Genomic DNA, 72,089 nt, shown 5'->3' with positions numbered 1-72,089 from the left:
CGCCAATAATGCATTAGATGGGGAAGCCAGTGTGCGTGGGTGACACCCAGGACATGCTCCTCCCACCAGCCAACATGAAGACATGAGTAGCTGGGGGAGAAGCATGAACCCATCGCCACCCCGCGTTCTTGATGGAAAAAGTCCTTTCCAAATTGAAAGTAATTATTGAAAAGGCATAGTCGTATCATTTCAAGCAGCATGAGGTTGTGATCTCTTAATGCTGCCTCTCGTCCATCTAGGAAATATTTAACTGCTTCTAAGCCCTGGAAATGGTTGATGCTGGTGTAAAGTGCCTCAATATCCATCACCAGGAAACAGAAATCAGGACCCCAAGTGACATGACCAACCTTAACCAAAAAATCTGTAGTGTCTTTCAAGAAGGAAGGAAGAGAAAACATATGTGATTGAAGAAAAAAATCTACGTACTTTGAAATGTTTTCGTTCATGCTGCCCTGGGCGGAAATGATGGGCCGACCAGGGACAGGAGAAGTAAATTTGTGAATTTTGGGTAACAAATAAAAAAGTGGAGTGATAGGATGTGACACATTCAAGAACTTAAATTCATCTTTTGTTAATAAGCCAGTTCTATACCAGAGATTAATAGCTTTTCTGGTGGTTTCATGGCTTTTGAGCATCACAAATTTAGTAGATTTGGTATAACAAAGAGGGTCACACAGCTGTCGGGATGCTTCTGCAATATAATCAGACTGGGCCCACAACACCGTGTTCCCCCCTTTGTCCGCACTCTTCACTACAACCTGATTGTTACCTTGGATTTTTTTCACTAGTTTATTGTATTGGACGTTATTAAAATCAACTTGTTCCCTCTTCTTTAGTACCGATCTATTGAGTGTCTTCAGTTCAGTGATAATCCTATCGCTGAAGACGTCCAATGCATCTTTGGGCATCAAGGGCAGGAATGTGGATTTACCACGAAAAGTAGTAGGAGGGGAACAGTTCACTTTGATGGTCTGACTCACTGTGACATCAGTTTGTGAGTTGTCTTCATTTGCTAAAGACAACAATGTTTGCAGACCTTGCAAATGACGAACCTGTAAGGATTCCTCATTTGTTGTTACTGTCTCACTTTCAATATGCGTGATTGGAATTTCTGGATGTATCAAGAAATATTTTTGCAATTTGATTTTTCTTATAAATTTAAAAACATCAATACGCGCTTGTACAGATGAAAAATCATTCGGTGGACAGTACGAGAGTCCTAAAGAGAGGAGTTGTTCTTCCGCCCTGGACAAAGTTAAGTCTGTTAAATTAATCACAGTATTGTCTTGTTCGTTGGTCAATTGTTCCAATTTTTGCGAGTTCTGCCTCGCCCTCCACTTCTTTTTGGCCCTCCGTTTCCTGCAGCGGCGTTTTTGACTGCCACTTTGTCTGCTTGGGGAGGAATGTTCCGTGAGCGCAGAGAGTACCTCCGGTCCTCGCTGACAAAATTTAATTCGTCAGCCATGGAGAAATTGGTCAAATCAATTGGAGTTGCATCAGCATGTGGTAAACTATCTTCGGAACCGCTGAAAGAGGCTACTGAAAGATTATCCTCATTCCTCACCACTGGGCCAATAGCAGTCGCTTGATCAGAAGTTGTAGGTGTTTTATGTTGGACGGACATGGCTTTGCGTTTATATGAGTCGTATTTTCGCGAGAAAGTAAAAATACGACCTGTCGCGTAGTCCTCTTTGTCCCTTGCAAACTTGCTGATTTTCCTTTCTTGGATAGTTTGCTCCAGCTTAACAAGTCTCTGATCAATTTCTTTACGTGTATTTGCTATTAAATCAGTGTCACCGGTTGCTTCCAAAAGTTCATTAACCTTTGCAATTTCCACTAATAATGTTTCTCTATCAGAGTGGGCAAATTCAGTTAAAATTTGTAGCATATTTCTCGATGATTGAAGGCTATTCTCTGCCCATCTCTGAAGCATTTTGGGGTCCGGGTTTTCGTAAGTGGGAACAATCATTACTCTCAAACCCCGGGGCACTCGATTTACCTCCAAGTATTTGTCCAATGATTTCTTCTCCCACCACTTGGACAGTTCACGACGCAGTAGCTTCTCCAGGGTTTTTAATAGTTCCTTGGTGCTGTTGTTACTATTTACAGTTCGTTTTTCTTGAGTATTTGTGGAAGTCACAGTAGGTAGGTTTTCATACAGAGCCTCCGCTGCCATTTCCCTACTCCTGAGAGCGTCGGTGGAACACATATTGCAATTAGTGTAAACGGCCAAATATGCCGTTGGATTGCTGATGTGGCTACTGAATAGTCACGAAAGTTCTAATGGAGTTATTAACCCAAACCTGCTTAACCTTATTAAACAGATTGGCGCGCACACACAGTACCTTGCCAGATTCAGCTCCGGGACACCGCGAGAAGTCAGCCGACTCCTTGAGCTCCGAAAACCACCTCCGGGTCAGGAAATCTGGATAACGCCAGCCAATTCAGTAGAAAGGTTGCAGGGGGCACGGTATACAGTACTCAAAGAGTCCAATTGAAAAACGCCGAGGCGTTTCAGTTTGCACAACACGCCGTGCCTCGAAACGATGGGCGGGTCCACGAAACCGGAAGCAAACCAATCCCGGTAATAGAAATGAACAGAAACTCCTGACCGCCAAAAGTAGCGGCTGCAGCAGGCGTAGACCTCACTCCAAGAATAGGTGCTTGTATTTGATCTAGCAAACACCAAAAAGCCACATCACGCACTTCTGTGCCAGCAATCCATTTTATTTCAGCAAAGTGAAAAGAGCTAGTGCCCTCCCTGACGCGTTTCGCTCCGCAGGCGGAGCTTGATCACATGACGCGTCAGGAGTAGGCAGTGCATTAAATTGAAATTAAAAGCCCAAGCGCCTAAAGAAACAGGACGCAAGGGTTGCAACAAAGCAAATGGTCAACAAGTTCATAATGAAACCAAAAAGTTCAAAACATTGATGTTTGGTAGATGAACAAAAAAGACACAATTAGAGCATAGTGCTCTAATAACAAGTAGGGATATCGTCACTTCAACAAGCCAGCAAATCAACTTGGGGCAGGTAAATCAACAGAAATCAATTGATTGTGTAAATCTCATCTGAGTTAATAAATATCAACCAAAAAATAAATACAATAGATCCTGAGTTTCAACAATACAAACATTGTTTTAAGTATAGCAAGAACTCTGGAAATCTAATGCTAGTGCATAGAAACATTTTAAGAACAGAGAGATTGACATGTCATACTCCCCAAGTTGGCTGTCAGCATCCCTATCACTGATACATTATGTGTCTCAATGTGAACCAAATGCCATTGTGCTAAAGTGCAAGTGCTTAAAAATATTTCATGATCTAAATGAAAAATTGACAGGCTACAGAAAACTCAATTAGAGAACCTACAAATAAGAACCAGAAGGAAACAATTTCTCAGTGTGTTATCTCAAATTTGAGAATAGTAATCAACCACACCAAAATACAAGGGAAACATATTGCATAAGGCAAAAAGAACTACACAGTTATTGGTCAGGGCTATAGCTATATTGATCAAGGAAACATCGGGCTACCAGTCCCTACAATTTTGCCAAGTTTCGTGCAAATCCATTCAGCCGTTCGATTATTATTATTTTTTTTTTTTTTGCCTCGCGGGGCCCTTTTAAAACCTCCATATATATATAAATATATTACCTACTGGCGGTCGCCAGTAGGTATATATAGTTAGGATTTTTTCTCTATGGGATTTTTGAAAATTCTATGTCTAATAACTTTGGCGTTTGTGGACGGAATTGGCTGAAATTTTCAGGAAAATGGCACATTTGAGCAGCCCTTGAAAATTTGGGGGGGGGTTCGTCAAGGGGGGGCCGAGAAAAAAGGGGGGTCCCAAAACGTGTTTTTAACATTGAGTTTTCCATAGGGCGGTTGGCCTCACTTTTAGCCCGAACGGCTGAATGGATTTGCACGAAACTTGGCAAAATTGTAGGGACTGGTAGCCCGATGTGCCTTTTGTAGGTCTCAATATATGTGCTACAGTGGATTTTGAGAAATTAACGTTTAAAAAAAGATATATATCTGTAACAGCGGACCGGGCAGCGCTCCAGGACGCGTACTTTTCGCGTTACGGAGCTTTGCGAAGCTGATTGGTTCTCCGGCGTCTGTCATCATTCCAAACAGTCCGTAGCGGCCGCCATCTTGTCTCTCGGTAGGATTGAGAGACAAGAGGAGGCCAAAGCGAAGGGGGAAATGACCATAAGGGGGCATAGTAGATCCTTCCTGACCTCTTAGGTTTGATGTACCATTTTGCCAAGTTTGGTGTAATTCCGTTCAGCCATTCAGGCTGTAGACGTATGTAAATGTCCTATGGAAAATTGCATGGGGAAACACATTTGAAAGTGTTGAAATTTAGAACCAATTAAAATGTTAGTTTGGTTTTGTATTTGTGTGTGATGAAAGTTAATTGGTTATGTATATATGTCAAATGAGAGGAAACCACAGCCATTTTGTGATACTACTGTCTGAGGTACATTTGTGAGGAATTTTTGGTGGTGAATTTCTGGTGTTTGATTTACACAGTACTAACACTTCTCCTACTTTTAAAAAGGTGAGTTGTTAATTTGTAAGGGGAACTATGTTGTACACTTGAAGATAATTTGAAAAATGTTTTCTGTTATTTATTTGCAGTCCTTCTGTTATACTAAATACTTGATAAAGTTAGTTTTATATTATGTATTACTAAAAACGATAAATGAAAGTGATTATTTTTTTCTGCAATTTACAGCAAGCAATTTCAAAATAAAATGGCTCACAATGAAGAGACCGTGGCAATTTCTTTTGAATTGTCCACTACATTGATTGAAATTGAGAGCACCAATAATGAAATATTGTCACAAGGAGGAGATGACTTGTATGATTCCATTAGATTGATTGAAATGGACAGCACCAATAATGAAATATTGTCACAAGGAGATGACTTGAATGATTCCACTACATTGATTGAAATTGAGAGCACCAATAATGAAATATTGTCACAAGGAGGAGATGACTTGTATGATTCCATTAGATTGATTGAAATGGACAGCACCAATAATGAAATATTGTCACAAGGAGGAGATGACTTGAATGATTCCACTACATTGATTGAAATTGAGAGCACCAATAATGAAATATTGTCACGAGGAGATGACTTGAATGATTCCACTACATTGATTGAAATTGACAGCACCAATAATGAAATATTGTCACAAGGAGGAGATGACTTGAATGATTTATTTGATCAATCTCTTGATGGCGAATTTATCGAATGTTTGGAGACCATAGAGTTACAAGAATCATCATTGCAGACTTTTCATGAGGACATTGCTGATGAGGACATGTTACTAGTTCTTTCAAATTTAGAAAATTCTGAAGAATAAATTTATATTTAGAAATCAAAAATTGTTTGAGACATTATTCATTGTTATTTTTAATTTATGAGGTTGTAGCGAAGTGATTGTAGTATAAAATGAGACTTATAGTATAGAGTGCAACATTTTTATGTTACATGGTAAGTTTACTCATATTTAATTCCCTTCTGCCACTATATTATCTCCAATGTGTATTTGACATCTCTTCTTCATCTCCGGCCTCCTTTCTCTCACTGTGTGTCTCCGATGCATCTTATCGCTGCTATTTTGTGTAATTACAGAAGAGAGTAAAATAAAATAGTTCGGAACGTGAAAAGGGGGCAAAGTAGAGTACTCCTCACCCCCTAGGCCTTTTTAGGCGGTCCCAAAAGGATCAGTTTCTGCTTTCCTGAGAGATTATGGTATGAGTTCCATATACCACAATAACTTGCATTACAACATGCAAGATATCTATCTCCTTTTGGAGATATTCGCGCTAAGCGCGAATATCTCCAAAAAGTAACACCTGCCCTGAGCAGTTCTTAGCCATGTTATCCAATGGGAGGTGGATAACATGGCTAAGAGCATTAGCCTGGTAATGCATGAATATCGCTGAGTTTTTAGCGATATTCATGCATTGCGGCCGTTTATTATCGCATTTGCGATAAACCTTGATAATAGCAAGGTTTATCTTCGATAATTTCTGACGATGCTTAGCGGTAAAAAATTCGTTGGTAAGCATCGTTAGCGATAAATATCGCTTAACTTTGGTAATATGCCCCAACGTCTGTTAACGTTCGATTCGAAGGAAATGAGGAAGTGTTGAAAAACATTGTTTGCGCCATCTTGCCTTTTTTGAAATGCCACACTTTTGTGGTGCACGGCAGCCATTTTAGATGCCTTGACCAGACCCACTCTCTGCACGCTGTCGATTCGTAGCATGGCTCCTCACCCTCGCAAGCATCTTCCCCAGGCACTGGTCACCCCCGCTCTCTGTCTTATGCATGGGCAATAAACCTCCCCCCATCTGCGCTGCTCTTCCCTGAGAATCACACTCTGTGCCCGCCCGACACCTCCCTTTCGCCCTATTCACTACCGCACCCTCTGACACTCCTCTTCCTCTGTGTCCGATTGTCCAGGCTATCACCTAGCCCTGCAGATGTAGTTTATGGCCCCAGCTGTAAAGAATCACCCCTCTTCAAAGGAGTTATAGTAGATCAAGGCCCACACCCGATGAGATCCGTCACACCACACGTGTTCCTACTATCTGAAAACCATCCTGTATTGTGATTGGGGAGGGGACCGAGCCTGAAGCGGAAGATTCCAGGAATGACTCTTGGTACATCAAAGTTTTTACAATTATGTGTCACATTAAAAATATATAGCACTCCAACAAAGTAGTAGGAATATAAAACTTTAATAACATATAAATATATACAACAAAACAAAAACAGTAAAAACATTTAAACAACGAAGAGACCGTGGCAATTTCTTTTGAATTATCCAATAGATTTATTGAAATTGACAGCACCAATAATGAAATATTCTTGTCAGTAGCGGTCTGTTGTGCGAATAGTTCCAAGGCAGCAGAACGCGCTGAAATATAGATGGCACGAAAGTGATGTCTAGTAAGTTGCCGCCCAGCAAATAACGGCGTGGGGCGCCGCGGGGGTGAGTGAGTCCAGTAGGCACCACAGCTATTCTTACCGGCATCGCAGAATTACTGCTGGGGACAATGCCTGTGCTGTAGCAGGGTCACAGCAGAAACAAAAAGGATTTTGTTGAAGATGTTGTTGTTTTTAAATTTGAAAACAGTTCTGGTGTCAACTGCTATGCTAATGTAGTGGTTAATGTTTTGTTTTCTCTAGAAAATGTAAAAGAGGGGGAGGCAGTCCAAAGTTCCGTTAAAAGGGCAAAGGAAAGGATCGGTGGTTTGAACTATCAGTGAAAAAGGGGAGGGGGTGCAACAATTTTTCCTACCGGGTCACACTGTGCTTTCACCGGAACTGAGGTCTGCAGGATTCTAGTATTTCAAAGTGAGGCTGGCGCCAGCATGGGAGCGCCGACGTCCCGCGGATACAGTTTCGTCACTCCACGGGCGATCATGGCAGTCATTCCCCATCGGGGGTCGGAGACTCCCGCGGCTCCTCTAGAATCTTCAAGGTCGTGGAGGACTACGGTGGTGGAGTCAACCAGTGACCGGGCCATTTCTTTATACTGGGCCCGCTCTTGCCAGGTCGACCGCCATTTTGAGAGTTCGGTAGCTACTGGCGATCGCGGGGTCAAATGAGCGGACGGGCTCCACCCTGCCGGGCGAGACGTTGCAGCATGGCCACAGTGGAAGAACCTTTTTCCTGGCGCCTGGAGCGCTGAGGGTGCAGCTGGGAAGCCTCCACCTGGGGAGGCGGGAGAGGCCTGTTCGCACCGTCTCTCCCTCCCAGTGCACCCCACGGCGTCTCGCTTGAGATTTGTTATGGCCGGACCAGGCGATGAGGACGAGGGGGGTGGGGGGGGTCGGAGGCATGTGCAAGACATCCCCCCCCAGTGTTGTCGCAGCCATTATTCATGAAAGAAGAAGTGTCCCGTCCGTCTTCGGGCCGGGCTTCCGGTAGATGTCGGCCGGACGCCCCTGGCTCTGGCCCCATGAACGGGTTTCTTGGTTTATCGGCTGCAGCCGGATCCCGTCGTCCTCGGCCCCCCGACCGTTGGTGGCCGGACCGGAAGAGCATGTGGCGGGAGTACCTGCAACTCTCAAGGGCCACCGCGGCCGGACTGGGAGAGAGAGGGGAGGGTCGAGGAGATATTCCCCCCCCCTGCAACTGTTCAGCGTTGTAAAGGCAATCCCCTGGCCGGGTCCCGCTGGCCTCGGCCTCTCCTCCGGCTACACCCTACGTTAGGATCTCCTGGCCGAGGCGTGGCAGCAGGACCTGCCTTATATGGGCTGCTCCCGGCTGGGCGTAGCCGCAACCCTGCCCCACCTTGGAAGTTTCCAGAGTGGGGGCGGATGTTCTACTGACTTGCATTTTCCCTAGTCTATCGATTTTTTTGGCGTGGCAGGCGGTGGGACAGCGAGGGGTGATTTGGTTTCTCTTACTGTTTTTCTGGTCTCTCTCCACTGGCATATTTTAACGTTTTCTTGTTTCTAGGACATTAATAGGTTTTATCATTACGTTATGTTATCGTTTCTTTGTTCGTTGTTTAATAAAAGTTCATGTTCATCAGTGGCCTACTGATTTTCGTTTTCCTATTCTTTTCTTTCCAGGTTGTTTCATGCTAAAGTTTCTGTTAACAGGATACAGTGATCACTTCGTTATTATTGCATATGTCCTTTTCACTAGGGGTGCTCTCTGGTCGGGCCAGATGACGTATCTCTAGTAAATGGTCCGGGTGAAACAGGTGCATCAATCAGTGGGGAGTAGATAGGCATGACAGATTACAACGGGGGAGAAAGGTCCGCATTACGTACCCTTTCACTACTTGCAAAGATTTTCCTACGTTTATTTGCAAACAGGGAATACCTCCAAAAAGAACTAATTCCCAAACAGTCAATGTTCGGACAATCAATCAATCAATGAGGAATGAAATAGGTACGACGTGTTAAAGGCTTGCGTTACCTACCCTTCACTATCTGCAAAGGGAGAGAGAATATTCCTATTCTTCCTCGTTTGCAGGCAGAGAAGATCCTTAAGAGAACCAACTTCGAACAATTCAATGCTCGATTGAAACAATCAACAAGGGGTACTGTGAACACAAATGAACGCCGCTTATGTACATACGCATTGCTATTTTCAACAGGTTGTTCCTAATGTTTCTATTTTAGCGAGGTCAAAAAGAGATCCCATTAGTGGCCTACTGATTTTGCTCGATTCCTTTTGTTTTTTTACACGATTTTTCGCTATCTGCAAAGACTAAACAGAGTATTGCGACTCTGTGCTTGTTTGTAAATAGAGAATGAACCAAAGAGAACAATCAATCAAATGGAGAGAGAAGCAGGCACAACGGATTACAAAGGGGGCAAAGGGCTGCGTTAACTACCCTTCACTATCTGCAAAGAGAGAGTACTCCTAATAGAAATGAGGGGTGGGGGGCAGCATTCAAAGCAGATCAGTGTGCATAAACACGAAAATGTTTTTACTTACCACGTACTTGACATTCGACAGCTTATGATATTTGCTATTAAAAAACCATTGAAATTCACTGAAAAAACCATAGGTTATAGACCATATATAGTTAGGAATTAGCATTTACAAAACCTTGAAAATTCACTGAAAAAACCATAGGTTATAGACCATATATAGTTAGGAATTAGCATTTACAAAACCTTGAAAATTCACTGCAAAAACCATAGGTTAGAGACCATATATAGTTAGCTGGACATTTTATTGACATAAAACCAATGAAATTCCATATATAGTTAGTTGCACTAACTATATATCGCGCACCCGCAATCCACTGCTGATGATGTCACATAATACATCATTCATGACATGGTCAGTGACATCACTGATGACATCACTGATGACATCTCAAATGACATCACTGATGACATCACTGATGACATCTCATTTGACATCAATGACCACATCACTGATGATATCATTCATGTGACAATACAATGCATCTCCTCACATTTTAATATAACCTCTGTTTCACCCAGTGTTAAAAAGAGAGTATAATTTTTGAAACCATTGACACACCAATACTAGTTACTACATACGCACTCACTGATTGCTACGTCTATACACACCTTCACTCATTCACCCATACAATCATTCATACATACAATCACTCATCTTTACAACACTATCATATGCACTCATACACCTATACAGACACTCACAGTCTGCCACTCATCCATGGAGTTACTCACACACCTAGTCAGTCCTGTAAAGAATCAATGACACTTCCATTTTCTTGTCTATACAGTTAAACATAGAGCACCTTACATTTTCAAACATATACTAACACATACTTACCTTCTTATACAATCATTGATACAAGTACAGATTGATCTGCACAGAGTCACACACCTCCCAGCTAGCCACACACACACTCAGTCTCCCATACAAATACTTGGGCAATCAATCAATAACCCATATAGTTACTCATATACCTACTGATCAACACATGCAGCAGTTTACAGAACAACAGACATAAGGTTGCACAATTTAAGACAGTTTAGTCACTAACCCATGCACTCAGTGAGACACATTTAATCACTCACTCATACAGTCAGTCATGCACCTACTAAATCCTTCGTCCAGACACTTACACATCCACTCATTCTTCAATATGTAAGACATATTTAAACTTTATAGAAACAAAAAATCACTGGATGTTGTTATCAGTGATGTCATCAGTGATGTCATTTGAGATGTCATCAGTGATGTCATCAGTGATGTCACTGACCATGTCATGAATGATGTAATATGTGACATCATCAGCAGTGGATTGCGGGTGCGCGATATATAGTTAGTGCAACTAACTATATATGGAATTTCATTGGTTTTATGTCAATAAAATGTCCAGCTAACTATATATGGTCTCTAACCTATGGTTTTTGCAGTGAATTTTCAAGGTTTTGTAAATGCTAATTCCTAACTATATATGGTCTATAACCTATGGTTTTTTCAGTGAATATATATATATATATACCAATGAGCTGTACAGCTGCAAGATTGAAAACTGCGGTCAACTGCAGACACTCGTGAATGGAACAATCCAGGAAAGACAGTGATGAACTCACCTACGACCGTGCAGAGAGCCTAAAGCACAATGGGTGTGCAGGAAACAGCATGCAGAGTTAACCACGCGAGTTGGAAACTAGCAATGCCGCTTGACAGCAAACTACTGCAATCCACAAGGCACTCAGCGCAAGTGAGAGAATAAAACATCTCCCTTTGGCAAACCAGTAGAAGGAGAGTTACATAGTGCAAAACACCGGCGGGACTGCAGGTACCACAATGCCGTGCCGGTTAATGGGCATGTCCACCAGGAGGCCGGCATCACTGTACAAAATCACACCTGTGTCCCACGAAGAACTCCCACACACTGAGGCCACACCTCTGAAGAAGTTTGAAGACAAACGAAACGCGGCAGGTGCCTCTTACTGCCAATAAATATTGCTGCTGCAATCTGTGTTTCGTGTGCGTCTCCCCATCTCTCAAAACTGGCAGAGAACTTTTTTGAATACATAGCGACTGGTTCTGTCGCCGAGATTACGCACCACCAGCCAGAGCACCTTCAATATTCCCTACTCAGAACCACTACAGCAAGTCTCGGCGAAACCGAAAACCAGGGAAGAAGGCTGCCGCCTGATACCAGAGTCGGGTATGGATCCCTCGCAGTCCCATCAATGACTGGGAAGCAACAGGGAGCTACACAGACCTGGACACTCGTGAATGGAAAAATCCAGGAAAGACAGTGATGAACTCACCTACGACCGTGCAGAGAGCCTAAAGCACAATGGGTGTGCAGGAAACAGCATGCAGAGTTAACCACGCGAGTTGGAAACTAGCAATGCCGCTTGACAGCAAACTACTGCAATCCACAAGGCACTCCGCGGAAGTAAGAGAATAAAACATCTCCCTTTGGCAAACCAGTAGAAGGAGAGTTAAATAGTGCAAAACACCGGCGGGACTGCAGGTACTAGAATGCCGTGCCGGTTAATGGGCAAGTCCACCAGGAGGCCGGCATCACTGTACAAAATCACACCTGTGTCCCACGAAGAACTCCCACACACTGAGGCCACACCTCTGAAGAAGTTTGAAGACAAACGAAACGCGTCAGGTGCCTCTTACTGCCAATAAATATTGCTGCTGCAATCTGTGTTTCGTGTGCGTCTCCCCATCTCTCAAAACTGGCAGAGAACTTTTTTGAATACATAGCGACTGGTTCTGTCGCCGAGATTACGCACCACCAGCCAGAGTGCCTTCAATATTCCCTACTCAGAACCACTACAGCAAGTCTCGGCGAAACCGAAAACCAGGGAAGAAGGCTGCCGCCTGACACCAGAGTCGGGTATGGATCCCTCGCAGTCCCATCAATGACTGGGAAGCAACAGGGAGCTACACAGACCTGGACACTCGTGAATGGAACAATCCAGGAAAGACAGTGATGAACTCACCTACGACCGTGCAGAGAGCCTAAAGCACAATGGGTGTGCAGGAAACAGCATGCAGAGTTAACCACGCGAGTTGGAAACTAGCAATGCCGCTTAACAGCAAACTACTGCAATCCACAAGGCACTCCGCGGAAGTGAGAGAATAAAACATCTCCCTTTGGCAAACCAGTAGAAGGAGAGTTACATAGTGCAAAACACCGGCGGGACTGCAGGTACCAGAATGCCGTGCCGGTTAATGGGCATGTCCACCAGGAGGCCGGCATCACTGTACAAAATCACACCTGTGTCCCACGAAGAACTCCCCCACGAGGCCACACCTCTGAAGAAGTTTGAAGACAAACGAAACGCGTCAGGTGCCTCTTACTGCCAATAAATATTGCTGCTGCAATCTGTGTTTCGTGTGCGTCTCCCCGTCTCTCAAAACTGGCAGAGAACTTTTTTGAATACATAGCGACTGGTTCTGTCGCCGAGATTACGCACCACCAGCCAGAGCACCTTCAATATTCCCTACTCAGAACCACTACAGCAAGTCTCGGCGAAACCGAAAACCAGGGAAGAAGGCTGTCGCCTGATACCAAAGTCGGGTATGGATCCCTCGCAGTCCCATCAATGACTGGGAAGCAACAGGGAGCTACACAGACCTGGACACTCATGAATGGAAAAATCCAGGAGAGACAGTGATGAACTCACCTACGACCGTGCAGAGAGCCTAAAGCACAATGGGTGTGCAGGAAACAGCATGCAGAGTTAACCACGCGAGTTGGAAACTAGCAATGCCGCTTGACAGCAAACTACTGCAATCCACAAGGCACTCCGCGGAAGTGAGAGAATAAAACATCTCCCTTTGGCAAACCAGTAGAAGGAGAGTTACATAGTGCAAAACACCGGCGGGACTGCAGGTACCAGAATGCCGTGCCCGTTAATGGGCATGTCCACCAGGAGGCCGGCATCACTGTACAAAATCACACCTGTGTCCCACGAAGAACTCCCACACACTGAGGCCACTCCTCTGAAGAAGTTTGAAGACAAACGAAACGCGTCAGGTGCCTCTTACTGCCAATAAATATTGCTGCTGCAATCTGTGTTTCGTGTGCGTCTCCCCATCTCTCAAAACTGGCAGAGAACTTTTTTGAATACATAGCGACTGGTTCTGTCGCCGAGATTACGCACCACCAGCTAGAGCGCCTTCAATATTCCCTACTCAGAACCACTACAGCAAGTCTCGGCGAAACCGAAAACCAGGGAAGAAGGCTGCCGCCTGATACCAGAGTCGGGTATGGATCCCTCGCAGTCCCATCAATGACTGGGAAGCAACAGGGAGCTACACAGACCTGGACACTCGTGAATGGAAAAATCCAGGAAAGACAGTGATGAACTCACCTACGACCGTGCAGAGAGCCTAAAGCACAATGGGTGTGCAGGAAACAGCATGCAGAGTTAACCACGCGAGTTGGAAACTAGCAATGCCGCTTGACAGCAAACTACTGCAATCCACAAGGCACTCCGCGTAAGTAAGAGAATAAAACATCTCCCTTTGGCAAACCAGTAGAAGGAGAGTTAAATAGTGCAAAACACCGGCGGGACTGCAGGTACCAGAATGCCGTGCCGGTTAATGGGCAAGTCCACCAGGAGGCCGGCATCACTGTACAAAATCACACCTGTGTCCCACGAAGAACTCCCACACACTGAGGCCACACCTCTGAAGAAGTTTGAAGACAAACGAAACGCGTCAGGTGCCTCTTACTGCCAATAAATATTGCTGCTGCAATCTGTGTTTCGTGTGCGTCTCCCCATCTCTCAAAACTGGCAGAGAACTTTTTTGAATACATAGCGACTGGTTCTGTCGCCGAGATTACGCACCACCAGCCAGAGTGCCTTCAATATTCCCTACTCAGAACCACTACAGCAAGTCTCGGCGAAACCAAAAACCAGGGAAGAAGGCTGCCGCCTGACACCAGAGTCGGGTATGGATCCCTCGCAGTCCCATCAATGACTGGGAAGCAACAGGGAGCCACACAGACCTGGACACTCGTGAATGGAACAATCCAGGAAAGACAGTGATGAACTCACCTACGACCGTGCAGAGAGCCTAAAGCACAATGGGTGTGCAGGAAACAGCATGCAGAGTTAACCACGCGAGTTGGAAACTAGCAATGCCGCTTGACAGCAAACTACTGCAATCCACAAGGCACTCCGCGGAAGTGAGAGAATAAAACATCTCCCTTTGGCAAACCAGTAGAAGGAGAGTTACATAGTGCAAAACACCGGCGGGACTGCAGGTACCAGAATGCCGTGCCGGTTAATGGGCATGTCCACCAGGAGGCCGGCATCACTGTACAAAATCACACCTGTGTCCCACGAAGAACTCCCACACACTGAGGCCACACCTCTGAAGAAGTTTGAAGACAAACGAAACGCGTCAGGTGCCTCTTACTGCCAATAAATATTGCTGCTGCAATCTGTGTTTCGTGTGCGTCTCCCCGTCTCTCAAAACTGGCAGAGAACTTTTTTGAATACATAGCGACTGGTTCTGTCGCCGAGATTACGCACCACCAGCCAGAGCACCTTCAATATTCCCTACTCAGAACCACTACAGCAAGTCTCGGCGAAACCGAAAACCAGAGAAGAAGGCTGCCGCCTGATACCAAAGTCGGGTATGGATCCCTCGCAGTCCCATCAATGACTGGGAAGCAACAGGGAGCTACACAGACCTGGACACTCATGAATGGAAAAATCCAGGAAAGACAGTGATGAACTCACCTATGACCGTGCAGAGAGCCTAAAGCACAATGGGTGTGCAGGAAACAGCATGCAGAGTTAACCACGCGAGTTGGAAACTAGCAATGCCGCTTGACAGCAAACTACTGCAATCCACAAGGCACTCCGCGGAAGTGAGAGAATAAAACATCTCCCTTTGGCAAACCAGTAGAAGGAGAGTTACATAGTGCAAAACACAGGCGGGACTGCAGGTACCAGAATGCCGTGCCGGTTAATGGGCATGTCCACCAGGAGGCCGGCATCACTGTACAAAATCACACCTGTGTCCCACGAAGAACTCCCACACACTGAGGCCACTCCTCTGAAGAAGTTTGAAGACAAACGAAACGCGTCAGGTGCCTCTTACTGCCAATAAATATTGCTGCTGCAATCTGTGTTTCGTGTGCGTCTCCCCATCTCTCAAAACTGGAAGAGAACTTTTTTGAATACATAGCGACTGGTTCTGTCGCCGAGATTACGCACCACCTGCTAGAGCGCCTTCAATATTCCCTAATCAGAACCACTACAGCAAGTCTCGGCGAAACCGAAAACCAGGGAAGAAGGCTGCCGCCTGACACCAGAGTCGGGTATGGATCCCTCGCAGTCCCATCAATGACTGGGAAGCAACAGGGAGCTACACAGACCTGGACACTCGTGAATGGAAAAATCCAGGAAAGACAGTGATGAACTCACCTACGACCGTGCAGAGAGCCTAAAGCACAATGGGTGTGCAGGAAACAGCATGCAGAGTTAACCACGCGAGTTGGAAACTAGCAATGCCGCTTGACAGCAAACTACTGCAATCCACAAGGCACTCCGCGGAAGTGAGAGAATAAAACATCTCCCTTTGGCAAACCAGTAGAAGGAGAGTTACATAGTGCAAAACACCGGCGGGACTGCAGGTACCAGAATGCCGTGCCTGTTAATGGGCGTGTCCACCAGGAGGCCGGCATCACTGTACAAAATCACACCTGTGTCCCACGAAGAACTCCCACACACTGAGGCCACACCTCTGAAGAAGTTTGAAGACAAACGAAACGCGTCAGGTGCCTCTTACTGCGAATAAATATTGCTGCTGCAATCTGTGTTTCGTGTGCGTCTCCCCATCTCTCAAAACTGGCAGAGAACTTTTTTGAATATCTATATATATATATATATATATATATATATCTATATATATATATATATATTACCTACTGGCGGTCGCCAGTAGGTATATATAGTTAGGATTTTTTTCCTATGGGATTTTTGAAAATTCTATGTCGAATATCTTTGGCGTTTGAGGACGGAATTGGTTGAAATTTTCAGGAAAATGGAACATTTTGTTTCTGAGCAGCCACTGAAAATTTGGGGGGGTTTCGTCAAGGGGGGGGCCGAGAAAAAAGGGGGGTCCCAAAACGCGTTTTTCCCATGCAATTTTCCATAGGGCGGTTGGACTCACTTTTAGCTCGAACGGCTGAATGGATTTCCACGAAACTTGGCAAAATTGTAGATATTGTTTGCCCGATGTGCCTTTGCTAGGTCTCAATATATGTGCTCCAGTGGATTTTGATAAATTAACGTTCAAAAATATATATATATCTGTAACAGCGCTCCGGTTAGCGCCCCGGTTCGCGTACCTGACGCGTAACGGAACTTCGCGAAGCGAAGCTGATTGGCTCTCCGGTGTCTGTCAACATTCTAAACAGTCCGGAGCGGCCGCCATCTTGTCTCTCTGTAGGATCGAGAGACAAGAGGTGAAGAAAAATGAAGGGGGAAATTAATGAAAGGGGGCAAGGTAGACCCCTCCTGACCCCTAGGATTGATGAAGGGGCTATTAAAGGGTCCCGCGGGGCAAAAAAAAAAAAAAAAAATTCAGTTTTTTCGCGGTAGAGGCGCTACCCGGTACGCGAACCGGGTAGCTAACCGGTAGCGTAACGGGAGTCCGCCATCTTGTGTTTCGGTCGAATTTAATCACAAGATTGAGGAAAAACCATGTGGGAAATGGGTATAAGGGGGCACGGGAGACATATCCTGACCCCCTAGGTTTTCTGAGGGTGGCTGAGGAGGCCCATATGTGCGGAAAAAAAAACAAACATTTTTTTTCAAATTTTCGCGCGGTTAGCGTCCGGTGCGCGAACCGGGTAGCGCTCCGGAAAGCGTAAATCGTGAAAATTAGTAAAAAAAAAGTTACATTTAAAATTTGTTTAGAGTGATCATAGTTAGGGTAGCTCTGAGAAGAACTTTTGGATCTGTGGTAGATTTAGGTACTTATAAGTAGGTACCAATACATAGTCTTAAATTCAGGATGAAAATTCTGTTCCCCTCATCTGAGAAGTGAACTCCATCTCCTCTGTAGATATCTTGCATGTAGTAACGCAAGCTATTGTTGTAGATGGAGCCCATTCCATGGTCTCTCATGTAAGCTGAAACAGACTTATTTACATGCGTCCTCGATTTCTCAATTTGTGAACAAAATTGGTTGGACCACCTCCATTTCTGTCTTTGGCATATATTTGAATATACCAAGGCAGTTTGAGGAAAAAGTGCCATCAATTGCTCAAAGGTGTCCTTTAAAAGCATTTCCAGACCTACCCCAGTCAAAGTGCCCAAATCATTTCCTCCACAGTGCACTATTAACAGGTCAGGGTTTGGCAAATGCAAAAAGGTTTTCACCAATGGTATCAATTGGTGACATCTCAATCCTCTGTGGCCAATCCAGTTGATTTCCTCATTTTGTACATTGAGGTTGTGTAAATTTCTGTTAACAGCATACCTTTGAGCCCAGTGGATGTAACTATGTCCAATAATCCAGACAGAAAACATGGTGAGAGAATGTTCTGCTGCAGTCAGATGAAGTGTGGGAATGAAATGGCAGTTGAAACAGTAGGAGTTTGTAATGAAAAAAACTGTGGAGTTTCAGTGCTAATGATTCAGTAGCAGTGGTTGGTGGATTATGATTGTTGAAAACAGAAAGTTAGGGTGCATGGATGAGTTCTTTGAAAGATGAAATTTGAATGGTTAAGAAAAAATCATTTTAAGAAACAATGCACTGGATACGCAGGTGTACTGAGCCTCACGATGTTTTCTAATGCGGCAGTTGCGCAAATGGAACGTTTGCCGGTTCGCGGACCGGGTCGCGGCACCAAATTGACCTAACGGGAAGCTACCCGGTGCGCGGACCGGTAGCGAAACAAAAAAAATATATATACATAAAAAAATTGTATTAAAAACATACAAAATAAATTTTTCGATTTAAAGAAGAATACATTTTAAAGCTTTTGATATTTGCTAGTAAAAAACCATTGAAAAAACCATAGGTTATAGACCATATATAGTTAGGAATTAGCATTTACAAAACCTTGAAAATTCACTGAAAAAACCATAGGTTATACACCATAGATTGCGGGTGCGCGATATATAGTTAGTGCAACTAACTATATATGCGAATTTCAATGGTTTTGTGTGAGTAAAATAAGGTTTTGTAAATGCTAATTCCTAACTATATATGGTGTATAACCCATGGTTTTTTCAGTGAATATATATATATATATATATATATATATATATATATATATATATATATATATATATATATATATATATATATATATATAGAGAGAGAGAGAGAGAGATAGATATATATACCTATGAGCCGTACAGCTGCAACATTGAAAACTGCAGTCACCTTTTTTATTTCAAATAAGCCCCGCCCCAACAGGCTTCCGATCAAGTCCCATGTAATCATGGCCTCTGCATCAGCATTTTCTCCGCGGGCAGTTCCCACGACCGAGCCAGCCAAGTCCCAAGATGGCTAGTACCAACACTTTCTTGTTGAACTGTTGCCAGCCAATCTGAGCTCTGCAGATCTTTGCTCAAGGTCATCATTATTCATGAAATCATTGCAATCGTAGATAGAAACATTTGAATTTCCTTAAATATCTAGAAAACTACTTAACAGATTTACACCAAATAACAAAAAGCACAACCTGGCGACAAAAGGCTAGCTTTCTGCCAAAATTGGTGAAATTCCGTCCTGTGGTTTGGTTTTGCAGACGTGTCTAAACAGTCAATGGAAATTAAAATGGGAAATGCACTTTTTTTTAACCCCTATTTCTGGGCCCTTGCTTGACAGATTGCCCTGAACTTTCCATGCACAACAAGAATCACTGGCACCCTTTTTAGGGGACATTAAGTGAAGATTCATCAAACAGTGCCAAATATATAGGCACGTCAAATAAAAACTTTTCCTATGGAAACATGGTCCTAACTATAACTACCTACTGGTGCCAGTAGGTAATATATTCATCAGGAAATGGACACATATAATCCATTTCAAAAGATCAACAAATGGTAGGTGTATAACTAAGGAAAAGTTTAAATAGAGTATAAAATGCACTTTAGGTATGGTATGTTTGCAATCAGGGCTGTTTACATGGAATATAGGAAATGTACTGGAAAAAGGATTCAAGTTCATCTAAATGAATGGGAGTGAAGGTGATTGTTTGTATAATAATACAGGATACTTGGTTTCATCAAATAGATATCAATTGATTTTAAAATGTGTTATGTGCATGAGGAGATTATCTGCACTGAATGTTATTGTTCGCAAAGAACTTTGACGGTCCAACATTGAAATCATGTCTGGAAAGAATACCCTGTTTAGATAGTAGAGTAATCTCGAATGATAAAACTAACATCACTCAGTGACCCCAAAATGGTAATAAATAAATATAATAATATGCTCTCGATTTAATAAGGGAACAATATGCAAGGTAAACCCTAAAGTGACTGTTTGAGAGACTAATATTATACACACATAAAAAAGCAAGTTGTGTAATCAATAGCTCATTTTTTATTAGTTTTGTAATGAGACAGTGTTAAGCTGTATATGGGAGACTTTAGGATGAATTGTGACATGGCATGACATTGATCTGTACTAAGAGTAGATTGTACCAGAGATACAACTTGGGGTACTTTACCATCAATTATGAAATTATTTAAGTATTGATAATTTGGAAGTACTTTACTGGTCTAATTCTAAAAATAAAGATATATGGAGTAAAACTGTAAAATCTTTAAAAATAAATGTTTGATCTACCTGAAATGACACCCTGGAAAATATCAAAATAACATCTAAAATGTTGAAAGCATAGATGTGTAATGCTTCTAAATTGATTATTTGTTGGTCAAGTTATTGATAAATGCATATTGATTTTAATTTGGTGAAGGTATTAAGAGATTTGTACCCTTTAAATAGACACTCTTGGCACACAACTCTATGGCCATGTGGAAGGCTTTGGTCAAACCCCATAGGCTATGCGGTAGCTGCACAATGCAGTTTATTTGATGAATATCGTATTGATTATTAAAAGATTTTCAAGGCATCTGGGTTGTGCCGCGTGCTACTTGAACCGGGAGACATTGAGGACGTTAATTTGATATACACATACATAGGAATTAAACTTACCAATAAAAATGTTATCACACATATGCCCTTACCAAGCATGTCTTTACAAGAAAATGTTTGTGGTAAAGGCATGTGTTGTAAATATTTTTGTTGTAAATGCATGTGTGGTAAAGACGCATGCTTTGTAATGGCAGTATTGTACAGGCATGAGTGGTAATTGCCTGCCTCATTCCACCTTTTTAGGTTTTGCCTGCACGGCGCTTGCGCTGTTCTTGAGAAACATTGTTTTTGGGGTTTTTTTTAAACAATTTTTAATAATTTTACTGAGCAAACACAAAGAAAACATCCTGGTGGACACAGAGTACATATGACAATATTTCAGTTCGAAATCAAAATCAGGTAATACAGTCTCGCATTTCCCCATTTCGGTATCTTGCATTGGAACTCCTGAGAACTTCAGCAGTAAGACGTTTCCTTGGTTTGTTAATTCCCCTCTGAATCAGTGTCACTATCTCCAGGATCCGAGAGAGGATCACAAAGGTCACCCCTGTAAGTGTTCCATGCGCCCCATAGTTTTTTCCATTTTTTGGGACACCTTCTGGCACGATATACCGCCCTCTCAGTCACCATGGCCGTATCCATATCTGCACTCCATTGCGCTAGGGTCGGTACTTCAGCAGACCCCCACTTCTGCGCTATATTCCTTTTCGCCACCATTATGCCCAAGGTAGCCCAACACTGTCCCATACGTGTAAGATCGTTCGGCTTCCACATGTTCAGAAGGCACCGTCTGGGTTCTGGTACCAGTGACACCCCCTCAACCTGGAAAATTGTCCTCATGACCTGCGTCCAGTAGTTCATGAGCACAGGACAGTCCCACACTGTGTGAAAAAGGTTCCTTCCTCTCCACAACATCTCAGACAATAGGGATGTGAAATTATACCCATCGCATGTAGGGTGCGCCTGGTGTAGTAGGAGCAGTGCAGAATGCGCAGTTGTACAAGGCGGAGCCGTGAGGGGATACCCACCTCCCGTGGAGATGCCAGCGCCTCCTGCCAATCTGAGTCATCAATGTCTGTTAGATCATCCACCCACTTCCCCCGTAGTGTTCCCATTGGATCTGGGAGGTTATTCACCAGTTTACGATAATTGTATGAGGTGGCCCGCTTCGGCATGTAATCTGTCAGCAGCCTATCCTCCAATGGGGAAGACTCCGGGACCTCGGCACCTGCTGGTAAGGCCTGCATCAGGGCGTGTCTTATTTACGTGTACCTAAACAATTCAGTAGAGGCTAGTTCATATTGACGATTGCAAGCTGTCAAAGGGAATCACCTCCCCCTTTTGCCACATATCCCCAACAGTGGAAATGCCAATGTCATCCCGTCGGTGAAACCCTTTACTGCGTCTAAGGCTACCCAACTTTTTCAGGTCCCATAGTGGGGCAAGCTGGGTTATTACTCCCTGGCAGCCTAATCTGGCCTGTGCTGCATGCCACAATTCTAAAGTGTGTCGCAGTGAGCCAAACTTTATCCGCATTAACTTTTTGTCATAAAGGGGAGCCAGCATACCCTGCACTCCCAATTGTGCCCTATCTGCCTGGAATGCCGGGTCTGTCTATGGGAGGTGTATCCATTGATTCATCACTTTTAATTGGGCGGCCCAGTAATAAAGTTGGACATCTGGAAGTGCTATCCCGCCATCGTACCAGCTACACACCAGTTTGACTTGTGCAATACGCGCCGGCTTATTGCCCCATAGGAGATTGGATACCTGAGCGGCAATGGCTTTGAAATAGGCGGGTGTCACCATATATGGGGTATTTTCCAAAATGAAGAGGAATCGGGGTAGGGCCATCATTTTAAAGAGGGCTGCCTTTCCCAGGAGGATAAGGGGTAGAGTTTCCCAGTGATGAATATCCCGCTTAAGACGGTCCAGTGGGGGTTGTAAGTTCCTAGTGTAAAAGTCTTGCGGGTCTGCGGTAATGTAGACTCCTAAATACTTAAATGTGTCGCTGACTAAAGTTAGCGGGCAATTTTCGGGTAGCCGCGGTGACGGGACATGTAAGGGATACATAAGAGACTTGGAACAGTTGAGGGTATAACCTGATGCACTACCATATGCCGTACATATATCCATCAGGCTGATTAAGGAACATCTAGGCTGGGTCAGGTATAACAAAATATTGTCAGCATAAAGGGAGATACGATCTTCCCAAGTATCCGACCATCTGAGACCTTTTATCACCGGATCCCATCGCATCCACACCGCTAGCGGTTCAAGCACCAGTGCGAACAGCAATGGTGACAGAGGGCAGCCTTGACGTGTGCCTCTCGCCAGGGGGAAATCTTCCGAGATATGGCCATTCGCTGTAACATGTGCCGTTGGTTTGGCATAAAGCAATTGAACCCAGGAGCCGAATTTTTGCCCAAAGCCCAGGTGCAAAAAGGAACTGCCAATGTATTGTATCGAATGCCATGTGTGCATCCAAAGAGAGGACCACCGCCGGCTCCGGTATATATACCAAACGTGCGAGTACTCCGTGTAAACTTCGTAGGTTGAGCGCTGTGCTCCTGCCGGGCATAAAGATCGACTGGTCGGGGTAGATTAGCTTTGTAAGATATGGTGTAAGTCTGAGCGCCAGCACCTTCGTGAGAATCTTAGCTTCAGCATTTATAAGGGAAATAGGCCTATATGAGGCGCAGTTGTCCGCCGCCTTACCCGGCTTTCTTATCGCCACTATGGTGGCGGTTCGTTGGACCAGTGGGAGTTCACCCTTTTGCAGACTCTCAGTGTACATCTGTAGGAGATGCGGCGCCACAGTGTCAGCCATTTTTTGTACAGTTAAATGGGGACACCATTGGGGCCCATTGCCTTTCCCGACTGAAGCGCCCCTATGGCTACTCTTACCTCCTCCTCCGTGAGATCTGCGTCTAGACCCTTCGCTTCTTCAGGTGTCAATGAGGGCATATCCAGGTCTTTGATGTATGTTAATGCTTCGTCAACATCTATGTCTGAGTTCGACGAGTATACGGTCTGGAAGTGGCGTGCCAGCTCCTGTACTATGTCATCGGGGCCAGTCACGGATTGTCCCTCTCTAGTTATAATTTTAGGTATCCATCTATCTTGTCTTTCTTTTTGGTCCAGCCACGCCAACATTTTCCCTGCCTTTTCACCAATATCGTATATTTTGTGTCGTGTCAGTAGCAATTGCTGCCTAGTAAGTGCCGTCAAGTGCGCTTTATGTTGTTGTGCCTCATGCAAGTGTGTTGTCAGGGGTTGGGTCCGCAGTGTGTCTCGAATCGGCGATTGAGAGCGCCGTCTCCAGTGTCTGTAATGCCTGCTGTCCTGCACGTTTATGAGCGGTGATGGTAGCTATAGCTTGTCCCCTGAAGACCGTCTTAAACGCTTCCCAGAGAATGACCGGGGAATCAACCGATCCCATATTATCGTGAAAGTATTGTTTTGTGGTCTTGTGGAGCTCGCGTCCTATTTTTTTAATGTGAAGATAACCAGGGCGTATGGGATAGACTCTACGCCGCTTATGTTGGTGGCAAGCGTATCTGAGCAAAATAGGGGAGTGGTCTGAGATACCTCTCGGTCTAATATCGATTGTGTCAATTTGATTGAGGCTACTTAGTGATCCTATAAAGTAATCTATTTGTGTAAGAGTGTTAAGCACATTGGAATAATACGTGTACTGACGCTCTGCAGGGTGTTGTCTTCTCCATATATCAACCATTCCTATGGCTTCCACAAAGCCAGCTATTCGGGAGGGGACAACTGGGTTCGCCTTAGTGGGAAATCTATCCAGTGAGTCCTAGTTGATGGCATTGAAGTCCCCACCATGACTATTTCCCCCTCCGGGAGTTTCAGCAAGAACGCGCTGAGCTCCGGGAAGGCCACTGTATGCAGCGCTGGCGGAATATGCACCGAGACTATATTAAGGGGCCTGCCCTCCCATTGTGCGTGTATGGCAGCAAATCGTCCTGACCCGTCTGACCGAACTTCCTTGATGATCAGAGGGAATTGTTTCTTGATCAAAATACCTACTCCCTGGGAGTTGGACGTGAATTCGGAGTGTACTATCATCTTGTAGCCCCCCCTGTCTAGCGCCTTGGTGGATGTGCCTGTGAGGTGCGTTTCTTGTAGGAGTGCAACTGCTGGGTTTTCTCTCCTAATACTCTGCAAAACCAAACCCCGTTTGATTATATCCCCCAGTCCCCGCACATTCCAGGTAAGGACAGAGAGGGGCGGTATCGGGGTGCTGATGCCTCCTGCATCGTCAGTCCTACCTTGACTCTTCCGTGTCATGATCTAGTAAGTTAGGGGTATATATGGCGTGTAGTAAATAGCTATTCGAGCGTATCTGTGAACTGGCAAGCGATGCATAATGTGCCTCAGTCTGTGTCCCAAGATGTAATAAATAGAAAAACCATGCAACAAATCCCCCCTCCCTCTCCCTCCTTCTCTGCTGCGTGGACCCCAAACTGCCCGCCACCCCAACTGAGCAGAGTGCTTAGAACCCCAAACAATTAACAGTACTTGCAAGCACCGGAGTGCGAAGTCCGAGGAAAACATCTCAATCCGTCTGTCCCAGAGTCCTGAGTGTATGGTGAGTATTCTCCCATCCGAAAGCCAAGGTGACTGCAGTGTTAGTCACTTCGATGGTGGTCTCACTCCAGTTCAGCAGCGAACGGTCCTCGAGTGTTGCCGCGGCTCTCAGTCCTTGTCTCGCCCTGGCGACGTTCACCTCCTGCCTCCTCCTGCAATTCATTCTCCAGCTCTTCAGTATGTACCTGACGTCTCCTGCCGCTTGGCGGCCTCACAGGCTTTCCGGCTGTTCGCCATCCTTCCAGCCAGTCTGTGGCCTCCTCCGGCGTATCAAAAAAACAGGTTTTACCTTCCACTACGACCCAGAGCCGCGCCGGAAAAATCATGGAGTAGGACACTTCTCTTGCTCTTAGTGCCGTTTTGACCTCCAGGAAGGTTCTGCGTCTCACTGAGACCGCTGCCGTATAGTCCGGGAAGAAGGAAACTGTGGAATTCTGTACACGAACAGGCAGCGCCACTCTGGCCACCTGCAAGATGGCGTCTCTATCCCGAAAATTGAAGATACTGGCCAACACCGGACGTGGCGGGCCCCAGGTTTCGTTCTTCCTCCCGGGACTCTATGCGCCCGCTCCACCGAGAAGAAGGTGGAGAGTCCCTTCGGCTGCAGGCGTGTTGTTATTAGGTCTTCTATGTAGAGGTCCATGGCGGGGCTGCCTTCTGATTCCGGGATTCCTGTGATGCGAACATTGTTTCGCCATGAGCTCCCTTCCTGCTCGTCCAATTTCTCCAATATTCGCTTATTTTACGCCTCTAGCTGCAACACCTTTTTAGTCAGGATGGTAGTGTCCGTGGAGAGGGTAGCCATCACTTGTTCCACCTCTGTCACTCTAGCCGACATTTTTTGGAAGTCAGCTCTGAGGAATGTGATGTCCGTTGATATGGAACCCACCGTTGTTTGAACACTATGAAGAGCAGCCATAATGTCTTCCAGTGTTACTTTTGGATTGCTGGCATCTCCCTTGAACCCAGGTGCCTGTTCCTTACATTCCGGCAATGGAGGGAAGTCTTTGATGTACGCAAATTTATCAAGCTTGCCCTGATGGTTCATGTGCGTCCCTTTGCCACTCATGATGCGGTTGTCTGTGCTGTCCCACTTACTGCAGGGGGGAGAAGTCACTGGGCAAAGTGTGAGTCGTTAGTCCGACGCACACAGGAGCACTTCAGCGCAGGACAACGTGCAAATGCCTTCCAGTGCACCGTTTGTGCAGCACCGCCAGATATGTAGCCGTGCCACCAAAGTATCTGTTGCCCAGCTGAGACTGCCGTCCTTCAATTCGGTAACCCCTGAGCAGCGAGCCTCAAGCGTCAAGGCCGGCCATATGATCCGGAGAGGGCCAGCGCTAATGTCCGCAGCGCAGTATGGTGATTGCTCTTAGGGTGCACCGGGAAACGCTCAACCCCTTTTGCAGCTGCTTGCCCCTGTGTTGTAGAGGGGGGGTGAAGAACTCAACTGTCCCCAGTCACTTCTATGTGGCTTTGCATGTAGGCAGCAATCCGCGGGTCCCTCATTCAAGGCCCTCCAAGGTTTACATGCGGCAGAGTGTGCCCATAAGGCGCTGCTAGCCAGTCGTCACTTATCCCCAGAGTGCTGCACAACCAGTCCTCCGCTCCAACTGCCGTCGTTGCACCCCGTCTGCCAGATCTTCTGCCCCAGCCTGGGGTGCCAGAAGCGCGGCCGCGTTGGTTAAGGGGGAGGGGGGGAATGAGGAGGGGGGGAAAAGCAAAGTCAGTGCGTGGAGCGTAGCACACTCAGCTCCACCTGTACCTTCACATGGCGCGATAGCCGTGGGTCTTGCCTTGCACCGCCGCCTGCGTTTGTGGTGGTGGGGCTCTCACTCCAATCCACTGGGCACCTGCGGCGTCGCCGTTAGGCGCATCGTTCCAGCGCACCAGGCCGGTTCTACCTCTGTCTCAGCTACTCTCCCTCCTGCTGCCCAATTCACACGCGGATGGCGGGTCTCTGTATCGGTATAAGTGCCGCCGTCCTCCGCTACCGCCCCGCTGATGGGTATCGTCACCTCCGGTCGCCTCTCCACAAACGCTCAGGAGAAATGCCAAAATGTAGTTCCTGGCTTCCGAGAGGCGGGCAGGCCGCAGTGTCGTAGTCGCCACAGCTCCGTCCAGGGTCCCTCAAATTTACCTTGCGTGGGATGTGTGTGCACCGCTTCCGTTCCTCTATCGTTGCATCGGTTCTGGGCACAATAATTCTACGGATAAATGTACTGGATTACTGGGGGAGAGGTCTCTAGCCTCGAAGCTCCGTCAGGCTGTGGCCATCTTGGTCGGCTGTTCGCCACGCCCCCAGCAAAACATATTGTTTTTAATGTAAATGTAGAAGGGACTTACATCCCGCCTCCTCTGTTTCCCTTCTTCTCATTGGTTCCTGGGCGTGCCAGTTACCTTTCCTCTGTTGTGTTTCTATCTAGGACCCTAATTTGATATTCCCGATTTATGCACTTATGTGGTTATAATAAATAATATCCTTATAAAGGCATAAGAATCATATCCATATTTAGTAATAGCCCATGCAGTCCAAATACGGCAAGGCTACTCCCATTGACTCCTAGAAAGTACAACGCGTTCTTTAAACAAACCAAGCCTCCAGCAGCCCGGGAATTCCCCCTGCTTTTGTTTTGATTTGCACAAGAACTCCTGGAATCCAGAAAGAACTGTTAGTTCTTAGTGACGTCTTATGTCCAACCTTACGTCAAACCCGGCACCTTTCAGGTATAAATATACCAACGTTGCCTTAAGCAAACACACGGTGGTTTGGAGCAGAGCGGCTATCTACTTGCCCGGAAGCCCAGCTGATGCGAGAGCCGAAGGAAGCCGACCCTCCCTTGACGCACTGAGAGCAGAGAAAATCCAGCTCCGGTGTTTACAGTCACCCTTGCGGGTTGCTGGGAGATCGAGACCTGAGAGAAATATACAAGACCTCCTACATTCTAGAACCAAGGTACGGAGCTGACTAAACCCTTAAGAGAATTCTTGATTCAGATTCCTTGGAAAAAACCCACTTAACTTAAACTGCAACTTACTTACTCCTTCCCAGGTATTAGGCTTAGGTCAGGTACACCGGGGTAGGCGTATATTAGAAGCACCAGTTGAGTACGTTAGTCAATGTTTTTATGTATGTATATATTTTATACATTTTAAAGTATCATATGGCTAAAAAACCATATCAATGCTTTTACAGTATTATTTCATAATACTCCTTTTACTGTACTTACTTTACTTCATGATAAGTATTGCAATTGTAGCAACTCATTTCTCTTGCATGAGAAAAAAGACTGCTCAATAAATAACACCTTTTATTGAAAATGCCCGTCTCTCTATTTCTCTGCACTCTGGTGAAACTAAGTATGCACGATTGACTGAGTGAAATACCGTCTATTGTTTTCACACGACTCTAGAGATATACTCTTTATTCCGAGGGAGCAAAGTTGTCATGTTTATGCGGTTGTCAGAAGCTAATCCCTTCTTGTCTAAATCTGGAGAGTTAACTCTTTCCTGAACATTCGAGTACGTTTCTAGTGACCTCTGAGCTAGCTGGCAAAACGAATTAAGTCTAATATAGTCAGTAGAGACCTAGTTGACCTCAGTCCTACGTCTATACTGTTGTTTATATTATTCCAATGCGCAGAGCCTATTGGGAATATAGGAACTACACTTCATGGCGCCCAACGTTTGTTAAGGCGATAATCTAACGCAAGACATTAGAGTAACTCAGTCGTGCTTTTTCACACAGACCCCTTTTCCCGTAAATACTCCAAAAGACGTCGGGAGTGGGTAAAAGGTTAATATGCGCCAGAACTTAGTAGGAAGAGATTCCTATGTATTAGTTTTTGGTTTAGTCAACGTTGAAGGATACAGTGTTCCAAAATATTGTGCACCTAATCTTTGTTTCCTTGAAACTTGATCTGCAACAAAAACGCCTTTCTGTTAGTAAAAATGACGGAAAGTGAAGACGAAAGGGAGGAAGCTAGATTAGCAGCTCAACTCCTAGCGGATGACACAAGTCTCCAAGAAAATTACCCGAATGCTATAATCATTCCGGTAAATGTAAGAAATACTATAACTAAAAAATTTATAGAGAATGGAGTATCATCGCGAGGTAGTACAGTCATATTCGTGGTAGAGGCATATGAATATCGGCAGACAGAGGTATTCTAGTCATGGATACAATTTCCAGAAGCACATGCTGTAACACACAAATTCCACTATTACAAAATAGAGGAACCTCCGGATGAATACGCTCCTTTTGAGGACGTTGAAATCCCACTAACTTACCAAGCGCACCTGCTCTGGTTTAATGGTGCCCTAAAATATCAAAATCACATCACCAGGCTTGGTCCACTAGGTAGACCAGGAGCAACGTGGCCGGTTCTAGCCAGCTACACACCACATCCCGACATTTAAGAAATGTCTAGTGAAGAACTCTTAGTTAAACTAAAAGAATTAACAAAGGCATATAGAGAATTAGTTCAATTGGCTATGGATGATATAACATATCTCCAGAAATTGAAAGCAACAGAAATAGCAGAACAACCTTTTTAACTTGCCAGAATCATAGAAAAATCCTAGGAAGAACTAGGTAGAGATAGTTTGGGTGGGAAACCACTAAAACCACAACTAATTGAAAATCCTGAAAAAACATTTATTAAAAATAATCTCAATTCTCCAAAAAAGAGTTGTGATGGAAATAAACAATCCACTCCCAGAGAAAAATGATTCCAATCCAGAGGAAGGTCTGCTCAATGAAGAGATAGATCTCTAGAACAAGGAGGCAAGTCTCCCCAAAGGGAGCCCTCTGAGAAAAGGTACAACCTTAAAGATAGGGATAAATTGAGAAAACCTGACAGATATCAAGATATTGATACACGTCCCTCTCGATATTTTCAGACTTCCTCACAGAAATCGGAAAGAAGAGGACGGTCAGAACATAAGAGCACGTCAAGTCCAAAGACAAGGAACCTGCTCATCAAAGTAAAAAATTACAATTTCCAAGAAAGAAGGTAGCCAGTATTAAAATAAAACATGCCGAGGATACTGAGGACACAACTGAAAAACGGAGAGTGGGCCCAGACAATGCTAGACAGCGCAGCAGAAGTAACCATAGTTGGCAAGATCCTGATGAATCTTCTGGAGACAGTGTAATGTAATGTAATGTAATGTGTACTTATATAGCGCTCCTATCACTCCAAGGAGTATCTTGGCGCTCAACCAACCCAGATGAAAATAGATTGGAGGGAAGAAACAGTGGACATGAATGAATACATTCAATTTGAAACTGCAGACACCAGAGTTAGCAAACCCCATAAATTATACAAAATAACATTGCTTATAGAGGGGGACAAGACTAGGAAAGTAAGGGGTCTCTTTTAGGATAACCTTTCGAAAGGCTATGACTTCCTGTCAGCTGAGAAACACTGGCCACCAGACTTTGTCAGGGAGTGCCCTTATGGCGAAGAAATGATTATGCCTGAATCTCAAATCATATTCCAATTCATAAAAAATATACATTTGCAAGAAAATGGGCAGTGACCCAAGCTCCTGCATTATATAAAAATCATGTAGGATGGGATCAGGATTCTCCTCCTCACAAAATCCAGTTAAAAAGTCAACCTACTGCACAAAGGCAGTATCCTGTTAAACAAGAAGCTAAAAAGCAAGTCAGGGAGATCTTAGATCAACTTGAATATCAAGGGGTGATTGAAACATGCACCTCACAAATGAACAATCCTCTGTTTCCTGTCTCCAAGCCAGATGATTCATATCCTCTAGTTTTGGACTACAGACACCTAAACTCTTGCTGCAAAACATTTGCAGTACAAAACTCACACAGTGCAGCACTAATGAATAACATCATGCGTAAAAAGTATATAACGACATTAGATATCTCTAATGGATTCTTTTGTCAAAACATTGCACCTGAAAGCAGGTATTTGGCCGCTTTCTCAATAATGGGGTCGCAAAAACAATTCTGTCAACTTCCACAGGGGTTCAAGAATAGCCCAGGATTATTCTCAGCAAGGGTAACAGAGTTACTACAAATATATGATGATGAGGCATTATCTTATGTCGATGACATCTATCTCACAGATGATGACCTGGAGACTCACTTGAAAAGAGTGAACACCATAATACTTGGGTTCGCAGCTGAAGGGTATAAATTCAACTTTAAGAAGTCACGAATTGCTCACCTAACTGTCCTGTTTTTAGGATATGAATTATCAAGTGAAGGCAAAAGCCTAGCAGACAATTTCTTAGAGAAATGTGCTGTACTCCAAGCTCCAAAAACGCTGAAGAATTTACAATCAAAACTAGGATTCCTGAATTTTGGAAGAACATACATTCTAAATTATGCAGAGAGGGTTAAGCCTCTCTATGAATTAATAAAACCTGATTTCAAACAAATCAATTGGACTCAGAAACACACAGAAATTTTAAGATCATTACAAACAGACATGTTAACTAAAACAAAACTGCAAACTCGCGAAAACATACGCAACCTTGTAATCCGAGTCATCCCAGGAAGATGCGAATTCACGTACCTGACCTCTAATGAGAAACTGTACCAATAGCTTACAAATCACACTTGTACACACAAGCTGAAATGAAATTCATTTCTATTGAAAAAATTCTAACTGCGGTTCAAACTGCTGTAGCAAAAGAAAGAGCCCTAGTCCAAGGGAGAAACATATCTGTATTAACAGCAGAATCAGCCCTTGAGGCTGTAACAAGACCATGCAATCTGAAAAGTGTGGAATTAAATCCAAAATGGATACAATGGTAAAATTATTTTGCTGCAGAAGACGTGAAACACGCTTTTGACCCAAAAATTAAAAAATTAGAAAATCTAGAATATGAAGAAGAATATCCTCTGCCAATCGAAATTCTGCCTCTCTAAAAGTACACATGTGTAATCTACATGGACAGATTTGCACAACACTACGATGTAGAGGAAAAATCCTACAACGCAGCGTGCGCGATTGTTAAAGGTCGCTGGCGCTTTGGTAAATTCAGACCGATAATCACCAAAACTGAATCACTCAGAAACTGTACAGATCAGCGGGCTGAAATAAGATCTTTAAAGATGGCGCTTGAAAATGCCGTTCGCGAATTCCCCACACTAATAGTGTGCGATTCGTATTTTTGCATCAAGTCTTACAATAATGACATGCAGACATGGATCAAAAACGGTTACAAAGATGACACGTGCCACAATAAAGCATAAAAAACTCTGGGAACAAGTAGTTCATTTGCAGAAAGAACTACGAAAGACTCACGTGATACATACACTGAGTCATCAACGTGATGGCGTTCACGTTGCAGGGAATTCATTGGCTAACAGAGCACAGCGGAAGCGGTTCAACCGGCTTCCGTAGCCACAAAAAAGAGTTCTAAAAAACACATAGACGGAGAGACCAAGCTGGCGGTAAAAGCCTCATTAAAAGGCGACTATGCAGCATTACCTCTCGGCTATCCACTCAATAATACATACATAATTGATGCAAACTCCATTCCTTTTGCTCAAATCCCTGGAGTGGGGGATAGAGTAATTCCAAACACGAACCGGAGAGTCTTCTTGATTGAAGACGCACACATGGGATTGGCTCTAAGGCACTAAGAGATCGTGAAATCTCTAAAAGAATTACAATCAGAATACTGGTGGCCGGGGATGAGCTTGCAACATTACAAATTTGCAAAGGATTGTCCAGACTGCAACCGAGATCGCAGTCGTGAACCGGACCAGACTACTGCCAGGACACCTCTATTAGAAAGCTTAGGGCTATCTATATGCAAAAATCCAGCAGGAGAAATGCGATCCCATAAATATTAAGACTAGATTCACTTAAAATGCAGACACCAGCGCTCGGCTGATGCCAGAACTGTTATAAAAGATTTGCGAGTCTTTATCGGCACATACGCAATTGGCATGCTACATTCTGACCAGGGTCCTGCGTTTAGCTCTAGGGCTTACAAGGAGGCCATGACCAGCATGGGCATTGCATTGCGGTACTCTTCTCCATTCCATCCTGAGGGAAATGCGGTAGTGGAAAGAAAAAACCGTGACATAAAGCAATCTATAACGGCGAGGGTATTAGGTTCGGGTGATGGGTGGGTCAAACATTTAACAAGTGTCCAACGTAGTCTTAACAATCTGCCAAGAAATTCTCTAAAAGGTTTCAATCCTTATGAACTATTGTTTGGCACTAGAATGCACATCCAGGATCTAGATTGTCAGACTTCAGTGGTAGAAGAAAAAGCCTTTGATATCAAAGATTGTTTGGCTGTTTTACAGGACTTAAATGAAACAAGAAGAAGTCTTAGTAACACAAAGTTAAAGCCAACAGCCACTGAAGAGAAACCACCTGTCCCAGCAAGACCTGTCTGGATTACAAAGATTGGGGATCTAGTCAGAGAGAAGATCGTGGTGAAGAAGGAATTTGGGGCTTCTTACAGAAAAGCAGTACCTGTCTTAGCTGATAGCGGAACAAGATCAGTTGTACTACCGCCCCTTGCTGTCAAAAAGGAGAACCGAGTTGTATCCATCGACCTGGTAAAACCACAATCATGTGGCCAATAATAAGTAGTAGGCCCAGTGGACTCCCAAGAAATAGCAGAAGACCAAATCTTGCTACAATCCAAGAGGTTCAAACTGAGAAACTAATCACATTTGATAAACCTGCAGTGAATAAAAAAGGACTATGCAACAAAGCCATGGAACTTGTGCCTCTTGAAACCCAAATTGCAACAGTTCATCAAGAAACACCTGTCTACAACGATGTAGCCTCAGACTATGCTAATGAAACAAAGAAAAATGCAAAGACTAATGAGAATCCGGAAGCAATTCCAACAATTGACAGAACTGCATCTGGCTACTTCATCAATTTCGAAGAGTTTTCTGATGATCCAAGTGAGCATGAAGAAACGCCAGCAACAAAAACTTTCAAGGAAAAATTTACTGAACTTTTTCACCAACTAAAAGAAACTTATCTGATTTCACCATGGATTGAATTTTGGATTGTTTTAGGTGTACTTTTCCTCCTGCTTTGGCTCATCATGGTTCTATGTTTGGGAAAATGTATTGAAGGAAAATATAGTACAATGGACACAGCAAGCCAGAACATCAACTTGGTCCTAAAGCCTCACAGATCATCACACATCGAGAAAAGAGAACTGTCATCAGTGAACATCACAGCCAATCCAATACCCGGTGGGGTAGCATGGGACAAAACGGATTATGAAATTTATGGCCCGATTGAGCTCTTAAAATAGCCACACCAGTTCAAGGTTTCATTAAGTGACTTTGTAAAACCACGTACTTTCTCTGATGATTGGGACTTTGAAAATATTATTAATATGATGTCAGATTTAGTAATGTCAGCTAAATTCACAGAACATGATTACTTGCAGGGTTCATCAAATTATGAAGAAATGTACTGTTATAATCATTATGGTCATCACTATTTGCATAAATCTGCTCAACCTAGAAATGTTTTAAATTATAACCAATGGGAACATTGTGCAACACTGCCAAAAGGCAGCTCGAAAACATTTTATGAGAAATTCCCATACCTCTCAGGGTTTAACACAAGTGATGCAGAAACGTTTTATTTTAAAATGTTAAATAAGACAGGAATGAAAACAATGTTGACAAATACTAAATTGACTTATTCTGAAACATTTTATGAAAAAATGACTACATTTGGTTTTGAATTTTGGAAAAACAACATTGAAACAAAAAACATCTGGGGTACAAAAGAATGGCAGGTCCAAGGTCTAGAAGCATTATTTAGAGCCTGCATGATCCCAGAACAGATAATATTCCTGAATGGCACCATTCATTAAACAACCTGTCTTGGTTTAGCCAAGATAAAATACTTAAATAAACTGTCTATTCCGAATCCCATACCTGATAGTAATAGCACTACAGATGTGGAGATAGACGTATCCCATATTTTACACCAAAACAGAACAAATCCTGATTGGAAAAAATGGTTGGTCTGGCCCACAGGCACAAATAACTGTCAAGATAGATTCCTGAACAAAACACAGGGGTTAAAACTGAACAGGCCAGACCCAAGATATTCCCAAAGACAACATCCAGGGATAGTTACAACATACAGTGTAGGGGAACTCTGCCTCGAATGGCTACAGAAATCCACACTGGCTGAAATTAAACAACACTTGACTTTACTTAAAGACGGTGCTGACTTGCGTGATTTCATACTGGGACCACGCAAACAGCGTCAAAAACGTTTCATATACGCCGGTATATACGCTGCTTACAACGAAGCTTGGAAAGTAACACAAATTGAAACAGCTGAAAAAATAAGAGAAATTGATCGTATACATTTGGAAAAATCACTTTCTGTTGTAGACAATGATTTAACGACTCTGTCCTCCAGAATATATTCACTGGACAGCATTGTATCATCTGCTATTGATATAATAGAGCAGGACATACTAATGTTACAACATGGTCAGTCCCAATTACGTTCTATTGTACAGCTTGGCTGTATGTTGCAAAACCTGCGTTCAGGCTAGGTGCCATGGCGTTTAATCAACACAACGTCATTATTCTCTATCTTTAACCTTACTGATAAACAATTCAGTTTGGCACAAAAAGGAGCAGACTATACGATTCTGAGCATTGAAAAACTTGAGAGATTACCATTGACAATGTCAGAGAGACCTGTCATTGAATGGATAAAACATGGAACGATTACAATCCCAATAACAACTTTCCAGTTTAAGTATTGCCAAAAATATATACCAGCAGGCCTGTATGAAAGGTTGGGTAAAGGATACATCAAGTCAACATGGAATTTACCTTATACACACAAATGTTATAGTGAAGGGAAAAAAGAGGTATTTCTTAGTGGTAACAATTGTAAAAAATCACTAAGCGGTACACTTCTGTGTCAAGGTATTAACTTGCATTGAGCCTGCGAAGGGTCTTCAAATAACCTTTCATGTCACCTGCACGGCACTCCTACAACACAGATAGAGCCATTTTTAGACAGCTTTCCAACGGCAGTTATGTTCTAATAAGTGACCACAGCTGTTGTGGCATGGTGCCAGGAAAAGCCTATCTTATGAGCGTTAGTTCCATGGTCACTTGCTGTATGCAAGTATTGTATCAAAGCAGCAATCCAGACATGGAGGCTGCAATATGGCCTTCTTTGAATATCTCTTCTATTCGAATTGATACTTTAAGCAGAATAAAGTCTATTATTTTACAGACAACTGTGCCTTTAACCTCGTCCAAAGAGACGTATGATCTGCAAGTTGCAAGGACAGCGGCAGAGACACATTCCCTATTATCAACAAATTGCCCTGTGCATTTCGGAGAAATGTTAGGTCAAATTTTAAACATGTCTGATACCAATGGCATCGCACATGTATTTAAGACAATTTTTTCGGGACTGTTAGCACCCTCTGAAACAGTTCTGGGCATTTTCCCGAATTTTGTTCATTCCTTTTTCGACGGCCTGAATCTTCTTTTGGGACTCGTAGCAGGAATTTTATTTTTGATCCTTCTGCTCCGATATGGCAAGCCAAGCCACAGACAAAACTCCAGCTACAATGGGAGAGATGATCCTAGCAATACGCTACCGAGACCGAATCACTAAAGTCCTCAGATTAGCCCGGCTAAGAGATCTAAGTGCAACCTGGTTTCTTTCATTCAGACCAATCTGGCAAGATTGCATCTTACCTGTACTTCGATGTCTGCTATGTGGAGAAAAATGCGTGTTGGACGTCTGTCTCATACTACCATCAGCAGTACCAATGGATATCGATACTTTGCTAGGTCCGGTAACGACTCATGCAACGTGTTGTCCCCAGCGGCTACCTATTCTGATTACGGCATTCGTTGAGACTTCACCATTACGAGTAGGTGGCGGTGAAGTACGAGATGAAAGCAGCACCAAACAGGTACAACCTTCTGTGAGCATTGCTGATCCTGACATCGATGATAGCAATCACTCTCACATATGCACTGTTTCAGCATTTTCGAACTTGGTCGAACTTTCACCTGATATTGTAGACCAATTTTTTGCAAGCCTGTCTGATATGATGTTCTCTCCAGTCAACGAGAATAACTTTTAAAACAACGAGCACACAGCGTTCCCTGAACTCTGAATTCGGCCTTCAGTTTTTGATGAACTAAACTACTGAAAACATTTGGAACTATTTTTTCCCCTGAAAACGAATTTATTTTTTCCACTTCCAAAATATTTACTTTTTTGGCACACAGTAATCTGCTTAAAGTAGAACTATTGTTAGAGAACAGAGCTTCTATTTTAGGAACTCTAGAGACAATATTTTACCACAGCCTCTAGCACATGTACAGTATTGTATAAATATGTGATGAAATGTTTTCGACCTTCTTTTCTGTATTCAGAGCCATTTCATGTGTAATTTTCGCAATTCATTCAGCTGATATATATATGCATTTAACTGAATGATACTACTGCTTGAAAAAACGTACAGTACCAATACTCATTTTCGTGTATATACCATACACCATTTCAAATGCAATTTATGTATTTTGGGGTGGGTTGGAAAACACATGCATCGTTATATGTTTAACATTGCTTAGTTTTTAGTAATGATGGACATTAATACGTGGAGTGGGTGTTGTGTTTCTATCTTGGACCCCAATTCGATATTCCCGATTTATACCCTTATGTGGTTATGATAAATAATATCCTTATAAAGGCATAAGAATCATATCCATATTTAGTAATAGCCCATGCAGTCCAAATACGGCAAGGCTACTCCCATAGACTCCTAGAAAGTACAACGTGTTCTTTAAACAAACCAAGCCTCCAGCAGCCCGGGAATTCCCCCTGCTTTTGTTTTGATTTGCACAAGAACTCCTGGAGTCCAGAAAGAACTGTTAGTTCTTAGTGACGTCTTATGTCCAACCTTACGTCAAACCCGGCACCTTTCAGGTATAAATATACCAACGTTGCCTTAAGCAAACACACAGTGGTTTGGAGCAGAGCGGCTATCTACTTGCCCGGAAGCGCAGCTGATGCGAGAGCCGAAGGAAGCCGACCCTCCCTTGACGCACTGAGAGAGACGCTGTCTTTTTCTCCAGCCGAAAAATATCCAGCTCCGGTGTTTCCAGTCACCCTTGCGGGTTGCTGGGAGATCGAGTCCTGAGAGAGAGATACAAGACCTCCTACATTCTAGAACCAAGGTACGCAGCTGACTAAACCCTTAAGAGAATTCTTGATTCAGATTCCTTGGCAAAACCCACTTAACTTAAACTGCAACTTACTTACTACTTCCCACGTATTAGGCTTAGGTCAGGTACACCGGGGTAGGCGTATATTAGAAGCACCAGTTGAGTACGTTAGTCAATGTTTTTTGGAAGTATATATTTTATACATTTTAAAGTATCATATGGCTAAGAAACCATATCAATGCTTTTACAGTATTATTTCATAATACTCCTTTTACTGTACTTACTTTACTTCATGATAAGTATTGCAATTGTGGCAACTCATTTCTCTTGCATGAGAAAAAAGACTGCTCAATAAATAACACCTTTTATTGAAAACGCCCGTCTCTCTATTTCTCTGCACTCTGGTGAAACTAAGTATGCACGATTGACTGAGTGAAATAACCGTCTATTGTTTTCACACGACTCTAGAGATATACTCTTTATTCTGAGGGAGCAAAGTTGTCATGTTTATGCGGTTGTCAGAAGCTAATCCCTTGTCTTAAATCTGGAGAAAGTTTCTAGTGACCTCTGAGCTAGCTGGCAAAACTAATTAAGTCTAATATATTCAGTAGAGACCTAGTTGACCTCAGTCCTACGTCTACACTGCTGTTTATATTATTCCAATGCACAGAGCCTCTTGGGAATATAGGAACTACACTACACCTCCATTGCTATTGGCAGTAGCATGTTTTCCTGCATGTACCAATGCTTGTTCATCGCTGCTTCTCTTATCAGTTTCCTGACACCTAAATACTGTTAACAACCGCTTTTGTTGAACTATATTTTCATTTATCACCCTGACTAATTAAGTGATTTGCATAGAATCACAGTATGTTACAGGGCGCCCCAAAGACTCAAACCGGGATCCCCAGCTCTCGAGCCAGCAGCTCTTGCCAATGGGCCACATGCTCTCCACTCCTGTGTTATTGGTCAGGGAGCTCTTTCCTTCTCCCAGACAATGATTGATGAAACAGCTCTTTATTTATTACGTAGGCAAAACCGATGCATTGCCAAAGCTTGTTAATGCTCTGACTCACTATCAGGCACTGTGAGAAATTTGCAGTGCCTTCCACCTCAGCTCCTCGTGGTCCATTATAAACACTATTTATAATGAGCCATGCTTGAGAGGTTTGGCGTTGACCCTAAAGGCATTCTCAATGTCTGAAAGTGCCTGCCAGTAGGTCAAAATTATTGACTTGTATGACTTGTATGCCTCACCACTTATGGGTGCCCCCAGTCTTTACTGGTTTTATGAACAGAAAAATCTGTTCTATCTGTTAATTCTTCATTCCGTGGGCTTTTACTCGTACTTGCACGGTACAGTTGTAGATTTACCACGCAGTAATGGTAAAATCACATGCAATTTTAAAGGAACACTTTCAGCGTGCAGCTTGATATCGGGTCCTAAATAAGGTAATGGCATGACTTGTTCTTTCACTCGGTATGAGTGCGGTATAGGAAAAGCAATTATTGGTAATATATGAAAACATTTCCACGCTTTTCTCTATTGTTCTCTGATTGTGCTGAACGCTGGGAAACCAAAGGGCCCAAATAAACAATGCACATTGAGAGGTCCTTCTAGCACATTTGCAGTGACAAGTTTCCTAGGAAACCAATATGCCGCATGATGAGCAGAGAGAGAGCAGGTTTTACAAATTAAAAAAAACAGAAAATCAAACGATCGAAGAAGCTAAAGCGCCATTAATACATTTACCAGTTACCCTCTGAGAACAGGGGTTAGAGGTCATTTTCTCCAACCGGTTGCGACAGACTCTCTCACCTTTGTTTTTCCATAGTAATTTCAGAGGGGGGACCCAGGGAGAGCCAGGCGCGAGCCGGTCTCTCCCTGGGCAGGTTCGCGCGAGGAACATCAACAGGTGGGGGGCTGATTAGCAGAGGGTTGAAAAGGGGAAGTCAGGCGGGGATTAGCAACTGCGTGGCGGGAGGCGTGTAGGGAGGTTGTTTTGCGGCGTGTATTTGTCGTACCTGGGTTTTCTCTGACCACATGGAGGACGTGGAGGAGGTCAGGAGGGCCGTGCGGTTCCTCTGCGATGCCGGGCGCGAGGACCTGCTGCGGCCGGGTGTCCCAGCGGAGGCGTGGGTCGGACTGGCCCGCCCACCTCGCAAGGCTTCCGAGGGCGTTTCCAGGGCCGTGGACGCTTGTTTAACCCCGGGCCCGGAGGAGGAGGAAGACGGCGAGGCGGCCACGCCTGCGGACGGGCACATGCTCGTTTTGCCGGTCGCTGCAGTGGAGCCCCCGCCGGGTGACCCGGGCGCCCCCCAGCAGGTATGTGCATTCCAGTTACTTGGTGCTGGTTCCCGCGGGGCGCCCGGGGGGAGGCGGGGGCGTTCTGCGGGCCGTCAAGCTCCGCGTTCAGGCGGCTTGGTCTCGGGGAAGACGGGGAGGCTGCAGGCGGGCCCTAAACCAAAGCGGGGGCGGAGCCTGGACTCCCTTGGGCACGCGCCGACCCCTCCCCCTGCCGGTATGCCTGTAGTCCCTGCCGTTACGGTGCCCAATTCTCCGGGGGGGGTTTCCCCACTCCTGTGGCTTAATGGCCAGTGTTTTATGCTCTCTCCTGCCATGCTGGGGCCTGGCCCTGCCCCCCCCCGCGATGTTGGCTCCCCGCACACGGGTGACGCCGGTGCTGGGCCACTCACTGCTGCATTGCCGGCTCCAACCCCTCCTGTGGTCCCCACTCCTGCCCCTGCTGTGGTTCCAGTGGGCACTGTCTCTAGATTGCTGCCCCCCCCGGCCACTGCGGCTGTGGCAGCCGGTTTGCCTGGCCCTCGGGCTGCCATCCCCACGCCCCCGGCTCCTGGTATGAGGGGTTTGTTCAACGAGGGGGCGCCCCAGTACCCGGGGCAAGCCTTGTTCCCGGTCCCCAGGGGGCGGCCAAGTGGCCACTTGGGGGGTCAATCGACTGGGTCGGGAGGTGTCCATGGTCTGGCGTCGGTGGGCCGTCCCTTGGGGGAAAATTGCGGTTCAGCTTTCAGGGACCATGTTGTCGCGCACCCTTCATCGTCTGGCTTGAGCGGCAGCAGTTTTCAATCTGCGCCTTCGGCTGGGCGGCTGTTGGCAGTTTCTACGGGCCCGGGAACTGTCCCCACGGCTGTTTCCAGTGGTGGGCTTTCAGGGGGGCTATCTGGAGCGGATACCTCTTCTACAGTTTTCTGTCCACAAAGCTTTCAGACCATTGATTGGCAGTTTTATGATGGGGGTATTGGTGATGGGGCTATGCCCAGTGGAAGTAATCAAGTTGAATTTTCTGATGCAGCTTTCGGTGGGAGTTTTCATGATGATGAGTTGGAAGAGGGGGAATTGAGGGACAAAGATGTTGGGCTTTTGGCAGCACGGGCCCAGGGGGGTGGGTTGGGGCAACCCACTGTTTCTCGTGTTTTGCAGGAGTCTAGAGCGGACCCTGCAGGTGTACGAGGGGCAGTGTGGTCTGGACCTTCTCAGCGGGATCGTGGGGCCGTCGCCCAGCAGTCGGAGCAGTTACCAAGAGGTAAGGATGGGTGGTGGTCAGTGTGGCAACCTAGGGAGAGTCTCCCGGTTAAGTGTACAAGATCTGTTGGTATGGGTGATGGGGTTGTGGTTGAGCGAGTCGCTCTGGCACCGAGGCTTGAGCGGCCCGTAATTTCAAATGTGCAACCTAGGGAGAGTCTCCCGGTTAAGAGTACAAGATCCTGTGGTACGGGTGATGGGGTTGTGGTTGAGCGAGTCGCTCTGGCACCGAGGCTTGAGCGGCCCGTAATTTCAAATGTTTCTACTGTGCAAGTTGCAAAAGAAGTTTCTATATCGGGGGATGGCGGGGTGGATGCCACTCGGGTAACGGAGGATAGTATCCTACCGAAAAAGTTGCCTTATTCTGGGGTGGGGATGCCCTTGGGGTCCCATTTATCTGAAAAAACAAAGAATCTGATCTGGTCTGGGGCTTTTGTAGATGTTTTTCGTCTTCTCCACAGGGATGTCCAGGCAAAAGAAGGGTCGAAAGAGGAGGAATTAGAATTGGCTCGGAGGCCTCGCGTTCCGAAGTCCATAGAGAATTGGACTTCGGCCTTTCTCATTTATGCCAGCGTTTATTGTCAACGTCATCCTGAGAAAGCGATAGACATGTTTAAATATGCAGATGTCATCCGCAAGGCTCACAGTTATTTTGGAGGCTTTGCTTGGTTGTCCTACGATGACGAATTTAGGGCGCGCATGGCCGCTTTTCCTGAGCGTTCGTGGGGTGCGGTTGACTCTGAGTTATGGTTGCAATGGATGGCATCGGCAAACCCTCCTGCTACGACCCACACAGCTAGCGGGCAACCTGTGTTTTATCGGCCCTTTTCAGCTCGCCCCGCTCAGTCTGGGGCGGGGGTTTGGGGCAGAGGTCAATCAGCCGCTTCTGGCACTTGCTGGCATTTTAACAGAGGTTCCTGTAACAGACCCGCTTGCAGGTATAAACATGAGTGTTCACAGTGTGGAGGGAAGCACGCCCTCACCCAGTGTTTTCCCGGCCAGAGATGGGGTGATCAGGGACGGGGTTCTGGGGGCAGGGGGCAGCACCATCAGTCTGTTTACAAGGGCCCCTACTCCTATTAGGCAGGAGGTTCTCGACCTCTGGCTGGTGGATTATCCGGATTTTGAGGCAGCTAAGATTTTGTCTTGGGGCTTCAAAATTGGGTTTCGGATTGGGTATCAGGGACCCAGGGTGGGCAGGTGGTCGGATAATTTGAAGTCTGCGAAGGAGAGTCCACATGTGGTGCGGAAGAAACTGGATGCAGAGCTTGCGGCTGGTAGGATTGCTGGTCCTTTTGTGCATTGTCCCCTGCCTGACTTGATTGTATCACCCCTGGGCGTGGTGCCCAAGAAGGCGGAAGGGGAGTTTCGTCTTATTCATCACCTGTCCTGGCCCGAGGGTTCCTCAATCAATGACTTTATTGATCCAGCTGACTCAACTGTCACTTATGCTTCGGTGGACGATGCCTTACGGCTCGTGCGCACGGCTGGTGTTGGGGCTTTGCTGGCGAAGAGCGACATTCAGTCGGCTTTCCGGCTATTGCCCATTCATCCTTGGGATTTCAGTCTGTTAGGAATGCATTTTGATGGTAGTTTCTACGTGGATCGGGTGTTGCCCATGGGCTGTTCAGTGTCATGCTCCCTGTTTGAAACCTTCAGTACCTTCCTGCAGTGGCGATTCACTTTTGTCAGTGGCCACGCGTTGGTCTGTCATTACCTTGATGATTTTCTTTTCATTGGGGAGGGTTGCTCTGGGCAGTGTCAGTCGGCTTTGAACATCTTTCAGGCTCTAGCGGAGGAATTGGGTGTCCCCTTGGCGCCGGACAAGACAGAGGGTCCCTGTACGTCCCTGACTTTTTTGGGGATCGAAATTGATACTCTGTCTATGGTGGCGAGACTGCCTGTGGCTAAAGTGAAGGAAATGTCTGCTTTCATACATCTGGTGTTGGGGGAGCGGACAGTGGTTTTGAAAACTGTTCAGAAGTTGTTGGGTTATCTCAATTTTGCTTGCCGGGTTGTTCGGGCGGGCAGGACGTTCTGCAGACGTCTGGGTCTGTCCATGTCCGGAGCAAGCCTTCCCCATCATAGGGTGCGCATTACCACCGCTGTGCGTGCCGATTTGACTGTCTGGCTTCGTTTTCTGCAAGACTTTAATGGCGTGTCCTTGTTTTTTGCGGATGAGGACATGGTGTGGCAAGTACAGTTGTTCACTGATGCGTCAGGGGCTCACGGATTCGGAATATTTTGGGAAGGTCGATGGTGCGCGGCCGGCTGGCCGGCGCACTGGAAGGATCAGGGTCGCAGCATTGCGTTTCTGGAGCTCTTCCCGCTGCTGGTTGCTTTGCACCTATGGGGGGATGAGTTTCAGAATCGTTCCGTCTTGTTTCACGTGGACAATTTGGCTGTAGTACACCTTGTCAATCACCAAAAGGCTCGCGATTTGCGGGTTTTGCGGCTCCTGCGCGCATTCATGCTGCGGTGTCTGCAACTGAATATTGTCTTTAAAGCGCGGCATGTTCCTGGTACTTCTAATTGCATCGCTGACTCTTTGTCTCGCTTTCAGTGGTCCGAGTTCCGCAAGTTAGCTCCTGGGGCGGACCTGGCACCAACACCGATCCCACAGTACGTATGGGACCTGGGGGATTGAGGGTTCACCACTTGGTGGAAAATTCTGTGGCTGAATCCACCAGGCGGGGTTATGTGAAAGCCTGGTCTGAGTTTCTGCAGTTTTGCAAGGTTTCGATGGGGCCGTTCAGGGCTGGTTGGTCTGATGAACAATGCATCTTGCAGTTTGTTTTACATCTGGCGGACAAAGGCCTGGCGCCCACTACCATTTCGGGTAAATTGGCTGGGGTTTCTTTTTATGGACAGCTTTGGTGGGGGAGGGATCCGGTTGGGGGGGTGTTGGTTCGTAAATTGTTGAAAGGTTTGGCCAGGCTCCGGGCTGGGGGTCAGCAGCTCCGGCAGCCCGTGACGTTTGAATTGCTCCAGTTGATGTTGCCGGAACTGGAGGTGTGTTGTCATGATGCTTTTGAGTGTGCCAAATTTCGTTTGTGTTTTGTGTGGTTGTTCTTTGGGGCATTTCGGGCATCAGAGTTGCTGGGGTTGCGGGGCAGGGTAGGCATGACCAGCGGTGAGGTGGTGTTGGAAAGTGACAGAGTGCGACTTTGGCTGCGGGCATCCAAAACCGACCAGATGGGGAGGGGTAAGTGGGTGTTCCTTGGTAGGAGTGGGGTCTCTGCATGTTGCCCGGTTGGGGAATGGGAAGGGTTTGTGTCCTCTCCGCATTTTCTACAGGGGTCCATATTTTGTCATGCGGATGGTAGTCCCATAGTGGCATCTCAATTGTTGGCTGTATTACGTAAGGTCTTGTTGCGTTTGGGGAAGGACCCTGTTCAGTTTGGTACCCATTCCTTCAGAATTGGTGCGGCGACGGAGGCCGCCCGCCTGGGGTGGGACTGGTCCCAGATCCGACGCATTGGTCGTTGGCGTTCCAAGTGTTGTGAAAAGTATGTGAGGAAATAGTGCATTTTTGGCTGGTCTAACATTTCTTTCTCTCCTAGGTCCCTGGCTATCAGTCGCCGGATGCAAAAGAAGGGTGTGGATACTGGGGCACTCTTTTATTAAACGAGCAGCTTTAGCCGCTGCCAGCCAGCTTTGTGGGAGATCACTTGGCCTGAACAGTATGACACATGAAGTCTCATGGCATGGAACAGGGGGAATGCGCTGGGGTGGGCTTTTTCCCGCCTTGGCTGCTTTGGTTTCGCAGTGTTTGGGGGGCCCTCCGGATCTCCTGGTGCTACATTTGGGAGAGAATGACTTGGTTTCTCTCTCTGGGCTGACCTTGTTAAAATTAATGAAGCAGGACCTGGAAATCATCCGAACCACATGGGAGAGCACCATGCTCATATGGACTGAGTTTGTGCCCCGTTTGCACTGGCGTGGGGCACGGACCCATTCTGCCCTGGAAAAGGCTAGACGGAAAGTGAACAGGACAATGCGCCTTTTTTGTCAACATTGGGGGATATACAGTTTGAACCATTATCATTTACAAGTATCTGAACATCATTTATTTTGTGAGGACGGTGTGCATCTCTCAGCTTTGGGCCTCTCTTTTTACCTCCTTGAACTCAGGGACTTGATTAGCAAGGTTCTTCAAGTACAGTTGTGGTGTGCTCCTTCCTTTCCTTTAGGTGGGGCAGGAAAACGCTAAAGGTTTTCCTGGGTGGCGGGTTTTTGTTAGTGGGGGTGGGCAGCCTGGAGCGGGTTGGCCATCCTGAAGGGTAGCGTTGGGTAGGCTAGGGTTAGTAGGCAGGAGTTTGTTCGGGGTTTTGGGATTTAGGTTTCGTAGGCTCACTGTAGAGTTGAATTATGTAAATAATAAATAAATAATGAATATGTTTATGATATTGATGATGCACCTGTCCTAAAATAAAAGTGGCCTTTCTTGCTCCTAAAAGAAGGTGTGGACAATGTTTTCTTGCGCGAGGGGGGACCCAGGGAGAGCCAGGCGCGAGCCGGTCTCTCCCTGGGCAGGTTCGCGCGAGGAACATCAACAGGTGGGGGGCTGATTAGCAGAGGGTTGAAAAGGGGAAGTCAGGCGGGGATTAGCAACTGCGTGGCGGGAGGCGTGTAGGGAGGTTGTTTTGCCCCACCCACCCTCCCTCTTTTTTCTTTTTCTTTCTTTATTTCTGGGTTTGTTCTTTTGCGGTGCTCTAGGCACTGTTTTAGTTTAGGTAGGTTTGCCACTGTTAGGATGGGTGCCTTTGTTCTTTTGTAGGCGGGTTTTTGTTAGTGGGGGTGGGCAGCCTGGAGCGGGTTGGCCATCCTGAAGGGTAGCGTTGGGTAGGCTAGGGTTAGTAGGCAGGAGTTTGTTCGGGGTTTTGGGATTTAGGTTTCGTAGGCTCACTGTAGAGTTGAATTATGTAAATAATAAATAAATAATGAATATGTTTATGATATTGATGATGCACCTGTCCTAAAATAAAAGTGGCCTTTCTTGCTCCTAAAAGAAGGTGTGGACAATGTTTTCTTGCGCGATTGGGGATGCGGAGGAAGAGCCGCAGCAGTTTGTTAACCCAGGAGTGTTCTAATTAGCCGCGCCAAATCGTCTGCTGGCAGGCGCGCGCGCCTCAGACCTGGCTCCTCGCTCGCGCCATGTATCATTGTTCGGCGAATGACAGCAGTCAGGCTACGAAAGGTGTAGATATTAAATGAACAGCCGCAGTAAACACTGCTTCTGCACTCCACATCTCAGCAGAGCCAATGAAGTGGCTGACACCGAGTTCATGCTGATATGCAGGCAATGACAGATGGGCATCATTTAACACAATACATCAGCGGGCAACCCACGTACCACAGCTGTCCTCCACTAAGTGAATTAGATCAGGGTAATTAATCTAAGGCAGGATGTATCACCAAAGTGGGCCCTAAGCATCAAATACTCATTTAAAAAAAGCTTCAGCACTTTAGGCATTTTACTGCTGCCTTTGACTTCATGCTGACTGTAGTGATAGACCACGTAAATTAGCACAAGTGTTGGGCACTGTTTACACTGGTGAGGTGGAAATTTTGCACCAGGAACAGTGACATTTTCGCTGATGACTTTTATTGAATGCACAGTGCAAGAAAACATGGTTAGCACCAATAAGTGTTTGCAAATATGGACTAGATACAAAGTTTGAGAGCTGTGCAGAATTTCCAGGAAAGTCTAATATTGCCAATTTTTGGTGAATCTACTATTTATTTTCCTAGTTTTTGTGCTAGTGATTAGCCGAGTTGTTTTTGCTTGTTTTTGAAGAGACTAGGTTACTCTAAACAGGGAGAGTGACTGGCAGAGTGTTCCAGAGTTGAGCTGCTAGACACGAAAAAGATCATCTTCTTGAGTGGTCATCTTCCACACACAAAAAAGGAGTGTGGGATGAGAATGTTAGAGCGAGGACATGTGGACACCTTAAAGATAAAGGCCTGATTACAAATGTCTCTTGTAAGATGCAATAATTATCATATTTCACACTGAGGGCCTAATTATGATGTTGGTGGGTCCAACACCGATAGCACATCTCTCTCGGACCCACTGACATCTGCCCCTGTGGTCTGCCTACCACATAGCTATGCGGAGGAACTGTCCATGCCACTTCTGACACATCGAAACAACAGCATAATTCCTTAATGACGGTGATTCCGCAGTCGTGATTATGATGTCAGTTTACTACAGCTATTCCATGTTGGCCTTTCCAAAATGGAAAGGCTGTCTGAAAGCAACATTGGGGGCCGCTAGCAGGGCTGCCGTCCCCTTGGCCCTCCGCAATGGGGCCTGGAACCTATGGTGCCCGCCTCAACAACCCTGCACCCTGTGGCAGGTACCATGCAAACTTCCATTCTACAAGGGAGGCTTGTGCTGCAGGCCTAGTCCACCCGCCGCACAAGCTCCTATTGTAGAATGGATGTTTCCGACCACCTTATAGGTGGTTGCATCCAAATAAGGATGTTGGAACCGCTGACCTGTGGTTGGGTGGTTCCTTCCCCGCAGCGATGTCGGGCAGATAAAAGTCTGCCCCACATCGTAATAAGCCCCTGAGTTGTTTGGAACTAATAAGGTGTGGTAATCTGACTTTGAGGGGAATAACATGCATGACAATCACATGTCCTCGTAAATACATATAATTTTTCCCCTTTTAAATCCTGGCAGGTTTGAACTGCAAACTATATGAGACTCAATAATTACTGCATGAAATGGACTTGCACTGCTAGACCTGGAACAACCTGCCCCTCCAGTTCCTTATAGCTTCCTCGCTGGCAGATTTCAGAAAGAGACTCAAGACCTGGCTCCTCGACGTAGACACGCGTCCTGATTCCTCTTGTTGTGACAGTGTTGCACTTTACAAATACTGTTTGCTTGATTGATAATGGCCACTTGTGATCAGGCCTTAACCCCTTCCACGCTCATGACGAGCTGGGCTCGTCATGAGGTAGCCTCCTGCTACGCTGATGACGAGCCCAGCTCGTCATGGAACATTTGTTTTTGCATTTTCCAGCACACAACGGGAAAATGCACCGCATCGATGCGGTTAAGGGCCAGATATAGCAATGCTTGGAAGTGTATCAACACAGTGCAATATCATTCTGTTTGTGCACAAGAGCCTCTATAATATGTAGTAATTATGCTCTATTATATGCTTGGTCTCGTGGCCCATGAACCCCCCTACCAACCTTAAGAAATCTACTTTTAAGATATTTTCAGAGAAATCATGGGCTAGATTTACAAACGTTTGTGCAAAGTGCAGTTTTGCATTATCTGCATCAAAGGGAATTCCATGAGTGGTACAAGGGTGTACAGTGGTTCTGAGGGAGCGCTCCTTTCCAGTGTGACTGGAATTCGAATGACTAAAAGGACAGCAGAGTGTGTAAGGCAGGTCGCTCCACTCACCGCGCAGCTCCACCTGCCTGTGCCAGTGCTCCTAGCCAGCTTCAGCTGCTGTGCCCAGGGTTCGAGGCCCACTGCTGGCTTTGCCCATCATTTTGGTCTGTGTTGGACTTGGCCCTTTTTGCAGGGTCATCCCTGAACTTTTTGCCTCCCTCCTATATTTTTTCTGACATGTTGTTGGCTATTTATGACTCTGGGCACTTTACCACTGCTGATCAGTGCTAAAGTTCATATGGTCTCCCTATTGTAAATTGGTGTATTCTTATATTATCTTAGGTGCCATTTGTAAAGCGCACTGACGCCGAGGCTTCCTGGCGCTGAGAGACAGAATGGGTGAGGGGGAAGCGAAGTAGCGGGGTTCTAACAAAGGGGAGGGAAGAGGTGAGTTTTGAGTACTTTCCTGAAGTTCAAAAGAGAGGATGAGGATTTGATGGAGAGAGGGAGGGGGTTCCAGAGTGCAGGGGCTAGATAAGAGAAGCGGCGACCGCCAAATTTCTTAGTTTTGATTCTGGAAGTGGCAAGTAGGTGATGGTGGGCCGAGCAGAGATCACGCTGAGGACAGTAGGGGCGGATGAGAGATGTTACAAACTCAGGGCCAGAACCATGAAAGGTCTTGAAGGTGAGACATGCCACCTTGAAGGCTGCCCTTTGGGCTATAGGGAGCCAATGAAGGCTATGAAGCAGGGGTTTGGCAGATTGCCATCTGGGGATGTTGAGGATTAGGCGGGGCGCTTGGTTCTGGACAACCTGGAAGCGGTGAGTCAAGGATGATGGAAGGCCATGGTAGAGTGAATTGGAAAAGTCTAGGCGGGAGAGCACAAGTGAGATCACGACTTGGGTAAGTGCTGCGGAGGGAAGTAGGTGGCGAACTTTGCGGATCTTCGGGAGCTGTATTAATTAGTGATTCCATGATTGACTATTTGGTTTACTTGTCAGACCCTAGTACAGAGTGTGCCCAGGGAGTGTAAATCCAATTGCTGCTAGTGGGCTTGCAGCACTGGTTGTGTCACCAACAGAAGCGTCCTTGTAAAAATGTGTCTAAGGTCTGCCATTGCAGAGTCTGCGTGCAGTCTGGTACTGTCATGCTGACTGGGCAAGTATAAACACTTGCCAGTCCCTAAACCTTCCCTTTTCTTCATATAAGACACCCCTATGGTAGGCCCAAGGGCAGGGTGCATTGTAAGTATAAGGTAGGACAAGTCCTGATGTGTGTGGCATGTCCTAATAGTGAATTACAGCCATTTTCGTTTTTCACTATTGCGCATTGCAGCCGCTCGAAGGATGGAAGGTTTTTAATAGCTCAGAGCAGTGCTGGTGGTCTTGGTATCTAGTTGTGAACTGTACTGAGCGGAGAACCATACGCTAGGTGGCGAGCGAGTGCGTGTCTCCATTGAGTGGAAAGCAGAGCGGAAGCCGAGCAGGAGCTGCGGCGGGAGCTGCAGTGAGTGGTTTCTCTTCGGGGGTACCCAGCCGTCAAACCCCCCAACCCTCAGCCCAGGCCAGCCCAGCCCCCTAACCACCCTGCACCTCGATACTCAGCTCTCCTTCGGCCATGCAGATGAGAGACGGGAGGCCGTGAAGCTGAGTCCCTGGTTCCCAAACAACGCTCGGACGTCAGCAAGCCAGCCCGGAGCCGCCGAGGAAGGAGAGGAGCGGCCGGTGAGTTCGAGGTGCGTGGTGTCAACTGGCGTTTGCTGGAGTCTGCCGTTCGGTGTCTGGCGTCTGGTGGTTCACAGAGGCAGGCCAGTAAGCTGTAATTGTGCATTGTCTTGCAGCTTGTCGCTGCTGTGTTCTAGGGGCTGGGGCCAGCATCAGCATCAGCAACGCCCAGCTTTCTTCATCCGGCCAACCTTGCCCTTTTCCGGTCCTTCTTTCTCCCTTCTTGGCCCGTAACTGAGAGGCTGAGAGGCAAGCGAAGGGAGGTGAAGTGAAGGGCAGGGTAGGGACAAGCACGAGCGCGGTTGCTGTTAGAGGCAGCCGCTAAGTAAGAGCCCGGGGGGCTGCCCAGGTCCGTTTTGGCTCGAGGCACCCCCCGAGTGCACCGCTCGTCCGGACTAACTGTCCCCCAAGTGCCCAACCTTGATACATCGTCGCTCCAACTGGCAGGCCACCCAGCGCCCCCCCACCCCAATTCCAATAAAACACCGTGAAGGATAAAAATGCATTCAGGCATTAAACGACATGCTCCAACAAACAAAGTATCACGCAGCAAAAAGATTAAGAAGTCAGACGCACCGAAACAAGCCCAAGTAATTTCGCCCCAAGTTTTTCCACGGAAAGGGGGGTGCGAGGGGGAGGGGACAAGCGAGACAGTACGTCCACCCTCACCCCTGGTCAGGCCCGGCAGGCTACGAGGAACCAACAAAAGATCAACAAATATTTCTTTTTAAAAGATCCTGTATCAGCAATGCTGGCAACAACGAGGGAATTTAGAAACTTACCAAGTCCCATTCAACCGGTTAAGAAGACTAATTCCAACCACCCAGGATACCCAAATTGTGGCTACTCATTCAAGCCCCAAAACTAAATTTTAGAATCTTTCATGCAACCCCAACTGGTTCCAATAATTGAGCAACCACTCAAGTCTCCCACAAAAAAAACAGAACTCATACAGGCAATGATTCACAATTGCAATTCTCCAAAATCAAACCAAACAAGTCCGGACAAAAAACTAGTTCTGCCTTCACCTATTTCTCCTGGGCAGGACTCTTTAGAAATTGTATTTAATGATTCCAATATTATATCGAAAAAGGCCGGAATCAATCTTGCTCTTGACTACAACGTCGCCCAACCCAACCTCGGACACAGACGTTTAAAAACGCAACAAATTCAGAGGTATATAAGGCAGGAAGACCAGAGTGGCGACTCGACTGGTATTAATCTTCCTAATTTGGCTAATGCAACATTGCTCCCGGCCACAAGCCACCTTTTGCAAGAGCCAAATCTAGATCTAAACCTGGCTTACGATCAATTGGCCAAGGAACGAAATTCAAACCCAGTGGCGTCTACGCCCCACAATGTGGCAGTCTCCAGCACGACCCACAGAATCTTAATCGATGACAGCTCTGGAGCTCGCAGTATTCACCCAAAAAAATCAATACAGTCTCTTATATCAATTTCTTCGACAAGTTCGACCTCCCAACGGGAGGATCAGATTAAGATCAGCCCTGGTCCAGCGCCCTCCGGGTCCTGGGGGAACACCCTGATCAGCACCTTGGACCAAGCTATAAAGGCTCTCAATTTCCAATCGGACAAGATGGAGGTCCATATTGACTTGATAAACGTTATTGCAGCTCACATTGCTCAAATCAGTGCTAAAACAGACACAATTATCAATCTTTTGACAAATAAACAATTCTTGGACACGCCCTTGATTAAGTAGGCCCTAGCTGATAACGGCTTTACAAGCCCATCATCCAGCTGTGGCTGTGGGCTCATCATCGAGAAACTGGCCTCACTCCCTGTAATACTCAAAGACATTCTGGGAGCAGTCAAAAAAGGAAATAATCAGATGATAAATCCAAATTTACTGGGAAAAAATCACAACACGGGGAAACCAAGTGTTCTAACCAATCAACCCACATTATGCAAGAGTTCAGACGGGAATGGGGTCCCCTCCCCGCCACCCCTGCAAAAGGCCCAGAATAAACCTTCCTCGAACTCGATTACCAACTTGTCCAAAGACACGGCAAATCCTGAACCTCCGCTCATTGATAACCTTACAAAAAAGCAAAGGAAAAGAGCGAAGAAAGCTAGGTCCAAATTAAAATGTAACCAATGGATCACTATTGACAACTTCTTTTCAAAAACTCCGACCAAGCAGCCAAGAGTCAATGGATCAGCAAACACCTCTTCTAATACTGTCACTACCCTTTTGGAAGGCCATCTCCACCCCCAGGCAAAATCCTTGACCAAAAATCCCAAACTGTGGGTACAGCCCTGTGGTATTAGCCAACCACTGGTATTGGTCTGATCATGACCCAGAAAGCACCGACAGCTTGTAAAAACACAAAATCACCCTTGACACTCGCCCCGGATCCGCTATTATTGGCGAAACCTCTGGTTTGACTTTAAACCCAAGACAGACTCCCTCACAAGGAAACAGGACAACAGTCGGGAGAGACTCGCTCAAAAAAATAAGCCCCTCGGGGCAACCAACAACTAACTTAAACGGAGCCACAACATCTTGCAGGACCCAACGAGGCAGCGGCCAAATCCACGCCCACTCAGTATATGACTTGACCCCCATAAAAATAACCAAAATTGGGAACGACCGGCAGTGCATCAAACAAAAAACAATGGACAAACGGAAATAATTCAACATAAACCAGGAACCCATGTCCCACTAAGGAACATCACCCCGATCCTAATAACCAAAAACGGACAAAACCGCAACTGTACGGTGCAGTCACATCTGGCTATTGAATCTCAAAATAATCACAAGTCATCATCAACCCTCTGCCACGTAAGGGACACTAGCGATAAGGGTTCATCACAAAATGTGATCAAAAAAACAAAAAAGCATCCAGTGACCAATCCTAATCATTCCATCACACGCCCCCAAGAATCGTCGAAAAGCCCAACATCAGATCTAGAACCAATGTTGACATACACTCCTGAATATGAGTCAAAGGGCTTGCACGACATCCTAAATAGAGGTAATTTACTGAAACTATTTGCCCTTGTTCCCCAGCTAAGAGGCATATCTTCCCAAGACCTTGTCTCATTAGAGTTCGTCCAAAAAAGAGACCAAACAAACATTGAGGTTTCGGTTACAACTTGGCCCACCAAGGAGATAGCCGCAATAATCTTTGAAAATAAAGGATCATTTGAACACTGGGGAATCACTCTCACACACATACACGTAAGAGATATCCCTTCCCGCTTGAAAAACGCTCACAGATTACAAGCAGTGAGGACATAATTAGCCGCAAGCAAACTTCGTGCCTCCACGGTGCCCTCTCAGCTACGCTAGCCCAAGAGGACGGTGGTCGGGACGCATTCCAAACGCAACCTTGTCTAGGCGGGTCCCCAATCCAGGACTGGTCATGGATTCCGTTAACCCTTAACATAAAGTATACCTAAGAATAATGAACTTTCAAACCAATGCACACGGCCAAAACACGTATTCATGGACGGGGTCAAAATGCCCAAAATAGGCATTTGCAGTTGGAACATTCATGGATTTAGCAGCTTGGACCAAGACAGCGAGACCCAATTGTTTTTTCTTAAACATGGCACCCTACTATTACAAGAGACCTGGAATCTGGTATCCCCCGCCATTCCTGGCTTCACCGAGTATCATATCCTTGCCGAGAGAACATCTAAGTTTGGGCATCCCAGTGGTGGGTTATCCACATATATATCGCAGCAATTCAATTGGGAGCCGGAAAAACAGGATATGGGTCTAAGCTGGGTCCAGGTAACCAAGATCTCTATAAAACCCCGCCACCAACTGCTATTAATAAATATTTACATTCACCCTGATCGAACGAAAAAAAAAGAGAAATTGGCCGTGCTTACTGAACTCATAAAAACTCTTCAGAAAACAAATTCTCAAAGTTTACTGATACTATCAGGAGACTTTAACCTTAACCTAATTCACGGTGATCCAAATATTCATAGCTCAAGACAAAACACTGGAACAGAGCCCACCATATCAATCTTGAGACAACTGACAACGCTGGGACTAACAATCTTAAAGCCCGAAAACTTCAGGCGGATCGACACCTGCTCCAACATATATGAGTGGCAAGGTTTTTTCAACGATTGATTTTACCTTAATTAGTAACAAATTGCTTGACTCAGTGGAGGGCTACGAAATAGTAACGCAAATTGAAAGTGATAATTTTCCTCAAATCACTTGGATTAATATAGGGGCGTGGGAGTCCGCCCAATTAACGGCTCTCTCTCACCACACAGAGAAGTTTAAATTTACGAAGATTGCGTTGGAGAGGCAGCGGAACTAAAGCCGTCTACGAATCCGCAAGTGATTTCTTTGCTCTACATGAAAACGATCAAAATAAAGACCAAGTTTCAACCTGGGAAAATCTGTTAGAGAACCTGTCCATTGAACACTCTGTTCCCCTTGCTCTGCACAAAGTCTCATCAGTTACACGGGAACCATGGTTTAACAACAAAATAAGACAGGAAATGAAAAAATTAGCCCAGTTACGACGGAAGGTAATAAGGAATAACATCCACCGCTCCTCACTAACCTACTCTCTCGTTAGGAGTATGAGAAAAAAGTATTGTAAAATGGTGTGGAAAGCAAAGACCAAACAGAAGGAAGAGACGTGGGCGAAATTGCTATTAGCCAGTAAAAAGCGTAACACAAGGGACTTTTGGGGAATTATTAATAAACTAAACAACGCAGAAATAATTTCGCAGGACCCAGGCATTAGCAAACAAAGCTGGGAAGACCATGTACAAAAACTCTATTTCAAAATGGATTCATCTCCTTCTGAAAATCCTTGTTGTTCCAATCCAACTACGAACTTAATCCACCTGAAAGGAACAGTAGAAAATCCAACAAATCATCTAGAGACTGGAAGGCCCAATTACCTGTCGATACAGCCGGACCTATTCTCCAGCGACAGAGTCAAAAGGTTCATTAACAAACTTAAAACAGAAGGGGCACCAGGACCTAACGGTCTTCCCAACGCAGTATTTAAATATAAAGCTGATTTTTGGGCCCTTCATCTCTCTGCCCTGTTTAACAAAGTTGTTGCCCGTAAACAGCAGCCTCCATCATGGAATGGTAATATCATCCACCCTATTTTTAAAAAGGGAGACAGGAGATTGCCACAGAACTATCTTCTAATATCTGTGATAGATGTGGAAGCCAAACTATACGCTTCATGCATTCTGGGGGAGATACAGGAATGGGTGGATAATAACAATCTAATCCCCAGCTACCAAACAGGTTTTCGAAAAAGGGTCAGGGACAATAACAAATCTCACAGCCCTAGCAGTCCTGATGGAAAAAGCCAAAACGAAGAACACCTGGTTATATGGCTGCTTTATTGACATCAGAGCCGCCTTTGACCGAGTCAGTAGGGGGAGACTTTGGGCAGAACTCAAGGAGTGGGGACTGTCTCCAAACCTTCTCAACTCACTAATGCTCCTCTACATGGATACTTGGGCAAGGGTTAAACAAGGACAGGGCTCAAGCCTCACGTCAAAAATTCCAACCGAGGACGGACTGAAACAAGGCTGTGTCCTGGCTCCATGCTTATTTAATCTATACCTTGCCGATCTGGGGAAAAAACTCAGCCAAGTTGTAAGTCACGCTCCGAATCTCTGCAACACCCCAATGCCAATCATTCAGTTTGCAGACAACATTGTCCTCTTGAGCCAAACTCCAATCGGGCTGCAAAGGCTGATAAACGCTCTCGAACTCTACTTAGACCAAGTACATCTGGAACTGAATAGAGAAAAGACAAAAGTAATCCATCTTATAGAGCGTAAACCAATCAAATACAGTTGGACATTTAACCATCTCGCAATAGGGGATCAGCCGCATTATCGGTATCTGGGGGTAACCATCGGCAAAGAAAATTAAAAAAAAAACACTCTGCGGTGTTAAAAGCCAAGTCCCAGACGCTAATTTACGGATACAGGCGACTCTTGCAAAAACTGGACGGTCCAAATTACATCCATCTTTTAAAAGTAATGGCCGCTCAGGTTCTACCTACACTATCGTACGGGCTGGTAACATGGCTTGGAGGGGAGGCTGGTATACTAAACACTCTACAAACAAAATTTACAAAGAAGTATTTAAACTGCCTAAATGCTCCTCACCAGCCCTGGTGAGATTAGAATTCGGACTCCAAAATCAAATCTTTAGGTCCAAGTCAACATTCGTTAAATTTTGCCATAAACTTCGTGCCGCCGACCCAGACTCTTTAAATAACCTTTTTTGGCAAGCAATTAATACAGAACCAACTCAGCCCTCGGCCACCCATTTGGAGAAATGCCTTACGGACCTCAATTTGCCAGTAGCATGGAATAAAAAAATTGATCAACTCAGTTTCTGCAAAATTGTAAATTCTAATGCCAAAAGGAAGTCTTTACTGGAAGACAAACAAACATTGTCCCACCGACGTCATGCTTGGACAGTCATTTCTTCCTATTCACTCCAACAACCTCAGGCTTACCTGGCAATTCATTTTAGCCAGCAATTAAAAAAAACCCTTATCAATCTTCGTATGGGTCTTCATGAATCCAAGGATTTAAGACCTTCCTGGAAACCCCACGACGATTGCCCAAAATGCAGACTCTGTGGATATCAAACTGAATCTCTAGTTCATTTGTTTTGTGTATGCCCAGCCCTCATGGTATCTAGAAGATGACTTATACGGGACATATTGAACAATTTGAATATAAGATCATGTCGCCAGGCCGTTATTTTCTGGCTGGGAGGTTCATCCCCAATCCTGACCTGTCGGGGCCTCAAATTTATGAAGGAAATTAGTAAGCAGTTAGAGGTCTCCCAATTATCATCGAAAATATTGCCGTGTCCCCATCCTTTTAGCCGCTGATCCCAAGCATACTTTCTAAATCCCCATGTTGTAAGATTGGGTGGGTTCCGAATAGAGCTCCAGTTTTAACTTCTTTTAATTTTGATATTCTTTGTGTTGTTTTTTATAATTTGTGATGTAAATTTTAGCTAATTTCACTTTTCTTATTGTAAGGATTTTTATTAATTCAACAATAAAAACGTATTGTATTGTATTGCAAAGCTACCTGTTCTCCATAGGCCAGAATGGGTTGATAGAATTATTACATTTTATAAACCTAAATGCTCAGAGAACATGGTAGGAATTCGAGTTTAGTATGCCTGGACTGATGATAAATACATCTTTTAGTGAAGTTTATTTTAATATTCAGTGTTTGCAAATACCACTTTTAGAAAGTAGATATTTGCTTGCCTAACCATATAAGCCTGCCTCAGCGAGGTTGTGTATTCCTTTGTCTGGAGTTTGAGGGACAGGGCTGGGGGATTACAGGAGACAGAATGAGTCAGCCCAGTGGTGAATAGGGAGATCTGCATCTAGATGGGAGGGAGGAGTTGTACCTGGGGCCTGAAAAGAACTGTGCCCACCCCCACAGTGCTGGCTCCACCCCCTGTGGTGCATCTGATGTCTCTGCCCTGCACACTGAAAGAAGAGAAGGAGGTCTGTCAACAAAGTGCTCCAGGGCTGTATTTGCCTTCCACAATGCTGGCTCCAACTCCATGTTCCAGCCCTGCACTGTGAAAGGAAAGGAGAAGTCTGGTAATCAGAGCGCTTCAGAACTGGTTTGGACTGGGCACAGGCTCCTCTCCCCTCAGAGAACAAAGGATTTTGGGGTATAAATATTGGGACCCTGATCCCAAGAAATTAGATCACTTCTGGACTTACAAGACAAACCCTCTGCTGAGGAGAGGAACCTGAAGAAACTGAGGAGAGACTATTCCAAAGCTGAAGTGCTCTTTGGGGGATTGGCCTGCAGTGGTTGCCTGACTGCCAAAGAGAGGAGAAAGAACTTGGGGGACTTTTCTTTCAACATGTGCAAAGATCTCCAAGGGCTTGGAAGAGAGCTTGCTCCCTGACCGAAGTCCCAGGAACAGTGGACTTCACCAGCCTTTGTGAATTGCTGCTGGAAACAAGTGCCTACAGAGGCACGGAGCTGTGACTGACTCTCACGACTGGCTCGGTGTCCTGTAGGCACCCCATCAAGCAACGTCCGCCTCGAACAACACAAGCTCTGTGCTCACCGACTCCATCCTGATGCTGTCACCGAGCCGTAGCCTGCACCGCGACTGGTAGACACCGTGACATGCTACGCCTTGCTACACCGAATTGTACTGGTCTGACCGACACGGTCACTGTGGCTGACTTCGAGTCCTGTTATCACACCGGAGTTGGGCACCGCCTCGCACGCTTCACGACGCACCGCCCGACTCACACCGCTGTCTGGACTGATCAACGCTAGCTCCCGAACTCCGGCTTGTTCGCCGGACTGCAAGCTCCAAGCACCGCATCGAAGCACCGTCTCGCTCTGCAACACAGCTTTGGATCCACTGACTATGTCAATGGGCCACTGCCTGCACCGCATCGAGGGACAACGCGTCCTGCAACGCTTCCTTTCTGCACCGCAACGATCCCCGGAACCGGCTCGCTCATCCGTGCCGGCCGCCCCAAGTAAAAGTTACTGTGACTGAGTTTGTCGACATTTGAGTGGGCCCGTACCAACGCAGTCCACTGGATTTGCTAGACTCTCTGTTAATTTCAACAACGCTGTAGCCAGATAAGGCTACCGACTCCCATAGAACCTTGATTTAAGCCTTTTTAACTCTTGAAAGCTAATAGTACTGTGGATTCTTTTTTTCGTTTATTGGTCTTGTTGTAACTCTATATTTAAAATTACTTATTTTTTATATAAAACCTTGTGTGGTGTCCATTTGTAGTGTTTTCACTGGGTTACTGTATGTGGTCACAAATGCTTAACTTACAACGCCTCTGAAATAAAGCCTTGCTTCTCGTGCCAAGCTACCAAGGGGGTGAGCAGGTGTTATTTTAGGAGTGTAATCCCCTTATCCTGACTAGAGGAGAGGGTCCCTATTTGTTACAAGTACCTACCTGTGCCAACTAGAGACCCCCAATTCTAACTTTGGTGGTCAGCGGAAGAGATTCTGGATTTGCATTTGTGACTCATATACAGTGATTGGTGAACACTACGTAGTGAGTGCAGACCATAACGCAACCACATACTTCCGATACTTGTTTTTGCCTGGGATCTCCATTTTTGCAAAGTAATGCCTGGTTCAGTCAGAATGGAAAAGGCAGCATCCATGGTATCTATTGACTATGATTGGGAGGTAGAGAAACTAGAAAGCTACACCAACAAACAGCTCAGGAGCTTCTGCAAAAATGTTAAAATTTCTGTGACCGGGTGACCGGACTCTCCAGAAGGGAGCAGTTCCAAAAGGCGCTGAGGGCCTGGGTCGAGGCAAGGAATGACCCTGGAAATGAGATTGAATTTGAGGATGCAGAGCAGCAGCTGGAGGGACCACTGGTTCCAGAAGGGAGAGGTGCAACCTCCCCCATTTGGTAGCAGTGTTTCTGCCCAAGGCCTGTCCCCAGAAGAGTTGGCAGACAGGAGAGAAAACAGGATGCATGAAATGGAGATGGTCCAGCTCCAGTTGAGTGTACAACTGGAGTTAGAGAATAGGAAATTGGTCCTGGAGGCAAAGAAAATGCAAATGGAACATGAGTTGATAATGAGGGAGCTTGATTTAGAGCTCAATGGGCTTGAGGCCATGAGTGTCTCAGCCCAGCAACAAGAAATGTGTGTAGCTCAGGGATTTAGCTTTGTTGAGTTGGAGGGGGAGTCCAGCTGAGATGGTGGCAGCAAAATTAAATGTTCTAGTGCTGAGAGAGTAGTACACACACCCAGAGATATGGCACCTGACTTGGGGGGTTAACACACACCCGGAGGTTCAAGGACATGAGGTAGCTCCAGTAGTGCGCAGTGTCCCTGAGGGGAATAGGGTAACTGGTGCAAGGGTTCATGGTCCTAGTGATGGGAGGGACACTCTACTGACTCTAGATGAGAGGTGCAGTGTGAGGGGTTGCCCTAAAGTTGAAGTCCTGGCATGTGAGTGTGGAGACCACCAGAAAGAGTGTGGGTTGTGTAACAGAGACAGTCAGTGTGGAGAAGGAGCTGCCCTTACCTCCTCGCAGCGTCGTCCGAGCACGGGGGTCCTGTCCCCCGCGCCCGGTCACATCACGTCCCGGTCACCCAGGACACCTTCTCTCTTTCTCCCCCTGCAGGAACCGACATCGACAACAGAGCCCGGAGGACCGGAAACAATCTCCCTCGACCCCGGAAGTGATGACCCGGAAACGGCCACCTCTGACACCGGAAGTGACGGTACGGACAACAAGCCGGAAGGTAGAAAAACCCTCGGAAGAGAAGGAGAGGCGTTCGAAGCAGCCGACTCGTGGCAGGAGACAGCGGGAAGCGAAGAACCACCGACAGTGAGCGGAGCTGCGCGGCAAGACCGAAGCGAGGACGAGGAGGAGGACGTCTGGACTGAAGACTGGTGGCGTCCTCAGGAGGTGGCTGGAGAGCGGCCGCAACTCGCGGGAGAGTTGCGGCGGGGCACGTGAGTACAATCCATCCTTTCTCAGTGCCCCTTAATGTAAATAGCATGTACATAGAGTAGTTACTATTGCACGGGCACCCACACTGTATTTAGACCCATTTGCACGCACTGTAAAGAGACCGAGCACCGTCCCCAGCACCCGTCACCCCTCTTCCCCTCCCCTCTCTTACTTGCCTTGCCCTTCCTCCCGGACCATCCCTTCCTCACGGACGTTTTCTTATTCCCTCACTCCCTGGTGTGGGTGGAAGTGCTCCAAAGTCCTTTTTCTGCTCGGACTAAAGCCCATACGCTTCTCTCCTTTTCCAAGCCTCCGAGGAGTCCCAGTACCCTACGTGGGAGAAGATTGCACCTTCCCAGAGGAGAAGACCTGAACCACCACGTCCTCATCGAGCCCGGTCATCAGCCCAGCAGACCCGCCCTACACGACCCACCGGAACGCAGAAAGCTACCCTCCTTCCCTTCAGACTTTGTTCACTCCTTTCAATAAAACATCTGAGCATAGCTCATTATATCCGGCCTTCTAGCCTGTTATTCCGGTCCGACCCTCCCACACGTCCACAGTCAGATACTGTCTTGCCAGTCTCAGGAGAATGGTGTGGAGTACGTGTTTGAGGCACTGGATGGTGAGGTGAAGGAGAGTTTGGTAAACCGCTGTAGGGGGCTGTGTGATCCAATTGTGGGAGAGCATATTGTAAGTCCCTGTTTTCCAGGGCTATGCCAACACCTCCTGGAGAGTGAGTTCTCTGACTCCGGGGAGCTCACATTGGAGGCTGACCCTTTGGTGGATTCCAGAGGGTCTGGAGAAGCATTGGGGAGTGATTCCAACAAGAGTGGTTCAGGAAACTTCCAGTCCTGTGTGATGGAAGAGGTTCTGTGTAGCCCAGCTAGGTCCTAGTGCAGTGGGAGGGGTGTAGGGGCTCACATCCTGTCTAAGAGGAGGAGGAGTGAGTGTGGAATCTGTCCAAGGTACCCGAAACCCAGTCTCAGGGCCTGGATGGTTTCTTAAGGGAACATCAGGTCGGGGGCCTAGGCTGTACTTGTAGGCCATTTGAGGAGGATCTCCCAGTGTCTAGAGAACGTGGAGCCTCTGTAAGCAGAGCTCCAGTAGTTCTGGTGTCTGGCAGTGCCGCTCCAGTTGGGAGGGTATAGAAGTCCAGATGGGGGGTGAAATGGGGAAAGAGTCCCCAGTGGAAGAACCAGTGGGTCATGGGTCAGCCAGAAGGGCTGCGTCACCAGCGAATGACTATGGTGACACCACTTCTGCCCTGGGGGATCTTCGCGCACTGTCAGTTGGACAGGGGATGGGAGATCTGTGCCAGGCAGACTATCACACAACACAGGAGTTATTTGTTAACCTCAGGGGGGCATGCATGCTCCCAAGGAAGTCCTGGTGCACCAGACAAGTGTTCAACTGCAGGGTTTAGTCCCTGAGTTGGGAAGCCAGGTACAGGGGTTCCCTTACCTGGAGGGAGGGACAACTGTAAACAGTGTCCTGACCGGTTGGTCTTATAGGTGTACCACTCCAGTTGGGAGGGTACCGTGCTCTGGAAGGGGGTGCAGAGGGAGGGAGTCCTCGCCTCTAACCCTGGTGCAGCCAGAGGGTCTAGATCCTAGGTTGGAGGGCCAGGTTCAAGGCGTCCCCCTGACCTGGTTTCCCAGTTGCAGGAGAGAACCCCTGAACTGGTGGGCGAATTGTGCAAGACACCTGCCACAGGTGCCCTAACGATTCTGGAAGGGGGTACCGCTCCAGGTGGGAGGGTACAAAGCCGCAATGAGGAGGACGGGGTGTGGGAGAGCACACCTCGGTCTCTGGTCCAGCTGCCGGGTACAGGTCTGGGGCTGGTGGGTCAGTGCCAGGATATTATACCTGACCTGACAGGAGGGAGAGTGGACAAAGGGTGCCAAGCGCCTGGGGCTACTGCCCCCTGCTCTTAGATGCCACAGAGGTTTGAGAACCCTCAGAGGCATAAGGCCTGGAGCTCATCCCCAACTACTGCCATTGGCTACTGTGACTTGCTGTCTGTTGGGACACACCTGTGAGCAAGTTAAGGTTAGATGCTGCACAGGTGGTGTCCACAGGTGAAGAAGAGACTTCCCCATGGATTAGCCTCGTGGACCCTGAGAGTATGGACAGAGGAATTGAAATGGGTTCAGATTGCCGTAGAACTGGAATATGCCCCTGCTGTTGCGGGCCAGGTGCATGTTCTATCACACTAAGCAGAGAAGTCCATCAAGGTAGTGATTGGTCTACCCTGTGTTTTGACTGTAAGGGGGTTGTGTTGGACTTGGCCCTTTTTGCAGGGTCATCCCTAAACTTTTTGCCTCCCTCCTATATTTTTTCTGACCTGTTGTTGGCTATTTTATGACTCTGGGCACTTTACAACTGGTGATCAGTGCTAAAGTGCATATGCTCTCCCTATTGTAAATCGATGTATTAATTAGTGATTCCATGATTGACTATTTGGTTTACTTGTCAGACCCTAGTACAGTGCACTGAGTGTGCCCAGGGTGTGTAAATCCAATAATATAAATATATTTATACATATCTGTGTTTAATTTAAGACAATCACTTATGGCTGTTCTATTCCCTATCCTTTAGAAAAGAGTTCAGAGGCACTTCCAATTGAGAAATCACTACACAGCTTCCTCTGAAGATGGACTCCAGTGTTTGTCTTGTTTTCTCACTCCCCTTCCCCTTCCCCTGGGGATCATTCAGATAGACAAGGGTTATCAAAATCTTGTAACTTTGATTGATTACTTGTTTCCTTTTTGGCTCTCAGTTTCGAGATCATGGATACAGAACAGTTAACACAACTAGTTCATAAGTTAAATGAGGAGATGCAGGAATTGCGGGTGGAGAACCAAAGCTTACGTCAGGAATTAGATAGGACTAGATCAGGATTTTCTTGATGGAGAGATCTGGTTGGGAAAATCGAAAAACCAGTTCTAGCGCCTCCAACTTTTGGCTCCCAGGCTTACTCTTCACATAATGTGTCAGGCCAAACGTAAGAGCAACAACTACAGGTAAATGTAATTACCCCGAGCCTGGTCCCCTTGCTAATCCAGAAAGATTCACAGGGGATAGCAGTCGTTATTCGACTTTCATGAGTCAGTGTCACCTACATTTCATTTGTAAACCCCAGGTGTTCACTACTGATACATCCAAGGTAGCCTTTATAATCTCATACCTAGGGGGTGTAGCAGCTAATTGGGCTAGGCCTCTAGTAGATTCCGATGATCCCCTTTTACATAACTTGGTTAATTTTAAAACAGCCATGTCTAATCTCTTCGTGAAACATGTTTTCATTCAGGCCTCTGATAATGAGCTTTTGAATCTCTGTCAAGGAACTAAGGATTTGTTGACCTACGTGACCACTTTTAATAGATTGTTAGCTGAGACTCGTTGGCCCGAAGATAAGAGGATATCATTATTTTACAGAGGTCTTAGAGAAGACCTAAAATATTCTTTAGCACATATTGTTAACTTGCCCGAGGACTATAACGAGTTTTTGGATTTGGTAGTCAAACTTGATCACAGACCAGGAGAGAGGAAGACTTAAAGACCCAGAGGAGACATTAGAAACCTACATTTTAAAATTGACAAGAAAGAAAGTGGGGATAAAGATAAGGCGTCACATGTAGAACCAATGCAGATTGGCGGTTTAAAAGGTCCACTCTCTGTGGAAGAAAAAGATTGTAGACGTAAAGAAATCCTTTGTCTTTATTGTGGGAGATCAGGGCATTTTGCTAGGGAGTGCCCCATAAAACACACAAAAAAGAGAACAGTTGCGGTAATCGGTGACACACCCAAACAAGAGGAAAACTAAAATTCTCGAGGAAAGTAGAGATCGTTTCCCTGGGAAATAATGAAAGACAGATCTCTCACTATGCAACTAATGTTATTAACCGTACTCCTAGACACTTCACTGTGCGACTGACTTTCATTAACCAATCAGCAAAGACATAGCATACCAGTTCTTTTAGATTCTGGAGCAACTGGAAATTTCTATGATTTAGAGTTTGCCAAACTTTTACACGTAACCCAAGTCTCCAAAAAAGAACCAGAGCCAGTTCGGGCTGTTGACGGGTCAGCCTTGTCCTCAGGCCTGATCAGATTTCACACAGTTCCGCTAACAATCGTAGCAGATAATGGACATACCGAAGATGTTATCTTTGACCTAATTGACACTCCAACTTTTGGGGTAATTCTTGGAGTTCCATGGTTGGAGCTTCATAACCCAAAAATTGATTGGGTTAAGTGCACAATAACATTAGACTCATCTTACTGTCGGGTTCACTGTTATCAGGAAACCAAAGACCCTGTGATGCCTCTTTTTTGAGCCACCTTGAACCAAGAACCTTGCAGTATCTCTGAAGAATACTGAGACTTTTTAGATGTATTTGACCCTGTTAAGGCAACCAAATTACCACCCCATAGGGTCTACGATTGTAGAATAGATTTGATTCCAGGGGCCACTTTACCCTGTAGCAGGATCTACGCTCTTACAGAGCCTGAAAATCAATATTTAAGATCCTACCTGGATGAATTATTGGAATTGGGCTTCATTCTTCACTCTACTTCACCAGTTTCTTCGACACTCTTCTTCGTGGCTAAGAAGTCTGGCAATTTGAGAGCGTGCATCGATTATCACCCAGTAAACAAAGCTACCATAAAAAACAGATACCCTCTACCTCCCATTCAGGTTTTATTAAACCAAGTGCAAGGGTCAAGTGTCTATACAAAACTGGACTTGCACTGGGCTTATCATCTTGTTCGCGTTAAGGAAGGAGATGAGTGGAAAATTGCCTTCCGTACTAAATATGGCTTATTGGAGTATACTGTAATGCCTTTTGGTCTTTGCAATGCCCCAGCGGCATTTCAGTATTTCATCAATGAAGTATTGCATGATCTATTGGACATTTGTGTCGTAGTATACATTGACGACATACTGATATACTCCAAGAACCCGGAAGAACACTCACAACATGTTCGTTCTGTGTTACAAAGATTACGAGACAATTCTTTATTTGTGAAGCTAGAGAAATGTGTCTTTAACACGGCAAAAGTAGAGTTTCTAGGTTACTATCTCTCTCCCAAAGGGATAACCATGGACCCAAAAAAGGTGGAAGCAATCCTGAACTGGCCTACCCCGGAATCAGGTAAATAAACGCGAAGAGTATTAGGGTTTGCTAATTTCTATAGGCGTTTCATTTCCATATTTTCTGAAATTGTAACTCCTATCACACAATTGTTGAAAAAAGGAAAAAGATTCTAATGGACTTCAGAAGCAGCTCAAGCCTTTGAGCAGCTAAAAAAGGCATATACATCAGCCCCCATTCTAATTCATTCGGATCCTGATAGACCATTCTTTGTCGAGGCGGATGCCTCCCAAACTGCTTTGGGTGGTGTATTAATTCAAAAAGATCTTAACTCACGGCATTTACACCCAATAGCCTTTTTTTCTCGAAAGTTTTTACCCGCGGAACAAAATTACACCATAGCTAAACACGAGTTATTAGCCATTAAAGCAGTGTTCCGCTAAACACCCAATCACTATATTCTCTGATCACAAGAGAATCACAAGAGAATAAAAGCCCTCACTCCAAGACAAATGCGGTGGCTACAGTTCTTTAGCGAATTTGACTTCCTGATTACCTACCGCCATGAACCAAAACAGCTACTATCGGATACCCTGTCCCGTTTGGTTTGCAATAAACTCAATGACCGAGACACACAAACACTCAATGTTATTCCTACTGACAAAATAGCTGCGGTCATCCATTCAGATGAATTCTTTGAAAACATTAAAAGGGGGCAAAAAGCTATGGATCAGAACCAATGGCTTTCTCAGAAAAACCATACCATTCGAGAAAGTTTTTTCTTTTATAAGAATAAACTGTTTGTTCCTAACAAGGAATTACGCCTGCAAGTATTGGAGTGGAGACATGTTTCTGGTACTGCTGGACATCCTGGAATGAAGAAAACCCTTGAATTATGTCAAAGAAGATTTCGGTGGAATAGTATGAAAAACGACGTGCAGGAATACATAAAAGCCTGTCCTGTATGCGAAAGACATAAATCACTCCATTCACCTCCGAGAAGCCTTCTACGACCAATGACCATTCTTCCTCTACCCTGGCATACACTCAGTCTAGATTTCATCACTGACTATCAGAATCCCATGGGATGACCACAATCTTGGTAGTGGTAGATCTTTCATCAAAAATGGGACATTTCATTCCGGTAAAGAAACTACCGTCAGCAACAGAATTCGGTCACATATTCTTGACCAACATAGTTAAGCTCAATGGCCTCCCAAGTAAAATTATCTCGGACAGAGTCCCCCAATTCGTTTCTAAATTCTGGAATCAATTAAGTAATCAGTTAGGTATAGAATTTGCGTTATCATCAGCTTTCCATCCTCAAACTGATGGCCAAACCGAAAAGTTAAACCAGTATTTAAAACAAAGCCTACGATGTCTAATGTCTATTCAATCTGCCCATTGGGATGAGTATTACCTTTGGCGGAATTTTCATATAACAACAGTGTTCACGCAGCCTTGGGTTGTTCACCATTCTATTTCCTAACTGGTATTCACCCACGATCTATCCCAATCACGTTCCCAGATATTGATCAACCTATGCCAGTTGTTTCAGAAAGATTGATCGAACTACAAGGATATAAAAAACAAGTTAAAAAGAGTTTTGCCAAACACAAAACTAAGATGAAAAAATCAGCTGACAAACATAGATTACTAGCTCTGCCTTACCAGTTAGGAGAATTAGTCTGGTTGTCAACCTGGAACATTCAGATCGAAGGTCCTAAAAAATTAAAACTGAGGTTTATAGGGGCATTTCCTATTGAAAAAATCCTGAACCCAGTTTCTATCAGATTAACATTGCCCAGTGACTATGCAATTCATCCGGACTTCCATGTGTCATTACTGAAGCCATACAATCCAACTACACGACCCGATGCTTCCCCTCCACCGGTAATTGTAGGAGATCATTTACAATACGAGGTTAAGAAAATAGTTGACTCAAAATGCATACGGGGGCGTTTGTATTACCTAATAGATTGGAAAGGTTATGACACATCGGAAAGATCTTGGGAACGCAAAAACAATGTTCATGCCCCAAGATTAGTCAAGGCCTTTCATGCCCTATATCCTGAGAAACCCCGTCCTGTGAGAAGACCTTTGTGGGGAGGAACTGTTAAGGGTTAATCATAATTGTCATACTGCTGGTTTAATTTGTTATTAATTAACAAGATTTTAATTGCCTTTTATCTTTGGGGGGGCCATACTTGTTGCCTTTTCATCATGCAGTGACAATGTTTGTTGCCTATCCATCGTACATCATGCAGTGCCAATGCTTGTTGGTTGGTTTTCCAAACTGTACTTACAACGGCGCTGTTCACGTGGGCCCTGTGGCTTAACCGGCAGTTGGTTTCACGTGTAAGGGTGCTGTGCTAATGAGATCCTCGTGCGCAGCTCATTATAAAAAACCCACCCGCCTCCCAATCGGCGCTTCGCTTCGTCGCGCTCTCATCAAGGCCTCCACATCTGGTTCTGGACCCCCGCAGGAACTCACCTGAAAGTAGACGCCCACTCCAACTACTCCCGTCCTCTCCTGCGACAGCAACATCCCCGGCTTCTTCTCCTTCCCGAGTACTTCCGGAGATCTCCTCGATGTCTTCGTGGAAAGAAGGGCTCTGCATAAAAAAGTAAAAGAACATTCAAAGGCTTAGATCGGCAAAAGCGTAAGTCAGAACACAGATCTTGAAAGGACACCGGTAAACTTTTATGACCTATCAAACATTTCTTGGAACATTTTAAAAATCGCGTTTGACAAAGAAAGACCACATAATTCAGCTAAAGAACCTTGGACAGTGTAAAGACGTTATTTACGCATTCAGAGCAATTGTTTTGCTTGAGCTAACAGAAAAAACATTAGTCAAATATTGGGTGAAGAAACACAAAAAGATTGTTTATTGAAAAGATTGTTTATTAAAATGAAGATTAATGTTTGTTTGATGATACTTGACCTTTTAAAGTTGACCTTTTGTGCTCTGTTTAATGTAAAGCATAGATTGGTGTAAAACTAATAACGAACAGTCATTGCTGCCTAATTTTAAAGGCACTGAAAGGAAAGTACAAGCAAAGTCAGTTTAGTAAATTGTAATACATGCCTGAAGGTTTAGGAATTGAAGTACAGATATATGTATATATTGTACGGTGCCTCTTTTTTTTTACTATAATTTCAGAACCCATTTGACTTCATCATACCTGGGAAATTAAGGTACGATCTAATGTTACTAAATTTCGATAATGCGGCGGGGCGTGGCTAGCAGCCGATGATGGCGGTCGCATAAGGGACAGGCTCCGTGAGTAAGGCGACCTCTCCGGCTATCCGGTCATTAATCCGACGAAAAGTGTACCTCTGGGATTGAGACCCGAACCCGGAGACCGGGCGGTCCATGAGGCAGCAACTGTAGGAAATATCCGACATTGGGAAGGCAAGTTTTGGGCAGCGGCACGGAGCGGCCTGCGGAGGGGAACAGAGACCGGGGAGTGTCCACATGACTGAGCCCGAAAGGAAGTGGCACTGAGCCGGCGACATTGTACCGGAAGTGACCGCCCGGAGCCGAGATCGCAAACGGCAGGGAATCATCCGAAGCTGTGGCACCGGACACCCGAGCGAGGGGCGGCGGCTGCATAGCGGCGGACGGGCCAGTGTAAATCGGCGAGGATATGGCGAGAGACGGAGGCTGCCGACCTTGAGAAGACGGCCGCCATACTGCCCGGACAGTGAAGAAGCAGGGAGAGGATGGTGCCGTGCTTCGGCTGCAGAACCTAATCGACCACCGACTCGGGACAGAATTGGTGACTGCGAGTGGCGGCCGTCGGTGACTTGAACCCGGACATCCCCCCCCCCAGGGACAGCGCACCAGAACCATCGGAGGGCTGGACTGTGGCAACCGACCTGAGTGCACAGAACGGGCACACGGAGACAGTGAGTACCGGCGACCCCCGGGGACACGCTTTTACTCCACTACCCCAGGAAGACTAACAGCTACTGACACTGTTTGCACAGGCCCTCCGGGAGAGAGGTTCGGGGAGAAGCGGGACGGGAAGCACCCTGCGGTCGAGCACCGACATAAGGGGGCGGGTGCACGGCACTTGGACAGGACACTTTCGGCATTGGAGGAGACGGCAGTCCTCCGTCCACACCCTGCGGGAGATGGTCAGTATTGGGAAAGCCGATCTGGTCGTGCTTCTGCAGCTGAGGGGAACGAACACACGTTAGGCACCTACCTCCGTCAAGATGCCCCTACTGCCTCACAGTCACATGGTGCCTTACAGCTACTCGCTGTGCAGACGGCCACAGCGGTGAATACAGCCACAACAACAGGCCAGAAGGGGCACCACCGCGAACAACACGTCGCAGCCATCTCGTGGTAAGAACGCTGTCTCCTACTACTAGAACTGGCCTAACGCGACAGCCATCGCCCTGTGCTTGTTGGGACTTACTGCACCCTCGGTCTTTGGAGGGCTGAGAGACGGAGTTGGAAGAGTAGTGTACAGGGGTGACCGCCACAGCACCAACGCAGAGTCTGCTCGCTCGGGGATATCTCCAGTGCCTGCAGATACCTACAGGAGACCCGTGGCGATGGCAGGAAAAGGCCCCAAGAGTGGCACCACGCAGACCCGCATCGAAAAATTTGCATATGATAAGACCACGTCCTCCCCGAAGGATGGGAATCCACAGGCCGGCAAATCTGGAAGTGGAACGGGCAACAAGGGGGCGACGCTGGACGACGTGATGAAGGCATTAGCGCAGGTGCAGGCGACTGTGGGATCGATATCTACGGAGGTTACGCTGATCAGGGCAGACTTTCATAAAATGTCGGAAAAGGTCAAGGAGGTGGAGATTGTGACTAAATCATTGGTGGAGGATGTCTCTGAACTGCAGACTGCGATGGAAAAGATGTCCGCTGAAAATAAAGCACTGAAAGAGCGTCTGGATGATCAAGAAGGACGCTCCAGACGTAATAACGTCCGAATCCTCGGAGTGCCGGAGTCGGAAGGGACGAGGGCTATGGACCTTTATGTGGAGGACCTGATTAAAACCGAGCTGAAACCGAAGGGTCTGTCCGCATTCTTCTCTGTTGAAAGGGCGCACCGTGTGCCGGGTGGACAACCAAAGCCGGGAGCTGCTCCGCGACCGATTATTGCCCGACTGTTTAACTTCCGCGATAGGGATGCGATCCTTCAAGCAGCACGAACATCTCCCCCAATCAAAATACAGAACGCCACTCTGGCCTTCTTTCCGGACTATACGGCGGAAGTTGCACGTAGACGAAGAACGTTCTTTGAAGTGAAGAAAGAGCTGAGGTCCAGAGAGATTCCATACTCCATGCTCTTTCCGGCCAGACTACGTATTGTGGCGGATAATAAAACATGGTTCTTTGACACGCCGGAGATTGCTCAGGACTGGCTGGAGGGGTGGAGACCGGCTAATCCACCG

At 45.9% G+C, this 72,089-nt stretch overlaps 1 protein-coding gene across 1 annotated transcript; it reads left to right on the top strand.

The window, feature by feature from the left end:
- Window positions 1-41,344: 41,344 nt before the first annotated feature.
- On the top strand, window positions 41,345-46,877 carry LOC144785615 (uncharacterized). The gene is made up of 2 exons (XM_078664427.1): window positions 41,345-41,979; window positions 45,542-46,877. The coding sequence occupies exons 1-2, from the start codon at window positions 41,709-41,711 to the stop codon at window positions 46,189-46,191; spliced, it is 921 nt and encodes a 306-aa protein (XP_078520553.1). The 5' UTR covers window positions 41,345-41,708; the 3' UTR covers window positions 46,192-46,877.
- The last annotated feature ends 25,212 nt before the right edge of the window (window positions 46,878-72,089 follow it).

This window comes from Lissotriton helveticus, chromosome 10 (assembly GCF_964261635.1).
Source record: "Lissotriton helveticus chromosome 10, aLisHel1.1, whole genome shotgun sequence".
Lineage (NCBI taxonomy): Eukaryota > Metazoa > Chordata > Amphibia > Caudata > Salamandridae > Lissotriton > Lissotriton helveticus.
This window is presented reverse-complemented; position numbering and strand designations above follow the sequence as displayed.

Coding starts and splice junctions, on each gene's coding strand:
- LOC144785615 (XM_078664427.1), top strand. CDS start 41,709: ATGCCCAGTGGAAGTAATCAAGTTGAATTTTCTGATGCAGCTTTCGGT. Junction 41,980..45,541: donor GTCGGAGCAGTTACCAAGAG/GTAAGGATGGGT, acceptor TTTCTCTCCTAG/GTCCCTGGCTATCAGTCGCC.